This window comes from Serinus canaria, chromosome 4 (genome assembly GCF_022539315.1).
Source record: "Serinus canaria isolate serCan28SL12 chromosome 4, serCan2020, whole genome shotgun sequence".
NCBI lineage: Eukaryota > Metazoa > Chordata > Aves > Passeriformes > Fringillidae > Serinus > Serinus canaria.
Window position 1 is genome coordinate 24,414,671 of NC_066317.1, and position 72,089 is coordinate 24,486,759.

General features: G+C 39.8%; 1 protein-coding gene across 1 annotated transcript; it reads right to left on the reverse strand.

The window, feature by feature from the left end:
* Positions 1-4,884: 4,884 nt before the first annotated feature.
* Positions 4,885-46,212, reverse strand: DKK2 (dickkopf WNT signaling pathway inhibitor 2). The gene is made up of 4 exons (XM_018926794.3): positions 45,360-46,212; positions 10,696-10,846; positions 9,894-10,043; positions 4,885-9,362 (listed from the first exon to the last, which is right to left on the reverse strand). The coding sequence occupies exons 1-4, from the start codon at positions 45,615-45,617 to the stop codon at positions 9,112-9,114; spliced, it is 810 nt and encodes a 269-aa protein (XP_018782339.1). The 5' UTR covers positions 45,618-46,212; the 3' UTR covers positions 4,885-9,111.
* Between the last annotated feature and the right edge of the window lie 25,877 nt (positions 46,213-72,089).

Below are 72,089 nucleotides of genomic sequence, written 5' to 3' on the forward strand. Positions count from 1 at the left end.
TTTTGCTATCATGTAAGGACATTTTCTAAATGTCAGTGTTGTTGTGGCTTTTTTGTTTGTTTGTTGCAAAAAAAGATGCAACACCAATATTGAACACTTGGTTAAGGATAAAATGTTTGGCTTGGAAGGGACTTTAAAGATGATCTAGTTCCAACTCCTCTGCCACAGGCAAGGACATTTCCATGAATTCTGGTTGCTCTGGTATTGAACACCTCCAGGGATGGGGCATCCACAACTTCCCTGGGCAGCCCATCCCAGTGCTTCACCACCCTTATAAGAAGGGCTTTCCTCCTAATATCTAAACTACACCTGCCCTCTGCCAGTTTAAAGCCATTCTCCTTTATCCTGTCACTACTATCCTGCCCTCATAAAAAGTCCCTCTCCAGCTTTCCTGTAGGCCCTCTTTAGGCACTGGAAGGTGCTGTAAGGTCTCCTCAGAACCTTCTCTTTTCCAGGCTAAACAATTCCAGCTCTCTCAGCCTGTCTGCAGAGGAGAGGTGCTCCAGCCCTCTGAGCATCTTCCTGGCCTCCTCTGGACTCACTCCAACAGGTCCATGTGTGTCTTATGTTGAGGCCCCGGAGCTGGAAGGAGAACTCAAAAGGAATTTTTATCTAGAGCGATCAAAAAAAAAATAGAAATCACTGATAACAACTCTGCTGTCTAGCCTCAAATGGAAGCAGTAAAAGAGTAAAAAAAAATTTCCATAGATTTTGCCACAAGTTCTAGTTCTGATGAGCTTTAAACTACAGATTTGTGTGTCTCCATAGTTATTAAGTGTCAATGAAGCTGATTTGAGCTTCATTGATTTGATCACTTTAGCTGTTTCTGTGCATGTTCTAACAGACCAATTTCCCTAGATGAATTGAAATGTGAGTGGCTAGATGTGTCTTCTTCATCCAGACAGAAAAAAAAAAAAAAAATCCTATTTAAACCAAATGGGGATAAACCAGATGTATTTAAACATGAAACAAGCTACCTTCTATCTTAGTGATTTCAAAGTGAAATGACTTTGAAGGAAATATTATTTGGTATCATGTGTGAGCTGTGCTTTAGAACAGTATTCTTGACTGTTTAAATGGGCTAAGTAGGTAAAATAAAGTATCTCATTAAGCACATGGGTATTATGATGACCTACTGCTTCTTTCTAACATGAAGAATTTTTAATTATTGTATCAGTTACCTTCTTTCAGCCTCTCATTACTTTATAGCATTTCATCATCATCTTCACAGTAACTTTCTAAAAAGTCAAAGAACCCTCAACCCTTGAACCAAACCTCCTTATTCCCCTCCATGAATCTTCCCCTGCTACTGTTTTCTGTTCCTGTACTGTTGTTACTCCTGATCACTGAAGTGAGGGGATCATTGCTAAATCAGTCTCTATATACTCTGTGTTTGTATATCAGAGATGCACTTAAGGAAACACTCAGAATGCACTGAAATAAACAGGAATTCTAGCATTTATTTCAAGCTGTTGCAGGCTTCATCTCACATTTCCCTGACAGTAGATTTTTTAGTGCTCAGTAGAAATTAGAAATGATCATTCAGTTCTGTTTACTTCTACATTCCATGCAATTACTTTAATTTAAATTCTGAAACTGGGCTAGAGGTGGAATAACCTGAAACAGTCTGAAAATTAGAACAGTTTATATTTGGAAAATGCAGATATGTGAACATATAATCAAAAATAAAACTAGATTTGAGCTCATAGATGAAAACTAATTTCCTTTAGGAAAATCAGGACATGTAAAATTGCTCTGCTTACACATCTGAGAAGCTCATTAAATATGTTTGGTCATATAAAAATGAATCTCTTTGTCCAGATGGGAAAGGCAACACCAGGGAAGTTGACTCTTATTATAGGTAAGTGATTTCAGCTTTTGTTAAAATGAATGCATGCAAAGCAACATTCCTTCATATGAGTGTCTTCCTGATTGCCTAATTAGAGAGATTGTCACTAATTATAGTAATGACTGTCAACATTACTCAGTCAACACAAATTTTATGGACAGGTTTATGGCACCATAATGGGAATTGCCTGTTTACAACCAAATAATTTCAACAAATAATTTTCACATGGGTGAAATCCTGTTGCTGTAAATGCTGACAGGTATGCAGAAGTGCAATGATTAGTTAGTGAGGAGGGCATGAAATTAGTTATTACAGATATATTTTTATATTTCTATAGTTATATATTTATATTTATTTATATATTTATATGTTATATTGCATATAATATTACAGTCTTGCTATCACTCTAGCATTCAGGTGAGTTGTGCTAACACACTTCTCTATTTTTGGTTTGAATCATTAATATAGTCCCTGTACAATACAAGATGAGTGCTTAATAATTGCACTCTGTCATGGGTGACTTTTAGTTTTCAGCATCACGTGTGGAAAGAAAATTTCTAAATTTATTCTTTTCTGCTCTTTGAGTATGTACTTTGTGCATTGCACAATATGGTGTCCAATTGCAATTATATAAGGATACATTTCTACAAGAGCTTTTAACAAGGGCATCTCCACACATTTCAGAGTTGGTAATTGAATAAACATAAGGAATTCTGTATTCTATTCAAAGCTTCTGAACATTTTGGATCTATGTTTTGAGCTGCAAATCTCATGGAAACAAGTTCTGCAATGGCACTTCTTGTTGTGAGATTCTAAATGCTGTCATGCTGGAGAGAGTATGAGAATTGTATGTTGGCATTTTCACATCTGACTCTGCCAAAATGCAAAATCCAGAGATGCAGAGAAATCAAAATTAATCTGATGAATTCGTAGGTTTTGATGCATTTTGAATTCTCACTGGACGCTCTGGTAGCAGAGGGAAGGCCTCTAGCTCCAGAGTTATTTACAGCCATCCTGATGAATTCCTAATGAAATTTCTATTCCTATTCATCTAATGAAATTCATCTATCACCTGCAGAATGTTCCCTCCATAACCATGGATCTCCACACAAGCTGGCAGCAAGCTCCAGGACAAAGAGCACAGGCTTTCAAGTAATGAAAATGTCTTTATGACTTACTCCAATAGGTGTCCAAGTGTACAGTATTACCAGTTATCTCTGTGCTGCATTGGCCAGGACAGTTATTACCCTCCTCTGAACTTCACAGAAGAATTAAATGTTTCTTCAAACAGAAGAGTTAACTGCCTTTGAGAGCACATACATTAAGATTTTCCTTTAAGCACTGTTGCAATATCCCAGATACTGAGGAAAAAGACATTGCCCAAATAACTTTGAGGTGGATTTTTCTAAAGCTTTGGGTGGTCATTGGATTCATTAGAGAGCTGCATTCCAAAATTCTTGGCAAATTTCTTCCAGAACTCATTGTGCCATTCAGTATTTTCAATGTATCCATATACTTTGATGGCTCCATTAAGAATTACCTTCACTAAGAAAAGAAACAATACTTGTGAGCCTTACAATTCAAATTGGACTGAATAACTGAACGTTTAATACTTGTTTTTTTTTAACAAAAAATTGCAAGTTTGAGCAAATATTGCTGAATAAGATACTCTCAGAAATAAATAGTTCATGAGGAATAGAAAATTGGAAGAACCATCCCATAGCAACAACACTGGCAGACATTTCTGATTTGTTAACTGCTCTTCAGCCACCTTTGATAACTTCAATGGAGAATTACATACGAGTTTTACCAAAGACCCTAAAACTATTGTTTGTGTAAAGAAACCTTTGTGTGTTAATGGTGTTTTCTTTTTTTATAAATATTTTTTTCCCAACAAGGAAAGAAAAAAACTTTAACAAAATCCACCTCTGTGCTTGTTCAAATCTTAGTTTCCTCTAAAAGATTATTTCCTCTTCTTCAGGAAGTTGGCAGGCAGCAAACCACTTCTAAATCAAGCTGCAAGCTGGTACTGCAAAAAGCAGAGTTTATTGGTACCAGACATTTGCAAATAAGTAATTGACACTCATGCTATAACAATAAGCAATTCCAAAAAAAACCCAGGGAGCTGCCAGAACAAACAAATTTGCAATGCTGTATATCCATCTGGGTCAGTCCCATCAGTGGTGGTCAAAATAACAGCTCCAGGACCAGCTGGAGCTCTGTAAAGAGCAGTTGTCTCCTGCTTTTGCCTTTTCCTTCCTTCTGCAAAGACTTTCAGTGGGATCCTTCTGCAAGGGCAGGCTCTGAGCTATAGCAATGTTATCCAAACAATGTGCCTGAGTCCAAAGCCTCTGGAATTACCAGGATTTGGATACACAGAGGACCAAGGTGGGAGGCATACTACTTCCAGAGGAAATTGGCTCAACACTTCAGCTTTTGAGGGACCTGAGTCATTAAAACATGCCTCCCCTCTTTGGGTCAGTACAGTGGGGTCGTGGCTCAGGATCAAAGAGAGGGCATTTGCCTTTCCCGGCTCTTAATTCTTGTGTGGGAAACCATTATTGTTCACAGTGTTTGCAATAGCCTCTAACCACTTTTTGAGGTAGCTTGCCTCCTGTACCTACTGTTTCAAGCTTTGGGTTGGCTCCCACCCTTGCCACCTCCAAATTTTTGGTGCTTTCCCCTTACCTCCCACATTTCTGCCACAAGCAGGACTGTGAAAAGCTGGCAGAGCAGTGAGAGGGGGCTGCAGCAGACATCTGGGGCTTCTCAGAAACTCAGAGAAGCCAGGTAAAGTTGAACAAATGGTAAGAATGGTTACAGGGTCTGTGTTGTACTGTTAGCATTCTTTGGTAGTGGTGAGCATGTGAAAAACTGTATTAGCTGATAAGGCACTTGAGCTGAAAGTCTTCGTTTATCTCAGTGAAACACGAGGATCTAAATGAGGGAGCAGAGACCTTGAAGCTAACTCTGTTTCTTCACTCCTGTCTCATGCAACAAAAGAGAGATATCATACCTCAAACTGGTAAGCAAGGTAAGAAACCATAACTTTATTATGAAACAAATTAATGATTCCTTTGTGTACACTGTGCCCAGAGCAAAAGAAATCCAAAACAACTGCTTTCCTTTTGTCAGGGACTACAGGTAAGCTTGCCTGGGTGAGGAGGAAGTGTTTGGTTTTACCCCAGCAATGTGGGCAGTTATTTTCAGAACATGTGACTGACAACCCAAAGAACAAAGTTTCTTTATTTTTTATAAATGTTGTTTTGATATTACATAATTCTTCTAGCAATTAAGTTTTTGAAAGTTAGAGGATAGATCTCTAAACTCCTAAAAGCCTGAGCTCAGAGCCTCTGTTATATGAGTTTCCCCAGATTTGACCTTCAGGATCTCTTTCTTAAATGGCTTTCCTAGAAGGAAAGCAAACTCAGAGGGGTGAAAAATACAAATTTTCATTGATAGCACTTACTTTTGCTAGTGGGAGTGATGATGCAGAGCTCCAAAGTAAAAGCAGAGAGGGAAGGAATAGTTTAGGAATGTCTCTTCTCAGCCTCTGCCCAAGATATTTTAGGGTGTTGGGTGAGGGCTTTTTTCCTGTTGCCGAGACAATGAGCTGGAAAGTCAGAATATGCAGAAGATGGCTTAAATTTCAGTGAATTCTAGTTTAGGTGGCAGATGCTGAATGTATGCTGTTATTATAGAATCAGATAAATCATTTTAATTGTTTTCATTAAAAAATGTTTAAAATCATAAATACTATAGTTTGCAAACAAAATGAGACAAAGCAAACAGTACAGTAACAGATACACACCCACATTTATACTGTAAATCAAATATATGTAGTTATAAAGTAGAAATCCTTTATTTTTAGGAAAGTTAGTAAGCATTTCCAAAGAGATGCTGCATTGCTGAGGCTATTCTAGGCTAATAGGAAAATTATTTGAATTGTTCAGCAGTAACATCTTGTGTACTTGTGTCATGACAGCAGATTTCTGAACCGTTACTGAACCAAACTCATTCTTAATTCCCGTGATGAGTGACACAGTGAGTGAGAGCAATTATCCCAAAATTTAGCTGTTCTTTTATTCTCAAACTGATGTATATTTCCACAAAACATTGACTGACTGTCTTCTAAACAACCAAAGTTCCGTCTTTCGAAACTGCTTGCATGCTACTCCGTTCAGCTATGTGGCTCAGAATTTGTGGTGCACAAGGAACTGCCTCTGCCTATTGTTTTTGTTCCCATATTAAATCTCTGAAGGCTTTGGCAGTCTTTGCTGAAGTCATTGAGCTCTGAAAATGCTCACAATTTTATTATGTTGATGTTAACAGCGTTGGAATTTTCAAAGGCCTACCAACCAAATTTTGCAAATGACAGTAGCTAAACCTTTTCATTTTATATGATCACTTGTGTAATTTGGAGACCATCCCCCAAATGTATATCTGTTGGAGCAAACAACTAACAGGGATATCAAGACCATTGCTCAATAACCACAGGCATTATTTTGCAATATTTATTGTGCTCTGCAGGAATTTTCCTGGGATCAAAACTTGGCTGGTTTTCTTGACGGTATTCGCAGTTGTGTCACATGAATTGTTTCATGTTACTAGAGCTGAATGCTGGGAGTTGCTGTTTCAGAATTGCAAGTTATAGATTTTGCAGGAGTGCATTTGCATGCTGTAGCCTCTAACAAAACCCTGTGTAATTTGAATACCACCTTTATCCAGCGTGAGTCCCTCTGGTATGTATCACTATCCAGGAAATGTGTCTGGATACCTTTCCCACTTAACTTGGTTGATTTTACATGACACAACCAGGTGCATTATTTTCAAAATCTATTCTTGAGTGTTTAGGGTTAAACCAACCCAAGAGAGGCATACAGGTAGTTGTCCCTAAAACCAGTTTTGTAGAAATGATGTATGGGGATTTCAAGATGACCTTCATGTTCTTTCCCAGAACTCAGCCTACACACAGACACAAGTACAATCAGATGGTTTTACTTGCATAGCTAAGAAACATGATTGTTTTGTCAATTGATTTGCATGTCTTTCTGTAAAGAAATATTCTTAAGCAGCAGGTAAAGAAAAGAATATGGGTAAGATACTTGGGGAGGAATGTGAAAAGAAATTTAATATATTTAATCTTATTATACATTTTTCTACATTAAATTCAACAGGCTGCAAATATATTTTGCTACAAAGCTTTGTGTAAGAAATATCTCTATAAGAAAATTCATCTCATTAAACATTTCCTGTAAATAAATTATCCCAAATAACTGTGTTTTGCAAGAGCAAAATGGCGGGTAGGCCAATAAGAAGAGCTAAAAAATGCTGGGGCCCCATTTCTGCAACCCCCCTGTTCATTTTCTTTTGTATGTAGTGAGCACTTGAGCTATGAGAGCGCTTGAGTTCCTCTTCTGAGTATATGCTGTGTCAGTGTAAATAAAACTTGCAAAATTGCTTCCTGGACTTTTTTAGTATTTTGCAATTTCTAAGCCTTATTCCTGTTTCAGTGACATCGGAAAATGCTGGAGTAAGAAGAGTTGTTTCCAGTAGGGAAGGAGGTGTGTGAAATATTCTTGTGCTTTAGACTCTTATGAAAGATAAGGGCAATGAAGCTGAGGTCTGTGTCCTAATTAGGAAGGCTGAGTCAAGTAGTGTAGCTAAGCTAAAGCTTCAAGGAATCCCACTGGTGGAAAAATGTGTCAGGTAATGGTAATGTTGCCTTCAAAGTTAAACTGCATGCTGGCCTACCCATGTTGTGCAGAACTGAATAAACAGGAAAGTATCTTTTTATCTTTGTATCATAGAACATGAAAATGGGTAATTATAAGTGGGTAATTACAACTTAGCAGTAGGTCAATTATAGAATCAGACTTCTTCAAAGTAATATCAGTCTCTTTACCAAAAGTTTATACAAAGTAATATTTGAAAATGAGTAAAATTTTAAAAGTTTGAGACAAGTCATGGGAGAGAGGCTGTCCTTTTTTAACCAGTACACAAACAATGTAGGGTTGGCAGCTGTTTCCACAGTCTATATTTCTGTCATTCCTGGCAAAACACTCCAGAGTGAGAGGACATCAGTTTCAGGCTGAACACATGCTGGAGGCTGGTATGCTGTGACATCACATGATGTTTAACAAGTCATTTGTGGTCATGCCATCTTCTTACAACCTCTTCTGCAGGAGAGGAGATGCTCACAAGACCCAACTCCTTTTTCTCTGCTGTCTCGAGAACAAATCCATTATACTGCTGCAAAGTGCCATAAGATGTAAAAATTTGAGTTTGTAGCACTATGCTCAAAACACCTCAACAAATGCTGAGGTGTTGAATATATTATATTATAACAGCAACAGAGAACCAACTTCAAAGCTCTTCGTGTTAAGTACTTCAACACTCTGCTATTTCTTTTGGAAATGTCTATAATGCAAGAATGCTTAGGCAAGGGAAGCATATTTAGGACTAATAAGGAACTGCCTGCATATAATTCTGGATTCAGCATGCACACATATTTGCTTCATCTGTTCAACCCAATGCATATTAGCAGTAAACTGAGAAAAATACAAGTAATTAAGTGCCTTACTATGACATTGAACTATATAAAGCATTTCAATTTACCCATGTATAGGAAACAAAACCCTGTTTAAATGCCTCCTCTTAGGTAAACTGCTGCTCTCTTGAAATTTTGAGATGGCCAGTTTTCACCTTCTTCATAAGGCCTGGAAAACATAGCACTCTTGGCCTGCAGGAGTGCTTCCTTGCTGAATGTCAGCCCTGAATAACGAGGGCACGTGGACATTCACAGTAATTTTATTTCCATTTCTCACACTTGCAGTGTGGCCAATAATGTGTTGACAGATGAGTCTTCCTGGCATGCACTGCTTCCTATAGGAGTACAATGTATACAATTTTGTAGGAAATCCTTAACCCTGCTGCAGACCCACTGTATTCCTAACACTGAACCCCTGAAACATCATGGGACAACACAGCGAGGTAAGTGACATTCATTTCCACTCTACTTGTTTGCATACTAGCATTTCCCACAAACTGGAGAATTATTTACAGGAGAACCGTGCGGTGGGTGAACTCCAGCTACACTTGTGTTTGCCACCAGCTCAAAAAGAAATGCATTTGGTGTGACTTCTACTCTAACTGTTACTTTAGCCACTCCACTTTCATTTGCAGTCCCCTTTTTCCACCATGCCATAATGCATTAAACACATAAAGCCACAGTCACTTAATACTATCTTCCCAATCCTCATTCAGATCTTCTGGCACACATGAAGTCTTGATTTAGAAGAGGAGGTCGCATCTTTCCATACTTTACAAGACAAACCCTTGGCACAGTCACATCGTTGGAAAATCTCCAGTCCATGGGACCCTTTCTTGCGCTGTTTGGTGCACACCTCCCCCTGATGCAACACAGGCTTGCAAATTTTGGTCCAGAAGTGGCGAGCACAGCAGTGTCCCTCAATGCAGTCTGATGACCGTAGGCAGGGATCGCCTTCGTGTCCTAAAAAGAGCAACCAAATTACTTTATCTCATGGAAAAATGTGAAACTACAGATTCATTGCAGACTTATGCAAATGGAACTGAGGAAAAGGAGAGGTGATATTATCCACCTGTAGCTATTTGAAGGATGTAAACGCAAGAGAAAATATTAATTAGGGAGGTTCAAGGGGGTAATTCATGAGACCTGCCATATGACTTAGTAAGGAGAAATTCAGCTGCAGGATTGTAAGCGGAATTACAAGTGTTCAATTACATGGCTGCTACAAGAGGAGGATGTCTGCAGTCTTGCACAACTGATAACATGATTGTCAGTCCACATCTGATACAGAGAAGAAAGCAGATGCTGTTTCAATCACAGGAACTGTCGGTTGACATTACATCACTTTCTCAGTCATGCTGTGATCTCTCACAACAGACATTCACTCCTTGTGAAATTACTGCCTATTTCTGGTTTCCACTGCTGTATCTTAACAGCAATGACATGATTCATGACATGAAGGAACACAGCAGTCCGGTCCAAATGTGATCTTACCCTTTATGTGTGACAGCTTGGATCGGGGCCTCCCCAGGTTGTGCCATCCCAAATCCTTGCTCGCATAATGACCATTCTTCTTGTTGCGTGGCCCTTCTAGAGCAGGGATGTGAGGAGTAAGGATGCTTTCAGTTACCGGTATGCAAATACCTACAAGGAAAAGACAGCCACTCAAAGATTTGAATAAGAGAAAAAGCAGCTGAGAGACATGCACTGACCAGGTCAGAATGACGAAAGCACTGGGGTTTGGTCTCATTGGAGCTCAGCTCTAATCACACGTTCACCTCTGGTTCCTGGCACTTAGCCTCACCACAGATCTGCTTTACTCACTGTCAGACAGTCTCTCTGTCACTCTGGCTTTATGGTCCGAGTCCCTGGAGAGCTCCTTACAGACATCTCTCTCCAGTCTCCATGGAAATGCAAACAGTATGGTTATAACCTTCCCCAGGGAGAGTAGATTCAGGATTCATTAAGTCTCCTTTGCTTCCTTACAATATGACTTCTGTACAGCCTTCCAGTGAATCAAAGCACACTGAATGTAGAGCTGTGATTTTAGGAAGCATTTTTTAATTCCTCCACCACAAAATATAAGAAAAAACTGGTAATTCCTGAGCCCTAAACATAGTAATACTATTAAAGAAAATTAGGCAGAGTGGAACAAAGTAGACTATTAAGTTTTCTTGGCTTAGAAAAAGGAGAGCTATCACCCAGGAAAAAACACTGTTGCTGGGAACGCTCATAGCAACATCTGATGTCAAGAAGGCTGACTTTCAGCAGCAAAGCCCGGAGCTGGCAGCCGTACCATTGTTGCAGCGGTTCCCGGGGCAGCACATCCCATCCCGGTGGCAGCGTTTCTTCTTCCTCCGGCACATCATGCACGCGGATGTGGCTTGGTGAGGGCTGTGGCAGTACCGCCCAACCTCGCACTCCTTGTCATTAGTGCAGGGATAGGCCTGGTGGGGAAGAGAAAGGTCTGCAGTGAGGCCTTTGCACAAGGAATGGATGCAGCACGGTTAAAAAACCAAAAAACAAAACAAACAAACAAACAAAAACCAAGAAAACAAACTACCACTGAAACCTCCAAAATAAAACAATAGTGAGGTAACAATTCATGGGGCTAGGAGATGCAACTAGGGGTGCTCCACTGCAGCCACACAGCAATCTTTAAGCTCACACAACTGCTGGTCATTGCTTAAAGAATAAGAGATAGAACCTGCCTGCTCATGGTTCATCTTTCCTTACTTCATCTTTCTTTATCTTCTTACTTACTTTCCTTACTTCATCTTCTTTCATCTTACTTCATCTTTCCTTACTTCAAACATATATGGGCACAAGACAATTCATATTTTTGTGGATTCAGGGATCTGATTCATAGGCAGGAGCTTAAAACTCCACAATGAACAATCAACACAGCCATGAAAGCCAGTAACAATACTGAAACACACCCTCCAATAGGTAACATTTCATTTTAAACTCTGAGGAGGTATTCTTCCTTTGGCAGTTGTCAAACACACTGGTGTATTGTGAATAAGCTCAGTGTTGTCACCATGAGTATCTGCATCACACTCATTCAAATGTCTAACTTCACCACTCATCCCTGGCCCCCACCCATGGGACTCCCTGGAAGTGAACAAATGTCACTGATCAGCATTTCACTTTGATAACCTTTCATTCACTTCTGGAGTATACTCCTTACACTTGCCACCTGCTAAAACTACACCCTAAGGTATGCACCATGAAATGTATTACAGAGCACAAAATATCTTGCACATATAATTCCGTACAAGCAGATACATGGGTATAAAATTCTTCTCTATTCATCAAAACCAGCATTACCTCACAGGAAAACAGACTTTAAAATGAAGAAAAAAAAAAAAAAAAAAAAAAGCAAAAGCACTGCATTCTCCCATAAAGATAAAGAAAACTTTGTTCCCAAAAAAGAAAAAGAGAAGATTCTTGAAAGAGACACAATAACACACACTGCCACATTCCAGGATGCTTTCTGCTGACTCCCACACAGCTACAACTATGCTATCTGTTTGAATCTAATTTTACTGCCTGTAAAATTAATTACAGATTTTTTTTCCATTCCTCAAAATTATTCTTGAAGAAATTGTTTAAATAAAAAAAAGATGACAATAAATTTTGTGCACTTCCTGGAAAATTATGTTTACATTTCCTCAACTAATTTTCTTCAGTATTTCAAGTAAATCAAACTATTGATTTTCTTTTCAAAATGATTTTTCAATTAATTATTCACCCCACCTGCCCCCCAAAAAAAGCTCAACTGACTAATTCCCAGGGTAGAATGATTACTTTTCTGTAACCATTTTTGAAATCAAGACATAAATTTCTCTCAGAAAAGAAAAACTTCAAGGTCTTTAAGAATTCACTTTGAAAGTTGTTTCTTTAGGTGGAGAGACTCTTGTCTACCTATCTTCATGCGATTCTGTTGTGAATCACATAAGAAACAAGAGGTCTTCAAAGAAAACCTAATTTCTCTCATGTCAGTAGTGGGAGGGGAAGCTATGCCATTTCTCATGTGACTTCATGAGTTGGTTGTCAAAATTTACATTACAGTACCAAAAGTGCTGGCTGGGTGTTTCCCAAGTGCTGTTGCCTCAGTACTTCTGCCTTCTAAATATGTGCCTTTGAGAATTTTTCCAGGGTGCAGCTGTTTGGAGTAATCTGAACTATGTGGAAGTCTCTTAGCCTTAAGAATGGACATTTCCTCAAGAGGATGAAATCAAAGAAGGCCAGATATTTTAAGCTAGAAGTATCAATAAGAGACAAATAGAAACACATTTTGGTACTCTTATGGCATAACCAGATTCTACTTATTCTAGCAGAGTGGAGCTAAAGTAATCTTCCCTCAATGCTATCACTCCTTTCCCTCATTTTTCCAAAACTAATAAATAAAACTGATTTTAAATTTATTATATAGTTACCATAAAAGTAAGACTTCTATTTAAATTATACCTTACTAACCTATGGATCTTACAATGCAAAAAAAAGGAGATTTTATATAGACTTGTGCACGGTTATACTGAGTTTGGAAAATACTAACTCTGCTAGCTGGAGGAAATGCAAATAAAAAACAGATGGACTGGCTAAAACCTGGAGATGAAGGCATTTTAGACCCTTGTCTGTCATCAAGACCTTCATAACCGCATCTTTTTTCCAATATGGGCATGTGGCATACACCTGCAACTTGTCAGCAAGAAGCCTACTTGCAGTTTTATTTTGGTTCCTCAAATAGCTTCTTAAAAAAAAGAGTTCCCTGATCCTGCATGGTGCTAATGAATGCTCTCACATACTGTATCCAGTGATTGTTTTACTTTTGGCTTTTAAGCTGAGTGACACGGAAAAGATATTTTAAGATATGTATCTAATTGCCAGCTCTACACTCTGTTCTTGAGAATGGCGAAAATAACAAAAGACAACTTCAAAAATTGCTAGGAAAATCAAGAGAACCCAGCCTTTCCTCCCAATCTAGAGCCCATTCCTAAATAAAAATGATACTTCTGAATTACAATATGCCAAAACTGACCTACCTAAGGCAAATGACTGCAGCACATCAAAAAATAAGTCTGTTTCATGCAGCTTAGATAACAACTAATAGGTCCACTCAAAAGACCAGCTACCAGCCAGCCATACAAGAAACCCTCTTGCAAATGCCTGCTGCCACCAACTATTTTGATCTGCCAAAATCCCTATCCAATTATAGCCTGGCTATCAATCACGGGACCTTGAAACAAAAATGCCTATATAGCCTTGTGTCTGTTTCCTAGTCACTAGACATTCATTAGAATAGACATAATTCCTGCTGTCAGAAGAATAATTCCTATTGCTGCGTAGCATTCATTATAGAAACAGAAAAATAAAATAACATATTGTCTACTTAGCCTTGGTTAGCAGGAGGGAAATGCATCCATAACTATTCCTTTGTTGTCAGTTGAGTCAATCTAGGTATACTTCTTTTAAATACAGGGTAAAGAAAACATACTTGTAAAAACGTGCATGTTAACTATTATCTACGTATAAGTTGAGGTTTCCTAAATCTCCTGCACCACAGTGCCTGAAACAGAGTCTTTACGTTCAGAGAATTGTGGAGAACATTTCCTATATACAACACAAAGACACAGATCAGTCCCAGATGGAAAGGGAAGAAGAAAGCTGTAAACCAGCTCTACTTCCCCAGCAAAGATAACTAATTCTATAAGGCACATCATCCCTTCACATTCTTCAGCTACACATATCATTTTCTGGTTGTAAATCCCCATTCACTAAACACAGCTTTGACAGCATGGGAAACCAGATGAAACTGAGATAAAATACTGAAGCTGCATTTAAACAATATTTTTTTATTCCGCTTGCAGGCAATCAAGTCACCCGTAGCATGACATGAACTAGATGTGCCTGTGATAATGAGTCACATTTTCAGAATGCGGTGTCTGATTAAGAGCATTGTTTACTGACATGGTTTTTCCTCAGCCATTCCAATTAGTTCTGTATCCTTGTATAAAAGATACTGTTGATTACTTGTCCAAAACTGTACAGCAAAGGGATTTTTGCAATGTTGGATGATTCAGGCTTGAAATGGATGTTGCTTCTGCTGCTCCAAAATGTCACCTGCATCAGTCCACCAAAACTAGCCCTTACCAGTCAGGTCACAACAACACAGAGATGTTAAACTTCTCTCTTGGGGAGAGAGAATATTCCTTCCCTTCTGAATTTATATTCAAAATTTCATGAATGTATTATAGAAATACTCAAGGAAAATTATGCAGAGGATAGAGGACAAAAGTTGGGGATTTTTTTTAGTTGAACAAGTTGTTCCAGGCACTAATATCTTCCTTTTTATATTAACTTCCCAGGAAGGCTCCATAAGGAACTGACTGTTTACATTTTGTGGCTAAGTGGGTAATGCCATTCCCATGATTTGAGAATCATGCAGCAGTGAGGTTTATGCTTATCTCTGTTTCCTCCTTTTGACAGAGGAGCTCTTAGCTCCTTTCCTCAGTGCAATGACACTTTCTTGATATTTTTGCTGGAGTCATTTGCTATCACACATATTTTATAGACACCACAGAGTTTCACTGCAAGCTGTAGCAATATTAAGTGGTGAGACTGTAGTGCTAAGAAATCAAACAGTTTGAGTCTCTCGGTCTGACACTATAAAACGTAATGGAGAAGCACTCCAGGGGGAGAGTAAGACAGACACTATAATGTGCTGAAGGGTGAGAAGACTGATGGCAAACATACTTTATTGAGCTTTGGGAGATAAGGTCTTGAATTTCAGCATGGCCTCCAGCAAATATTTGAAGACAATATTCCCAGCCAGTGTCTTAAGTCACCAGGCTCTCATCTGCTCGTATTAGGATGTCTCATTTGTTTTTATGCTGAAGTACTCCACACCGTACTAGGTAAGCCCAAGTCAGTGAAAGGCAGGAAGAGCCACTGGCATTTTTGCCTGGACTGTGTCATCACTTATCCAGCACAAGCAGTTGAGACACTGCTGGCTTTAGACCCACCTTCAACACTGACAGGAGCTGGGCCCAAATAGGTGTTTTGATGGAACAGATATCAGTAGTGATTCCCCCAGAAGCAATTAACTTTTTTTTAAAACACATCATAAAATCCAAGTGCAGAGTCAGTCCTGGCAGAAAATCATGGCTACTACCCCTCCCAGCAGAAGAAACAGTATGGAGGTTGTCCATTAGCCTTTCACTGCAGATGCCAAGCAGCACTTAGTAAGACAGATGAATTTCATGTACCACAGAAATGACAGTTCCACTGCACTTACTGTTCTGCATATTCTGCCAGATTTGGTCCATACAATCATCCCCTGATGATAGTGAGGACTAAGCAGAAGAAGAAGAGAAAAGCTGCAACCAGTTGTACAGCCAGGAAGCAAGAGCTCTCCAGAGCTACCAAGTCAGTCCTTCATCATCCTCTCTCACTTGGCAAAGAGGCAGTAGCTTTGTTGCAAAGGTGAGACAAGGGACTCAAGGAAATGGACACATACATTAAGCCAGGAAGGGCCTCGCTTCCTAGGTAACCATATGTCAGAAAATTAATTTAGGCTTTTACTCAGTCTTGTACAGACTACCCTTATTTACTAATATCCTGTAAATACCTGTGCCACTAGGCTGTGCTACCACATACTACAGACATCTTCTTCTGCTGTCAAAATCTCTTCTATATCACATCTACACAATCTTTTATGTTCATACAATGTCTGTGAGACAGGTCACCACAAATGAATTGGTACTGCAACTCAGTTTATCACTCACTTGTTAGTTAAGGAAAAAAAGTTATTTTCTCTATTTCAATTAACCATGCTTCTGTAAATTTTAAAATAATGACTGTGAAGGAGGTGGAAGCTGATCTCTTTGTAGCCAATATGCTGGCTAGATGATCAAAACTGTCCTGAACTAGAGGCAAGAGGACAGAGTTTCCAACCTACACTTGAGAGATGAACAAAAGAGTTTGTTTTCCTTTAGTCTTGGGCATATTGCTTAATATTCCAAAGCCATCAGGCACAATGAAGCAACCAACTGGCTCAATCATGGTGAGAGTCTCTCCTTCCCATCCTGCTTTGGACAGGACAGAACTATCTTTCAGAGCAAGGACTTGATCCCCACGGAGCAAACATATGAAATAGCCACAGGGGTGCCATGTTTTCTTTTTCTTTTCTCTTACTCTGAAGAATTAGTAATCCAAATTAAAAGCATGCCAATAAATTAGGAAATGCAAACATATGCTTTAACCAAGTAGCCCGCTGTCAAGACTAACTACAAAGAATGCAAGTCATTGTTTGGCTCCCCAGTTGGGCCTGATTCTGAGTTGGGTCTCAAATTTGTTTTGGCTTTTAACAGATCAACATTGGTGGGACAGTTGTATGCAACATGTGGCCTGTAGAGCTAAATGAATACATCACATGTGGGATTCGTCCCACTCGCCTCTTTGGAGACAGAGTGAAGATTCTCTCAGAAGTCTGAGAGAAATCCTAACATGATCTCACAGGATACAAACCTTAGTAACAATGGAAATAACAGCTCTTTATTCAGCACCACATGAATGTGATAAAGCAGAACGGAGGGGGTAAGAGGGGAATTCAAAGCCTTTTAATAATGAACAAACAAAGCAAACTCCCAGCTCTTTGTGGGTTGTCTTTTTCCCTGCAAGGCAACTAAACCACTCACTGATAGCTTCTCAGGTGTATCCAGAAAAATCCACCTTTGACAGACTTCGGCCTAACTTTCTCCTAGGTGCTAAGCAGACATTTAGGTTAAAATGTGGATGAGAAATTACCATTATTTAGTATTATATTATTAATCCCAAACAAGAGAAGTGTTTATCAGCAGCCATCTGGAGTGATGTATTTTTCCCACAGCACTGCTGATGTTGCTTTTTTCTATTCTTAGCTCAGCATAGGCATAGATGATAGTGAGGGATCTCACTGTGTGCAAGCACAAAGCCATGGTTAATTTATCCCACAGAGGAAATCATGCTGTGCTCTCAGACAGCTCCAGACATAGATCCTGTCTCAGACTGAGAAACCAGAAACTCTCAACTCTCAGTGACTGCTGTGGCACAGATCCTTCCTAAAAGAAAAACTTAACAGTAGTTGCAATGAAACAGTTTTACTTCTTTCAGTTGCCATAGCAAGCTCAATGATTCAATTTTTCTCACCAAACCGTGTTTTTTTTTAAAATAATATAACTGACCCATTTCTCTCTCAGACCTAAAGAGAAAAGTGCCATATTCAGCCTCTAGATTCAGTACAAGCACTTTTTTCTAGAGATAATGTATTTTTAACTCTTCAATTTAACACAACACTGCTGTTACATGAGGTCTGATTCACAGAGTACTACATCATGGATACATATACTGCAGCTTCCAAAGATCACTCCTTCAAACTATGTGGATAATGGTCCCAGAAGCCTGCATTATTAAACAATAAATATTCATTTTTCAAAGGAATTCTCAATCCACTGCTAGACCACCAGGGAAAGAACATTTCTATGACCTGCAGTAGTCCAGCTCTCATGATTTGCTAGAGCCAAAGAAAACTCAGATCTTAACAACCAGAAAACAAACCTCACTGAGGTCCCTCTGAACCAACTGAGGCAAGACTCACAGGGGTCCTCCCATGAATTTTCTTTGTCCAAACAGTAATGGCATGGAAAACAACATCCTGTTCTGCAAGCACTAGGCAGTTATGGAGGGAGCTGTGGGGGGAGTGTGTAGCTGCACTGGTGGAAAGAGAGTCAAACACCTCCAAATAAACAGGGGAGCTGTGCTGCCCTATCTCACACAGCACTAGTCAGTGTTAGTGGTGACTCTCCCAGTGCAGACAGGAAAAAGCCTCCAAAGATTTTCCTGAATGGTATCTCACTCAATGTGACCCTATGGGTGTCTCAGCCCGCATAATGAATTTCAACAAGCATTTTAGGTCTAGACTATCTAGATCACTCCAACCTATTCTACATCTTATAAATCTACACCTTCTCTTACAGAACTGCCTACATTTTGTGTCCTACTGGGAGAAGGTAGTGTCTGTTTAAAGCTGGCCTTGGCTTCAGAAAGACATATGGATGAAGGTAATCTGAAAGAATGCAAGGGGATCAGTAAAATTTCCGGGAGGATACTATTATCTCAGCTAAACCTGCCTTAACTTAGTGCATTTTACATGTGGCATGAAAGTATAAACACAAATGTTAACCACATTTAGGACAATCCACGTTAAAATTTTATTGAATTTATTTCACCGTCAATTCCTCATCATACTTCTATAAATTTTAAAATAATGACTGTGAAGGAGGTGGAAGCTGACCTCGGTAAAACCAGGTAAAGCCAGAAATTAGTTACATTTCCAAGTAACTTAAAGGGCAGAATTGTATGCCCAAAATATGCACAGATGTACATTGCTTATCACAGAATAGCATCAAACTTGCTCCAGAATACAGCAAATACATTGTTGTCCCAGAGGGAGCACAGCTACAAGTTTTCCAATTCTATCCCATCTTTGAGACAAATTATCACCCTTAGGTCCATACTGGCATCACTCTGCTTCTCAAAGGAAGCAATTATGTTTCCTGCCCCATGCACAGTGTACATACAGAGGTGTTCAGGTTTTCCCTGCCTACCTGATATTGTGACCATGATATTTCATAGCAGTGAAATAGCATGTTTCCTCCTCAATATTTGGAGAGATCACGAGCCACCTACTCTGCTTGATTTTGAAGTTGGCTTTCTGCGCTGTAGAACTGGAACCTTACAGAAGAGATAATTAAAGAAGGTACAAAAATTTGGGGAACATTCAGTTTGACCCCAAATCTTACAGGCTCTGACTCAATGTGTCTGATTCATGTTGTTTGGTGAACTACCAGCAGCAGCATCACAACAGAGCATCAAAACAATGTTAGGTAATCGTTAAAGTCAACAGTGTAGTTCTAAATCAATATGACAGGAAGCCTCCAAGTCTTGATTTTATGCCATGTTCAAATGCATCACCAAAGGCTGCTTAAAGAATGAAGGTTTGTTAACACATGCTTTGTTCTATGTCCAGCCTTTTCAGAAGACTGTTCTTGCCCTTTTATCTCTGCCTTTTCCCCTCTCCTTTTCTGAAGGTTCTCCTTTTTAGTTTTGTCTCTAATTGGCTATTTATCACCTGTTCCAGCACGAGTCTTCTGGCATTTGGATCAACATGTTTACTGCAATGGATGAGCAGTTGGAGTACTAAGAATACTATCCAAATGAAAACAGCTAGCAGAACTTATGGCTCCTAAAGTACCAGGCATTAAAACAGAGGGAAATACTCAGATGATGTGGTTTAGTGTAAAATAACACTCCTGGAAACTGGCGAGTCATGGCACACTGTCATGGGGGAGCTTTTATTGGGAGCCATGTCTGCAAGCATGTATACAGAGCAAGAAAAATGAGATGACAGCTTTCCCTTCTGTAGTATTCCTACTAAGCAAGTAAACTGCCTTTGCTTTCAAACACTCACAAATTCTAGAAAAACAAGGGGGGAAACCTATCTTATTGAAGTCAGTGCAAAAACTCTCCTTTGTCTGCGACGCTGCCTGGAGAGAGAGTGCTTTCAGGTTATAAACATTTGTGCAGCATCTGCAATTCTCACCCTGGAAATTACTTTGGTAGTCCTAAAGAATACACTTTGCATTGCAGAATACAAAGCATTTAAGACACCATTTTTCAAAATGTGCTTTCTCTGCTTCTCATATTTAAAAGGACAGCCCTGAAAACATGAGTTTGTGGCAGCTGGAGAGACAGCCAGATGCCATATGTCTGAGAAGGATGAACTGCAGTCTCCACCTCAGCAGACTGCTGACCACAGTCTAACATCATTACTGAATGTCAGCATTATTGTCTCCTTCCCTGATGGTCATCTGTGTGGGAACACCTGACTCATATACCTCTTCCAACACCCAGTTCTTTCTGCATGCATCAGAAACCACCACTGACATCTGATATTCCAAACACCTTCCCCACTTTTTCTGTTCTATGTAAGCCCCTCTGCAACATGATGGCTGTGGCTGCTCCATTGCAGGGGGAGCTGAGAATGCCAAAGCACCTACAGAGAATGAAATCAGACATCAAAATTCCATCAGTCCAGCTTTAAAGTCAGAACAACCAACCAACTCTGGGGTACCTGCACCAGCTCCCACTTTCCAATCTCTTGTACCACAGATGATTAAGAGGCATTGCCACTGAAGTCCATGTGTTTTAAGGAAAAAGAAAGAAACAAAAAAGTTAGTATTTCTTCAGTTTTTACAATTGGTCTGCATGAGTGAGACTGAGAAACAGAACAAGTCAATAATGCAGCTTGGGGCTTTCCTTTTCATAACAACAGGAAGAATTACAGTATGAGAGCGTAGCTCCTCATCCTGACTCATTCTAGGAGCAATTGTGCTTGGATGAGGAGCCAGCAGTGCTTATGCAGTGAGACTACCTGCAGAAAACCAGCTGTCCTGGGAAAACACTTGGTCACAGCCCCCTGAGGGCACAGGCAACTTCTGTAAAGTGCTTAGACTCATACTGCTGCTCAGCTGACTCCTCAGTAAGTGTAAAATGAAAAATTGTAATTCTAGGCTATTAAGGCAAATTATCACAGTTTACTCAAAGAAGGCCAAAGATGACAAAGGGAAAGGATTCCTAAAAGCTCCATTAAAAATGCCATTGTACTCTTATTATATGATTAAATTGGAACTGCCTACCAAACTTCAGCCTGTGGTAAATAACGTAGCAATCAAGGTTTCAACACTATTCACCCTTTTACCCCCTTTTCTTTTAAAATGCTCCTGGTTAATTTTGCACAAACAAGAAAACAGGAACAGCACAGCAAGGCAAGAATAGCTTGTGAGTAAAACCAGATGAAGACTAACATATTTACATAGTGTAATGACTTCACTATTAATTCAAACAAACCCAGACCCCAATTCTCAGAAGAGAGAGAGAGCACATGCAGTCCAGGAGGCAAGAACAGGGTGGCTTCAGACTACATTTATGTCTGCAGCCCCTGAGTTAATAGAGACTGCTCTTAGTTTCAGTCTGCAATAGTCACTGGGGGACCATCTTTCACTCCAGACTCTGTACTCCGACTACACCCTCTTCTCAATCTTATGGGCCCCTTTTCATTTTCAAGCAAGGCTTCCTTCAGGGCTAGGGACCATAACACAAAAGAGACAGAACAGTAGGATTTCGGAAAATATCTAATTTGGAGGGGAAAAAAACCCCACCTAATCTGAGAGAAATGAAAGAAAAAAGAGAGGGGAAAGAAAGAAAGAAGAACAATCCTACACAGTTTCTGAACCCAGCCAAAACAGACAGTGTCCTATTCTAGTCATTGTTAGAAAGCAATTACCTAGAATTCTGGCATTTAACATGGAATTAGCTCTAAATCTGTTCTCCACCCTCAAGATAAACTGTTCTGCTGCTGAGACATGCATTTATCCTCTTCCCTGCTACCTTGTATCCTATCTTCTGAACTTATGTTTTCAAGCACTCTCTTCTTGTCTGAAAATAATATTCTTTATGTGGAGTTACAGAATCTCTTTTGTTCCTCAATGTCTTGGATGTTGGTCAACAAAAAGTCATTAAAAAGTTTAATCCCCTGTGTTTGGCAGTACATCAGACTGAGAGCAATTTCTTTGTAACAGCCTTTGGAATAAATAAGCATTAAAGAGGGGGTGCTTTTTCCTTATACTGGTCACCCACACTTTATAGTGGGTGGCCCTTTCATTTATCCCATTACTATATTTCCACTTCTAAAGCTAAGCCAGATGCAGCAACCTGATACTACTTTTTAGTTCTTGCAACTTTATTGTAGTGAAAACTTCCGTGTATATCTGATTCTTGTTAGGAAAGGCAAAGAAGCAGGAACCATGGTAATATTGCACCACCTTCTTGACAATTTCTATTCTGCATGAGCTGCATTCCCCAGGGTACTGCACGCTTCGTTAGCAGGCATTTTTCACATTTATATGCCCTGGATTGCAAACAGTCATCCTGTACCTGGCCTCCTATTGCTGGCATTGTAACCTCACCCAGAGGCAGCCTCTAGGTGCTGTGCTGTCTAGATGCTGTGCTTTCTTAAAATTGTACATGGTCAGTTCTTTACCTGCTAGATAGCCTACAGAGCAAAACCAACCAGGGAAGAAAAGATTTCAAGCATTTTACTTCATTGGTCTTGTCAGCCTTTTCTTTTTTCTTTCTTATTTCCTTTAAGCAGATGGACCCAAAGTAGTGGGGTATAAATGGCTTGCTGTGCCAAGGCCACATAAGAAGTACACAGAACAGAAAGAATTCATTTAACTGTATGATTATTTTTTTTTTCTGATTTTGTACCCTTCTTTTCAGATGTGCTAAATATAAGCAATAGCGACTGTAACAATTATCTCCTTTTACAGAGAGACACAAACACAAATCAAGAGGATCACATTTACTAGCCAAGTGGGAAAAATGTATCCTACTTTTGACTGATAACCATGGAAGCATATTTTAGAGAAATAACTTGATTTTTAAAAGCAGATTTTACAGACAAACTCAGCCTATTTAACAACTGGCAAAAATGTTTTAGAGTATGGAAGTGTGCAGAGTTCTCCCTGAATTTCATGCTGAAATTAAACATGGGCCATGGCTATGTCATTATGACAAGAGAAGATTTCCTTTCTTACTTTTTGCTACAGTGTTTGCTGGAAGATATGGCAGATATGGAGATATAACTTACTGTTTCCCTATACTTCACATGACACTCCAGGAAAAAAAAATTATTTTAGTTAGACAGATAAAACTATTTATAATTAAGTCTTGGGTAGTTCAACTAGCACTAGTGATGGAATTCAGATCCTTGATGTTATTTACATATTGATATGTCTGACAATATATGTACCTTTGTAATAGTTTACTGTACACAAAGTGTGATTCACCTATTGGGCAACAGATTATTTTCCTCATGACAAGGAGGGAGAAAAACAGACCAGGCTGACATGAATTAAAAGTAATGAACACTAGGTGGTTTTCCTTAGTCATGAGAAGGGTATTTCCCAAGTCAAGCAATTCCCTTTCAGTTTCCTGCTCTTCTAAATCTCCAGGAGACAGGATTGCTCAGAATACATTGGAACTAAAACAATGAGACAGCACATTTCCCTTTGGGCCCTGTCTTCAGCTCTGATGAGCAATTGGCCCTGAGAATCTCCCTCCACCTGCACTACACCAACTCTTACATCAGTGGTGGTTACACACCTGCTCTAGCTGGAAGAGCTGCAAAACCCACTAGGCAGTTCTTGGCATAGCCAAGTGACTAAATCCACCTGAGTGTTTGCATATTTTGTAAAAAATCACAGGGGGGAAAAAACCCCAAACCAAAACAGAAAATGACCTGTTTTCCACAGACCACTCATTCTCAAAACAGGCACAGTTCCTATTGTCCTAATAAGTTTCTCCCAAGCAGGAAAATCAGCCCATAAAGTAAATCAGCCCATAAGTACCACTGTTCAAAAATTAGAGTTTTTCCTAAATCTGGTGGATTTTCCTTGAAACCAACTCAAAGGTTCACATGAGATAGGAGCATTCAGCACTTTGCCTACTCAGAGGATCTCTCTCCACTGGTGTACAGCCTTGTGCTACTTTCTGCCTGAAAACCCATAATTGGTCATTTTGGTGCACTATTCTCATTTTAATCAAAAGCACCTCACTTAAGCATGTCACTTCAGGTTTTGGCCCAAAGGCAAGTCAGTGCTTATCTTAAAGGGTCAACAGCCAAGAGATAATATATTTTAGAGGGGAAACTTGGTCAGTATAAATAAATGATCAGTCAAAATTCTTGGTTTGAGGGTGTCAGGCTATGTTCACTTGCAACAATAGGATATATCATTTACTCAATACTTAGCTCAAGCCTTAGATAGTACATAGTGTACTTTCAACTATTTAATCTAATGTAAGTGTATTTATCTGGGTTTATTCAATAAAAGAGATTTTTTCCTCAGTTAACCCAATGCAGTCACGCTGAAGCCTACAGGTAGACTGTGTGAAATAGCATGAGCATGGATATTAAGTAAAACATGTCATAAGTGTAATGTCTATTAGTTAGACCTGTGCATACTTCAGAATATTTCTTGAACATAAAATACAACTACAGTGCTATTTTGATGTTTTTCTAACACATTCTGAGAGAACATAATTATTCTGCTCCAAAACATCCCTTTCCAAATATTTTCTTCTTTTTCCTTATCTTGTATTAATGAGACTTACCATGCTTGATCATGAGACCTGGGGAAAAAACCAAAAAAACAGGAAGAAGCACATCCTGGTGCAGTTAGTCCATTTTTCTTTAAACAGAGGACAAAATTGATCTACACACACCCCCTTGCAATCACTGACCAATTCCTCTGCTGTAGTTTTAAGTCTTCATTATAAAACTCAGTGAAGCAAGATGGAAGGCACTGACAAATATCAGCATTAGCATCAGTGAAACAATTTGTCAGACCACTAAGACCCAGCTATTTGTAGAGTGATGGCCAGTAGAGAGTGCATGCTAAGAGCAAAATACAAATGCCTGGGTCCTCCCCAGCACCTCTTTCAGCTATGTGTGCAAATGTTTGCTGACTTTCTTTCCTCATTTCTTTTCAGGGTCAGCTGCTTTTTACCAATACCTAAGCCATAGTTGTTTACAAGGCACCAAAAATCAAAGTTCATGATCTTAGAGTCTTCAAGACAAAGTACATCTGCTCTGGAAACAAGACTGTGTCTTAGGCCCAACTTCCATGTAATTACACACACATCCAAGTGGAAAAACACCCTGTGTTACAGATTTGCTGAGGAACGTGCAGCAGTACCCTTATCATTCCCATCGAGTGTAACTCAAGAAAGGCTTTTGAGAAGTTCAAAAGAAAAGCAGCAAGCCACAAGTTTAAATGAGACCCCATTAGGCAGAACTCTGCTCATGACTCTCCCAGATCACTGTTTTTATTAGCAAGCTACACAAATAACAGTAAAGCTACAGTGCTTACCAGGCTGGGTGTAGGCACCCATCCTGCCAGAGAGCTTTTAGATGTTGAATCCAGCACTGCTGCTATCTGCTCTGTGAGAAAAAAAACTGATGTAAACAAATGGAAATTTTGTGTTTGGCCAACAAAGGGACTTCCCCAGCCAAAATCAGGAATGAAGTTTTAAATTTATTCAGTAAATCAAAAGGCTAAAAAGTAATTTTCTTGTAATTTCTCCCTAATGTGAGAGTCCTCACAGTGATCCCATGGTTTCACTGAGCTTCATTCATTACAGACTTAGCTCATGACAAAAGATTTGAAAAAAAAAAATTAAGAAATGTAAATTTTCTGCTGTTTGGAAGCATTCATTTTCAGTTATTTTAAAGCAACTTGGACACACTTTTGAAAAGAGGCATAGAAATGCTTTGTTTTGATCACAGAGAAGCCAAGACCATGTCTGTCAATTTTTCAGAAACACCACATCCACTCATCTATGTACTGACTAATGTCATGGTCTGACAATGTCCACCAAAATCCATTTGGTACATCTGAAATGAAACTCTTAAAAACTTAAATAATCTAATTTGCAGACAAACCTGGTCCCTGAATATATGTCATTAGAGCAGTACTTCATTCAGAAAAAGCAGCTATAGAGCACTCCATAAATCTATTTCTGCTTCCTCTGTGCAAAACCCCAGTTTCAGAGTTAAGAATCCAGTCCAATACTGCAGAACAAACACATCTGAGAGAATAAACCAGATCAAAGGCTTGATCTGGAGTCTTTTCCATTGGTAATTATGGCTGAGACAGTACTTCCATTTAGGCTACCTCAAACAGACACCAAACATAAGCCAGAAAATTACTTTTAGTAGCTACAGTGTCCCACACATACAACCCCATTCATTTTGATGGGATTACTCACTGAAGGGTTTGTCTCCCAAGCATGAACACTGCAAAGAAACACTACTAGTAACACCTCATCTCCCCAAAGGTGCAAGAAATGGGTAAAGTCACCCTTAATTTGCTGCCATTCAATGAACTGCTGAACCTTGCTTGCAAAAATCAGGAAATAACACGCCTCAAAAAGTATGCTATCTCAAAAAACCCATCACTTTTTACTGAAGAGTTTGCAAGAAGCAAGACTAAGGTTAGAAAGGAGACTAACAACAAGACTAAGAAGAAAGGCTACCAACAGTCTGACCTGGATTCTCAGAGAAGAATCACCAAACAACACAAGCAGGAAAAAAGTCTTAAAAAAAAAAAAAAAAAACAACTTTGTTTCTTTCAGAATTGGGAACAAGATATTAGCAGAAGGAAAAACAGCAACAAGAAGTGCCAGGGAGCAGATATATAGATACAATTTAGAGGCTGGTCTGCACCCAGAAGCAGGACTGGTGAGAACCCCAAGCAGTCCAGGCTCTCACAGGCTCTACATGAATGCTGATGTGTTCAGGATTCCAAGGGAGGGAGACATACACATGCTTCCATGCTTGAAAAATGTACTGCCTACATGTGCATACTAACAGCTATGAGAAAAGCAGTGATGAGTTCATTTTAAACACTCCTTCATTTACCTAGATATATGTCACATGACTATATAGCTGAGATATAACATGGGACCATGCTGGTGTATGGCAAGTGATAACAGAATATAACAGACATCTACTTAACTTGCAAGTATCATTATAACCATGCTATATCTGCTTATAATTTTTTCTACTGAGGGGCAGTAGAGAAAGCTTGGTCAGAGATGAGACCTGCATTGTTTTAAGCAAAGCCGAAATAGGAATTCAGTGCAAATGCCAAAAAGGTTCAAATCTAGCTCTAAAGGGAATTCACAAAGAGATGAATGAAGTCCAAAGCCTTTTAGGATATGACAACAAATCAAATTGAAAACACAGCTATTCCAACAAGCAATCTGTATGTACTTACATGTTGCATATTGGTATACCTGCCGTGGAAGAATTTGGTTTAGCTATCCTAGTTAGGAAACTCTGAATTGAAGTTTTATTTGCTTCTCCCTTTTGAAAACAGAATATTATTTTCCTCTTTTTCTTTTATGGGCCACCAAATAACATGTGACCAAATGTACCTATTTAGTGAAAATGAGTTCCATTAGTATGTAATCTTATACTTGCATTGTTTTCTTCTGAAGGAAAATAATGGGGAACAGGTGGTGATGCTTAGCATCAGGCTCCTGTTTCTAGAATTACAATCTACTGGGAGCCACCAGCAATCTCTGAAAGCTGTCATAAGTGCTCGGAACTAGTAAGATCCAAAGCACACTCAATACATTAAAGCTTCTTTTTGAAAATTTAAGTAGGTGTGACAGGAGAAAACTGGCTGAATGGTGCAGGGATTCTAACGTGTCCCTGCAAAGGGTCGTGATTTCCTTCTGCATCCCACAATAAATAACTCAAGCTGGCCTCCATTTCCACAGCAGAAATTAGACATTTAAAAAATTCAAATAGGTACCATATGCACTATAAACCTTTCTGGTTTAGCATTCAAATGCAGACTCTTTCACATTGTTGGAAAATATGGGATTTAAATTCTCCTAGAAGAACTTCAAACAGCTGTTCCTTTACACTTATTTATTCTTTTCTCAGTGCCACAAAAACGGCGGTGCCAATAAATATCTCCTTGATGTTGTTTGAAAACCTACTGGAGTCACACAGCATAAATAGTTTTACCCAGTGAGTCACAAAACCACACATCAAATGAACACTTTGTTTTATCAATCCCATCCTTACCTTACCAAGTAGGAAGTGGTTTAGAAATAATTGGATATAACCGAGTTTTCCAACAAGTTTTCATGATAAACACAACACAGAAACACCAGCTAACAGATCTATCTATACAAGCAAAAAAGCATTATAGCCATGTTTTAAAATGTGGCTCTGGAGCTGAGGGGTAGGACAAAGACAACACATATTTGTAGGGCAGTTTCAACTGACATACAACTTTATAAAAACAGACATGGAAGGCTGGGTAGCATTCCTAACTACTGCTAGAAGTCAGATATGCCAAGATGCACACTTATAAGAGAAAAGAATCAATGCAGGCTTTTTTTGTGCCATGGTGGTTTAAAACAATAGGAATTAAAAGAATATAGAGTTTTTAGCAGAGCCAGATTTGCTGTTGGTAGAAATTTGTAGTTCCCACTAATTTCCACAGGAATATGACAAGTAGTACCAAGGAATCAGATTGTAGTTAACAATTCACATTTCTTGCACATCTATATGAGACCAATCTTACATTTGTTACTACTGCGATTATTTTTGGGGAGGGTACCCCAGTCAAAGCAGTCCCTTCATGAAGAAATTAGTTTATGATTCAACAATGCTTCTTTAACTAAAGAAACACTAGCTTTGTGCTACAAATGTCCTAATTATTCTTTCCATGTGAAATCAGGTTGCTGAAGTAAGGGATAATGTTAAATTGTGCCACCTGATCCATCTAAAATCAGTTGTTTTCTGAATTTCCTTAACACACTAAATATTTCCCCTCATTTATCACACCTATTAACCTGAATCCAGACAGAAATCTCCTCTAGCATGTGCATAAACAGCAAAGTTCTTGACCAAAAAGCAATCCGAAATTATTATTGGTAATGAGTAAAGCAGAAAAAGTGCACAGCCTGATCTCAGGAAAGGTTTAATCTCCAAGAGATAGAATAATTCTCATCCCCTTTGTGAAATGACTAAATTTAAACTTTAGAAAACAATACATATGAAAGCACATAATGCCATTTTTAAAGCAACCTGTTTTATAATAATTTTACTTTATTTCCAGACTCCAACCTTACCTTCAAAACTTTTTAGAAAAGGAAATTTGCTATGCTTTGAGCATTTAGTAAGACTGAATAATTAATTTTTAAATCATGAATAGCTTAGTTTTCAAAAGACCAAATTTCTTTAAGGGTTTTTTTCCCCTGAAAAAAAACACAAAACTGAAGGTTTTGTGGTTTTATCAATACTTCATGAACTTCTTTTCTGGTGTTTTTCCTTTTCCTGTTACTAGAGATTGCAAAAGCAGTTCTAATAACAACATAGTTTCAGCAAAACCCCCAGAAAGTAAATTTTAAACTTCCTGCTAAATCCACATATGTTAAATGGTCTTAGTATATAGGCACATATGTACAGATATATAAGTAATATATAATATAAAAAAATTAAATTAGCATATGCTATTACAGAGGGAAAATGATAGATTATGTCTTTACTATACCAACCCAAAAATTATGTCCTTGGCTAAAATTTTGTAAGTATTTTAAAGGTAGAAATCCTTTAGTTACCCTCTTAAAATCTTTTTCTGACTGATAACTTGCTAAATCAATTTAAGCACAAATTCACCTTAGCCTGAAGCACAAAGATATTAGATTTATCTCTTATAAGCATCCCAAACTTATAATTATTGTATTGTTTTTGAAATTTCCTTTCAATTCAGATGACTTGCACAGGTGGAAAAAAATCAGTGCAACTGAGGAAAAATGCTATTTTCTAAGTTATAATACTTAGAGTGATCTTTCTTTTCAGAAAAGAACCCTTAGATTTCAAATTCACATGGCTGCTTGAAAAGGCAGCTGAGTTATAACATTGCATTTTGACAGGATAACTGGCCTTTTTCCTCCCTCCATCCTCAATAATATACTACTACTACTATTACTCCTACTACTGAAGTTAGCTCCATGGAAGAAGTGAATTCCTTGCAAAAAAAAACCCCAAGGCAACAATGATTAATTTACCAAGACACTACAATATTAGACCAAAAGATAAACATGGAACTCTGTGTCTGACCTTCCTAAAAGACTAATTTTTGTTTGCCTTTCAGATTTTACCATCTTTCTTCAAAGAACAAAAATCGACACTTCTCAAAACAAAGTGTTGAAAGATGAATCTGTTCTGAATTGCATCATTCTGAACTAGCTGGTGCATGGTCCATACGCATTAACCATTTATAATTCATGAGGGATAATATTCATGGTACCATGATTTCAACAGTTTGCTGACTAACAAACTGTTTAACTTTTGCCCAGTTTGCTTTTCCCCATAGGCAGAACATCAGTACCTTGTGGCAGCACACTTTGCAGACAAACTGCATTGCACCACATATGACAGAGCTGCTCACCCTTCTCGGTTTGTAGAGTCTGGATCCAATTTTCAAATGAAAGATCGCTTTGCTGAACATTTATTTTTCCTGTGGAATTGCTGTTTGGTGAATAGGCTGCTTTCAGCCTAGGGGGTTATTTATTTAGATTTTCATTCTCTTCAAAATGTTGGTGGAAAATGTTTGTCTGCTGGAGGGGTACCATATGCTTCTGATCTGAAGACTGACTGACTCCTACTGTGTAAAAAGTGAGTGAGCAAGTAGAAACACAGACAGAAGATTGAATGATCATTAAGGATCCAAATGAACTGGGAATTACAGACCCAGTTTCCAAAGTCTGTCAGATGATTTGAGTTCCAGTCTAACTCAGAGTCCTGGGAACCCAAATTTCTATGCACTCAAGAGTTTAATATAATATCAGAAAGAGATGGATGAGAGAGCATGAAAGCTGAGAAGGATATGAAATGAATGCACCATAACCTGCTGATTCAAGAGCAAATGCAGGTTCTCAAAACAAATATTTTTCCTTTCTGCAATAAATTATGATATTGTTCTGCTTAGAATCTGTACCAATTGTGAAAACTGCACCTTTTTTTTTTTACATTGAACAACTAAATAGAAGAAACCACATTCTTTTTATTACAAGAATTTTTATGTTAGTTATGCATATTTAAAAATAAAAAATATTCCAAAGTATGTTTAGAAAAACTACTGTTTAAAAGCATATTGACTTAAGAAGGGCCATATTCAACCTGTGCACTTCCTATTAAACTTTATGACATTTAACTTCTGTGATTCTCATCTCTAAAAATACTCCCCATTGTGTAAATGTTTGGATTGGTTATCTATGTTATCATCTTCCAAGTGCTCTTAGTTCCTTAACATATCATATATTAGCTTCAAAGAGGAGCATTTTACTGATGGGGAAATTCAGATGGCATACACTGACAAGTTTTTTTGAATCAATGCCATAGAAATTTAGCATAACTGATGACTGAGCCAACCAAGTATTATGCTTGAAGTCCAACAAACAAAGCATTTGTGGCTCCATATAATACTATAAAATACTATAGTATTTGTGGCCCCATAAAATACCATTTCACAGAGCCATTGAAAACACTCTGCTCAGATAGCTAACACACCGTATGCACAAAACCAGCAGAATGAACAAATACACATCATTAGCTGGGATTTTTTTTCACCAGCAAAAAAAGGTGTCAGAGATTTTAGCAAGCAGACAAGTTCAGGATAGCACATTCCTTTCCATGTGTGCTTTAGAGAAGGGAGCAGACTGGACTTGGTCTCATCTACCAAAATTCATGTATTGCATTAGCCACAAATGCACCAGGTATCTTCACATCAATCAACTGGTCACAAGATGTCACACCTTGCTGTCAAGCACAATGGAGAGGCAGCAGTCCTGCCAAGTTTTTTACTGAACCTGCGTGGTTGGAATCCAAGTTTGAATGCCAAAGTATTTAAACATGTGTGTTAACCACAGCTTTTAACTCTTTTGGAGTTTGCAGGTGGAAGAGAAGATCAAAGGAGGGTTTAAAAATCAATTTTTTAATACTATCAATACTCATTAAGTCAGAGATGGTGACCAGAGACTGATGCAAGGGGAAAACAACAGAGGGAACACAATACTTTGTGAACTCCAGCTTTTGCCTGATGGATCTGGTAGGGAAGCAGGGAAAGACATGCACACAGATATACACATACCAGCACTTACAACACTGTGAATTCAATTTAGGCTCCTAAAATCTCTGGTCAAATTGACTTTAAAGAGAAAACAGGAGATTATTGGAGTTTGACTGTAATCCTGAGCTGCTCTTTGTCCTCAGCTTTTTTTATCTATTTGTAGACAGAGCCAACCAACCCTGTACTTCCCTGGCATCAGAGTAGTTTCCATCAAAACTGTAACAACTTTGGAAACATCAGACTTTTTAAAAATTTGAAGATACTTAGCCCTGTGTATAATGACAATTTGCAACTGAAGGATTCACTCATTAGCAAAATTCTTGAGGAAATTAGAAAGAAAAAAAAAAGACACCCCCTCCCCCCCACAAACCCCCAAAATCTTTATTCTAAATAATGAATGAGTTGAAAATCTTACTCTTTTTAGAAAGTATTTACTTCTGTAGCTGATTAAATTTTAGCAAAAATCTTTGAAAAGTCTCCCCTGACTTGTGTATCCTACATACTTTGTAAATCTGTTCTAAGCCTCTTTGCCTCTTGCTTCTTTTTTCCATTTCCTTTTCATTGCAGTCATGTTTTCCATTTGTTGTAGCAATCTCTTTGGACTATTTAACATTCTGACTAGAAGTGTGGATAACAAAGCCACACTGGCATTCATGGGAGTGCTAACACAGATGTCCATGGGCATTAGAGAGGATAAGAAAATCAGTGCCCACTACCATAGACCCAAAGATTGGGTTCAGCTCAGTTGTTCAGTTTTTGCATAATATTTGTATATGCACATCATAACAGAAGTACACAAAACACAAGTGCTTACATTGAACTAGATATGCTTAAGTTTCCTGATAAATTAAGGCAACAAGCTGGGCTACTTACGATACTGATTTTAAAAAATTATTGTATTGATCTTTAGGTTGATAAAAATTATTACCTGCATAAGTACACAAAAGTTGCTATAACCTATCAGACAAAAGTGTCCAGGCCAGCATCCAGCTAGATGCAAATATTCAGAGGAATAAGGTTATAGGCAAGCACAGGACTTCTCCCAGTTGCATTCTCCCAGCTTCAGCCAACAGCCACTTAGACACATCTGAGGCTGGATGTTCAGTACCTACCAATGCCGTCTCTTGTCGCTATGTCTGTCTCCTCTCCCTGTGAGCAGTTCCCACACATGGCTCTCACAGCACCATGTGGCAATGAGCTCCGCAACATGAAAAAGTAGTTCCTGGCTGTCTGATAATTTCACACTGTCTGCTCTTGGTTCTTCTTCTACAGCAAACACGGAGCAATTGCTCCCCACTCACCTTCTTCTGACTCTTCAGTTCTTTATTTCTCTCTGTCCTGTTCTCCCATGGGCAATCCTTTTCCAAACTGGGTCTTTGCATTCTATTTACTTTCTCCTGTGTTTAAGTAGTTCTGGTGTTATGATCATGCCTTCTCCATTTAATCCTAACTGCTTTTATATCTTTTAACAGTTACTCAGCACCATGAGATTAGAACTAGTTTAAAAATGCCCTCTGTTTTTTATTTCGCTTCCTGATATTCCACTTTAATTTTTTTTAATATGTTCTTAGTATTTAATTTATGTCTCTCTGCTGCTGCTTCACCATGAAAGATAGCTAAATTTACTCTAAATTACAGGTTATCACTTATGTGCCAAATTGCCATCACATTGTGCCATACTGTACTGCTTTACACTATCAGAAATGGAATTTTACCCATGGGATTTATCTCTCAGGTGGCCACTATACTGGCATTTACTGCAACTCTGTGGTATACTTAAGTTTTTACTTTTGTGAATAAATTTTGGAAATAAATAAAAATTTTGGAAATAAATAAATGGAAAATTTCTTTGTCCATTTTCGAGAAAATTTGCCAATAAGTTGAACAGCATCCGTCCTGAAAAGTTTATGTGACGCTTTGTTCATAGCCTCCCTGTGTAGTGAAATGTGGCAGTTTAATCCTGCTTATTTTTGATCAATTACCAGTTATTCTAATCATTTACTAAATGGGTTATACCTCGGTAATTTTGTTTCTTTAAAGTTTTTGTACTTGAGCTATAGCTCCATTGGCATAAGTATTTGAAGAGCAAAGATGGGGTAATTTGATTTTGACCAAATGTACACAAAATGTCCTCTAGCAGCTACTCTTTAAATTGATTTCCTGACAATAGGGTCATTTAGGGCAGAAGGAGATCAAAAGCAAAAGCAGTGGCCATTTTACTAACAAATGGTCAAAGCATACAAGAACCAACACTTCCAGTAGAGTCAAGAGCTTGAGGAGAGCCAAGCTGCCTGTACTCCAGGGACAGAGATGTGCATTGTTCCACTGAAAGGGCATGAACTTTGTCCATGGCTGCTCTTGTCTGCTCAGACTGTTCAGCAGTGTGGATCCCCCTGCCTGAATTTCACCCCTGCACCACCTCAGTACCCTTCAAGCCCTCCACCTGCTGCCTCACAGAAACTGGTCTGCCTTTTGATCAAGGGGTAATATTCAAATTTAAAGGGCTGCATTGCAAAATTAAAACAACAACCCCACAAAAAAACTGAAACAAAAAACAAAAACCCCACCATTTACACATACACACACAACGCACAAACTCTACACTTCAGAACCAAATACTGACCGGTTGACAGAAGAAGCACTGGAGGTAAAACCAAGGAAAGAGAGAAAATCAAATCCAGAAATTGTCAGTTTGTGTTGTGCAATCCGTTTTCACGGAATCAGCTAAATATGTACTCGTGAATTCCACTGCAGCTTTTCTCCTACCGGCCCTATATCCACAGTATCTGGGAAATTACTTAAACACGACTCTGGAGAACAGCATGGGACCAGTGCTTCCAAAAGGCCAAAGTCAAAATGTTCACATATCAGAGATATGTGCCAGGGTAGCCGTCCCAGCTGCACAACACATGATGTGTCAACTGCTTTACACAGGGTGGGTCAGGAAGAGGCTCATTAAAGACAAGCACTACAGCTCTCCTTGCAACATCTCTGCAGCCATGTCCAGTTTTACAGGAAAAAAAAAAATTAAAAAATATGCTGATTTAAGAAAAAAGTTACTCTTAATAAAGATTGTAACCCAGAGAGAAGGGCCAGTGTAACCGTGTCTGCTATATTAGATACGACCTATAACTGATTTTTTAGATAAATATTTCCTAATTGAGGGAACAGCATTAATTGTTCTGATTAAACTTTTCTGTAATAATAATTATAACTAATTATTCTGATGACCAAACTCGGACTACCTTACATAGGTGATGAAGAAGAGAGGTCCTTGTTCCTGAGCATGCCTTGCACCAAGTCTCAGATAGACAACTTCCTCTGAATTTCTCTTGTCCATGGAAAAGACCAGGACACTCCCTAAATGCATGAAGAACCTAATTCCCACTGAAAACATTCAGGGAGTTAGGTACATAAGTACATTTCAGACTCATCCAATCAGTAAACAGAGCCAACCCTTTGAGATGGCTTTCTGTTCAGAAGTGTGTGGCACTTTTCGGATAAGAGGGGCAATAAAGCAGAATATTTTGCAGAGCAAAGAGCTGAAGTGTAGCATTTCTGGCAGCATGAACTTGTGTCTATGGCCAAATTTTTTTGGAGCATCAGCTGGAAAACAGTGCAGGAGGGGAGTGAGTTACATCAGTTTTGTTTGTTTGAATTGTCACCACCATAATGGATGCTACCCTCAGTGTACCTGAAAGCTGTTCCAAACAAATTAAGATATCCTCACATGACTCTTAAAGTAATGTGATTTCTCTCATTTTAGCCATCCTTGACCCTTCTGACCTTTTAACAGTAAAACAGACTTCAACCCCACCAAACTTAAAAGTGATAAGGGCACCCAGATCTGGAACTCACACCCCACCATCACCCCTTTCATACAATGTCTCTATTGACTTCTAATCATCTAAAACCTTTAAAAGACAGTTAAGGCAGTGCTATCCTACTTACCTGTGTATGCATGTTAGAAGAGAATTTTGTGGGTAGATCTCCAAGACAAGAACCTGACAGTGGATACCACCTCCATTGTCAAATGGCATCTTGGCTACCTGGGACTGTCTCTGGCACAAGCCTATTCAGAGATTTTCAGAGTGCTAATCTCTCTTACACAGACAATCTGCAGCCCATTTGCAGTTCTGTTTTGGCTTTATTTTTTAACAGGGCCTTAAAACATATTTTTCCTTAAAATGACAACGTTCTTTTCTGCCCTCTTTGTTCATGGGGCTTTGTGCGCTCATAAACAGTTTAAGAGTTCCCTTCACACCTGGAGTGCACATGTGTGCCTGAAATAAAGATTCTCTTATCTATTCTTCACTGATAACTTGAGAGGATAGTGCTTAAGAAAAGGCATCATCCTTTTTAATGCATTGGACAAAACCAAACCCAAGCCCCAAAGCAACAGCAGTGACAGCGAGGCCAGCATGTCTGGGGAAGGAGAGATCCTCAAAGTTAGAGCAGAGAGCCTGAGAGGAGGGCAGGCACACTTGCACGTCCTTTCCAGGTGGCAAATCCTCCTCAAGGACACAAGCATGCCTCCTTTACCATCTCAAGGTTTTGCTCCATTCTTCATTGACCTTCCTGGGCTCTGTATTGCTCATTTGGAAAATCATGCCAAAAATGCTTCCCAGTTAGCAATGCTTCCCGAGCTATGCTGAAGCTGCGCTGCCACTCAAAACCCTCTTGCTCAGGAAATGCCCCCCATGGACTTGTTTCCTCAGCAGGAGGTGGACCAACATGCAATGGATTGCAGTGCCTTGACCTCTCAGCTACCTCATGCTGTTATAGCTCTGCTTGTGCTGACATCACCGACCAGCCCCAGCAGAGGAAAACCCTAAGCCAGCCTAACCACAGAACAGTTTGGGACTGGCAGGACTTTCTCACCCTCTTGCAGCTTAAGCATCAGTACAAAGTCTGAGGGAAATTTCTCCACAGAGAAAACCTTAATCTTCTGGTTAGACAAGATCACACACTACAATTCGATACTTAATAAACTGTCGTGAAGCTATAATACAAGTATTCACTTGGTCACTTATCCTTTTAGCAATAAAAAACAATTGGGACTGAAGTTCAGTGGCAATTTGTTACAGCTGCTGTGGCCAGGACCCTCTCAGAAAGTAATTTCCAGAGTATTCTTCTTGTTAAAAAGCCATTTTCCTGGCGAGGAGTGGGATGTCTGGAAGATAGCAATGGGGACAAATCCAAGCACAGAAGTTTACAAGCATTCCTAAAGAGCATTTTAAGAACTCTGTATTTATTTAAACAATTACAAAAACATTGTATGCAGCTAAGCAGTTTAGTACTAACCACCAAACTATAAAGTAGCCTTCTAAGCCTAGGCAGTTTTTCTCTTTACCTGTAAGATGACAAGAGGCAATATCAACATTTGGCTCCATATGGAGAAAGTGTGGAGAGAGGATGGCAACCTCCTGTTTTCATGGTCCTTCCTTGGTTCCCAAAATTTCCATTCCTGAATTCTGACCTACATCCTACTCTCTGTCCCTACCACAGGTATTGGTTAATAATAATATAAAAATGGAAATTTAGTTTTGTTGGGAGTAACAGCAACTGAACAGGTCTGAAAGAACAACTTTCAGTCTCACTGGGCAACCCCATAGCATTCAGTTCACACATAGTGGTTGGTTATGTGAGCCAGATGGTGTCATTATTGCTAGCTCAGTGGATGATAAACTGAAATTTAAGAATGGCAGGTCTGGTAAAACATGACCATTTGTTATGTCCTGTCTTCCCTCCCTCCTGAAGAATGACAGGGAGATGATGTTTGAAAAAGAAAGAAAGGACGCATGCACCCAATACTCCTACCAAAGGGAGAGTAAAAGACTCAGCTCAGTCATTGTATGGGCTACCTAAAACCCCAGAAGATAGAAATAAACACTTTTTTTTTTTTTAGGTAGAAAACAGCATCCTGAGTCCACAGCAAACTGGGTGGGAGGGCTCTGTGCTCTCATTTTCAAGCCAAAAGAAAAGAAACAAAGAAATATGGCAAGTTGTATACACTAATCCTGACAGGTCAGGCCACAGCAGAATGTCCAGTTTAGTATCTTTTCAGACTGCCAAGAAGAGGTGTACCATTTTCTGTAGGAACATATAGCAAAAAAACCCCCAAAAACTAACCCAATTTGGGAAGCTACCTTGCTCTATGCCAAAGGAAAAGTAAAGGAGATCTTCCCCCACCAGATGCACTACTTTCCCTGACACTGTTCCAGTTAGGATTGAGATTCCAAGAATAAAAGTTTCCTGCTGCAACACCAATGCATTGTGTTCGCAGTTCCTTTAAGAGATCTCCACTGTAGTCATTTCAGATTGGAGAGAGGAGATCATGCTGACAGCAAGTCATTGCTTTACTCAAGGCAAGCTGCCAAAACACGTAGAACTGAACCCTGTCCTCTCATTCACTGGACCGATAAATATGCTTTTAAAAGCATGCACAGCCTGGTTCACACTTACATGATGCACAGAGAATGAGGCAGAGGGCTTGCAGAGTGAAGCAACACCTCATTCCCAAGCATGTGCAGAGCAGTCTGCCTTTGCTTACTGCTAAAAATGCTAAACCAGTGCCATTTGCACTACACATGTGCAACATGCATGTCTCAAAGATTCATTACTATGCATATGAAAATTCAATCATATCAAAGCTTAGCTTTAAGAAAGTCCCAAGGGGCTGAACCGTGTGCTTATGTGCTTTGAGGGGGGGAAACCCAACAACTTTTAAGTTTTTTTTTTTTCTTTTTTGTAGCATTGCTCTGCTCTTTCCGTTAGTAAGAACAAAATAGCTGCTGAATGAGTGAACTCCATGTTCCCGCTGTGTGCTTGTATTCCATTTATTTTCATAACTCTAGTTCTGTTTGTGTGAACACAAATGTATAAATCATAGATGGATTTAAGGCCTATCCCCAAAAAACTGTAACAAAGATGAACAAAACTCCATATTTTATTTGAAGATTGCTGTGATTTAGTATTATGCTGTCCCTTAGTATGAACATACATATCCTTTTAAGCCATCTCGCTCACTCTCTAACACTACATTCTGTAGCCCACTCTGGAGCAAAGGATTCTGCAATTAGCTTGGAAATACCATAAATCATCTATTTCCACATGTCATTACAATTTGAAAATTGCTTAATGTTTATTACAATTTCCATTAGAATAAATTTGACCTTCAACCAAAAAGGGAAAAAGTTACACTAAGGAAAAGTAGTGGTTTGGGGACACACACTGCCAATGCACATCCTACACTAGGTGAAAAAAAGATGAGATGAAGTTCATGGTCTCTACTGAAAATAAAAACTTTTTCAGGCAAAATTCATTAGCAAAGCAGACCTTCTGATCGTCTTGGCTTTTGCATTGGCCTTTCACATCCATGGATATTAAGTTCATAGAAACTTCCTAGAGGTTTCAACCTAAAAGTACCAGAAACACCACCTAGAACACAGCAGTAAAACACAAGGACTTCAAAAGGATTATCTTCAGTTCACTAAAAAAAAGAATAAATATAAAATTCTTAATACACTTGGAATTTTACCAGTGCAGGAAGAGCAGAATGATGGCTTCTAGCTTTCTCCACCATGTCTATGGTGTCACACAAACTCCAGCTCCTTAAATCCACCTTAAACATTTCATGACTGCAGTGCTAAAACCAACACAAAGCTCCATAGGACATGGTGACAAGCCTACAATGATGGCAATGATGGGCCAAGCAGGGGCTGCTGGCTCCAGGTGTGTCCCACCACATCCTGATTCCTGCCAGCCACAGTCCGTGTGTGCATGCAGGCAGTAGCATGGACTTGGTAGGGACCTTGGCAAGCACATGCAGAGGGGAAGCTCTCTGTTTTCAAGGTATTCTCCAAATTAACATTTTTACATATATCTAAAATTTGTTTGAAAATACTTTAAAAAAATAAGCAGATATACAAAACCTGGAGAGGAAAGCCATGCTGGAAAACCAAACAGAAGCAGAAGCTTCATGGGGCTCCTCCTTTGCAGAACTAAATTCCTCCTGAACAACATTTCCAGGGTGAGGCATTTGTAAGAACAAGTGTAAAAGGACCAAAGGCTCTATTGACAAGCCATGAGATACGAAGTGCTTGCAAGATACATCCGGTGTTGAGATAATTAAGATCAAAATTAAACTTGTGCTATATTTGCATCTGCAAAGCATCAGTTAATCAAACATAATGAGTTAATCAGACTCACTTTTCTGAGGGGAAAATGTAATCATGCTTCATCATCTTCTGTGTTGTCATTAAGCACTGACAGACTTTCCATACAGAAACTGACTCTTCCTAAGTACTTGCACACCCAGCAGCACATCTAAGTTCTAGAAATTTTCTAGGCAATGTTGCAAAGCTAATATGAAATACTGCCAGTAAAGCTACTTTATAGGAGCTTTTGCTCTATACTATGGCATCAGTTAATAATAACAATTTGAAGGGGACACCAAGCATGACCCAGGAAGGAGATAATGCACCCCATTTTTTGCAGTTAAGAGGGAAGCTAGTAGGTTATTTAGCAAGACTGCTGCCAGTAAACCAGTATGTCACCCAGATTTCTAACACCAAACAGCAAGAGCAAAGAATCCTCTGGTGGCCTCTCTGCAGATTTAGCAATTCTGTTTTTTTTTTAATTAAAAAAAAAAAAAGCAGCTATTGCTGGATGTAATTTCTAGCTATTTTAATTAATTTATTTTTAATCCCATGAAGAAATAATTTTTACTGTCTTGGTTGCTAGCTATTTAAGATATTGTGGTTACATTTTTGGTGTCTTTGGTACATTTTATTGTAACATTGTCAGGGCACTGCATTCAATTACTACATCTCATGCTGTTTTACTTGCTACAAAGCATCATCCAAACATTTTCTAGCAAGTCCTTGTGGGTAACTATGTCCTGTCCAAGAAACACATGTATGTCCACGCGTTAATAGGTATGAGATCAGTATCAAATTAGTCATTTGAATAAATGCCTCTTTGGTTTGGCTTCTGTGGTCTCGAACCTCTTAGCTCAAGCTGCAATATAATTTAAAAAAAATAAACACATTTTAACATTAAAACCAGTGCATTTGGGATACTAAGGCTTATCTGATAGCTGTCTGTTGTGCCTCTGCAGCACCAAAATTTGTCCCAGCTTTTCACTTCTCTCTCCCTTTTCCAGACCTCATTATCTCTCAGTCAGCCCCATAGATGTGTCAGTGGGTCTGACTAAGACACATCCCTCTACTGGATGTCCCAGTTCTTCCCTTCATTGTTACTGCTCCCATCATGTTCATGGGGAAGGGAAAGTCTCAAGGGGAAGCACAAACCCAAACAGCTATGCAGCAGCAAAGGGACAAAGGGAATGAGAGACACATCTTGCGTGGGAATGAACTGAAGCGACAGCTTGTGGCCAGGAAAGAAGATAATAGCACCCATAGATTAAAGAAGGAAAATAGCTGGAAATAAAGCTTGGTAGGTCACAGCCTACCAGATCATTAAAGGCGATTGAGTGTGAAGGCCTGCAAACCCCAGCATTGACAGAGGGGACATGTCTCAGAGGAGAGAGGGGACTAAAACCCAGAGGCAAGAAGTCTAAAAGATGGTGAAGTGAATTAAAGAAGCTACAAAGTCATCAACCAGGAATCTGTGGAATGGCTATGCCTTTCAAGCAACATACAGTATGTTCTATTTTTCCTTTCAGGTTGCATCTCTATAATCGAGCTAGATCACTCACGTGGGAGACCTTGCCCAAACACAGTGAAAGCTTTAGCTAACACACAGAAAAATTCATCTATCTTCACTGTCAATTATGACCCTGTTCACTGTATCATATTTTCCTAGAGAGGGGATATATCCAGAACACTTTCACAGAGAGGTCACAGAACTGAGGTGTTGGATATCCCTAGAAGCATTTCTCTAAATCAAGTTTTGAAAGGAAATAAATAGCTGACAGTATATAATCCCAGCTCCCACAAAGTAACCTAGACTAGCATGCATTGTACAATACTGGCTTTGAGCAAAAATTTCCCTTGTGCAAATGTTGTAGACACTTTCTGATTCTCTGTGAAATTGGGTAAACATTACCAGTTTGTAGAAAAGGAAAGGCAGCAATGACAGTAAAGAACAGTGAAGAGAATGAAATCTCACCGATTAGCACATCAGGGCTTCTTATTCTCGGCTGATCCAAGGCAGTAAAGGGAATAAGACCAGAAAATAAATAATATTCCTCAGAAAGACATAAAAATGTTAAGTCTTACTAAAATCCACATTTGCCCCGCCAGTCTCTCTGCAAGCTGGATCAACTTGCTTTGCTCATGTGAGTATTTTCATTAATTTAAACTGGAACTTTGCCTGACAAAAGAGCGCTGGATCTTCCCTTTCTGGGCAGAAGCACTGTAACTACCAGCTGAAAAACATCAACACTCCAGATAAGCCATCAACTATTGTATCAGTTGATTTATTGCTGATTAAACACTCCCAAGTTGCTCCTAGTCCTGAGAATTAACATAATTTAAAAGCAAATACGTTGTAGGCTGATGGTCCTTTCATCAGTTTTGGTGATTTCCACCACGTGTAAGTCCAGACCTGAAAGCACAGCTCAAAGACTTCACAATAGCAAAATTCTATTAATTTATCTTTAACATGCATATCCTTGGTCCTTATTAAACTATTTCCTAGTTGTAAACAAGACACTCAACTCACCATCTAATGTTGCCAACATATAAAAGATACTTTTACTTTTGAGACATTACAAATTCCACTAATTCAACAGATTGTTTTAGAAAGAAATGCGTAGGCCTGTTCTTTTTCAAGTGGCATGGTAAACTTCAGTGCAAAATCCCATAATCTAAGCAAATTAAATACTAACCTAATAAGAGAGTACTTCAAAAAAGATTATGAAAATATCATGTCTTAATTGGTTGATATGCATGACCCTGCTGCTAAAAAAATGCAGCAGCTCACCAGCCCTACAGCTGGAAGTATCACCAAAGAGAAAACCTTTTCAGAAAAGATACTCTTTCTCTCTTCTCTTTTTTATTTTTTCTTTACTTTTTTTTCTTTTTTTCTTTCTTCTCTTTCATTTTCTTTTCCTTGTCTTTTCCCTTTTTTTCCTCTTTCTATTGCAATTCTCTATAAACCGTGTTGCTTCAGGCAGGTGGCCAAAAGTAGCATCTAGAATTATTGGGAGCAAATCTGTGTCATTTTCACATACATCTGTGTGAGGCCATGCCGGATCTGGGGACAGAATCTCAGAGAGAGGGGGTAAATTCAGTGCTGACAGCCTTTGATGGGAGGTCAGGCTTCACTCCCTGGGAGTCACAGCCACCAATTCTCTGGGGGTCTTTGCTTATGCTACAAACATGAAATCTTAACATGCATGACACCTCCTCTACCATTTCAGATACTTACAGTGCTGTAAGTTACATTGCCTCATGAGTTCATGCCAGGATCTAGAAGCACCCAGAAATCCCAGTCCAGGCTGGCAAGTTAGGGGCAAATCTTGCAAATACAACCAGTGGGTAGCACAAATTGTTTTTCAGGAACTGGGTGAATTATAATCAATTATTCTCAACATTGCGCTGAACACACAGTGAAGCACCGAGGATGTTGTACGTGGGGGAAGATGGCAAGACTTCTCCAAAAGGCAAAAGCTGGGCAGCACAGACTCAAAAAACTCATGAGACTGCTAACACTCAGTGGGAAAATAGGACCTGTATTTGGACATTTTGTGAATACATTGAAAACAAAAGGAAATCCAAGGAGAACATATAAGAAGGTTCATTGGGCACCTCTATCTCCTCAAGGTGATTCAACATAGCAATGTAACTGTAATTAGTAAAATTACAGTAGTGAACTAGAGAAGAGCACAGTACTTTAGTAATATGAAACTTCATCACAGCATCGCTTGCTAAACTTTGCTTAGAGGTAAGGAGAGGCAACCAAATCCTGGGTAAATTATAAAGCAGTTGAGTGGCTAGGGAAAAAAAGCTTGGAAATTTCTCACACACAAAACCCAAAACTACCACTACTATGCTTGCACACAAAACTAAATTATAACATTCAATTATTAGGAAGCTGATGTGAAACACTTTAGCAAATTCAGTGGATTATTTGAATTTTCAGTTTCTCTGCTGCTATAAGGAAAATTTAAGCAAGTACAGACCCTTCAGGCATTGAGTATTTTGCCTTTTTAGTGCTGAATGTTGGCACACTCTCTTGCTGCTACAATGTTGCTTATGAAAAGCAGCTGTATTTAGAGATACTATTAATACCCAATAAAATCTACATTTTCTGAAGAAGTCTACCTCTTTCAACATCACAACACAAACATTTGTACCATCCAAGTTAAGATCTGAAAGGGAAGAACAGGATTGATGACTTAAAGTGCTGCTTTGTGGTTTAGCGCAAAGATAGTTGAATGAAGATTATTTTCTATCAGACTTGCAAGTTTCCAGGCAGGGTTGAGAGGAAAGAAGACTGCACAAGTGAGTCAGGGTGTTGGGGTTTTTTCCTCTTAACCTTCTTTTTCTTTTTCTATAACCTTTTCTATCTTCTTCACATTCAAACTCTCATAACCAAACAAAACTTCCACAATCATTGGAGCGTATTCTGGAAAAGGAACACAGAATTTGTTTTCTGTCTTATTAAACAAAGGACTGTACCTTAAAGTATACCACAGGGATAGTATGCTTTTTTATTCTCACCAAGGATAAAGATACCAGAGATCAACTTGCCAGGTGTGATTTCTAAAACCAAGTTTGTTACACTGCTGTGAATTTTTTACATCGCGTTCAAATTTTCCTCACCTATTCAAAATCAAATCATTTACTGTCTTGACAGCTAACAAGAAATTTCTTCCTTTGCTTCTGGCAGCCTTTTGAAGGAGTCAAAAAAAGAAATGCTGAAGATGATAGTTTTTTAGATTGCTCTTTCTTCCATCAGTTATTAACCCTACAGAGAAAAATGAATGGTTTAAACCTCCCACTCACAGTTCTTAACACCTATTACAAGATTATATTGTCCCAGGCAAGCCCAATGAAGTAAATTAATTAATTTAGCATATTAAAGCTATGAAAACAATATGAGGGGAAAGAAAGAAATTATTTACATACAGCACACGGACAGACACTCAAGCAATGAAACCATGTCCTACCTCTCCTTGCCGGTGATAGTGCTTGGGAGGTTTTCCCATCTGCTCTAGCATTTTGCCCTTCTTACTGCTAGCAAGCATCAGTCCCTGGTGGATGCCTGCAGATCTGTTGGTTGCCTGAGTTGGAGCCTCCCCCATCAGGGTGGACTTGATGGAGTTCACCTTGGAGCTGGAGCTGTCTAGCTGGGAGCTCTCCACGATCAGGACCGCGGCTAGTAAGAGGAGACAGCAGGAGCACTTATTCCACATCAGCACGATCATCTCCCCTCCCCCAAAAGGATTATCTTTTTTTATCCTTTTTTTTTCTTTTTTCTTTTTTTTTTTTTTTTTTTGCCTATGAAAACAGAAGAGAGGGGGGGAAAAGTTTTTTAAAATATCTCCCGAAGTTGATAAGGAAGCAATGGATTTCAAAGCCACTCAAGAAACTGCTGTTCTGAGACCCGGGAGAAAAATACGTTTAAAAAAGAATCCCCTAAGGAAAAAAAAAAAAAAAAAAGTGACAAGTCTATAGGCAGTGAGCAACTGTCAGGTCTGTGATGTCTTTTTCCTCCAGGTCCTCGAGAAGTCCAGGCAGTGACAGCAATATGCTGCGAAGGAACTGCACCCGGGCAGCTCCCCGCCAGCACAGGCACCAGCACGTTTGCTAAAGCTTCAGAGGAAGAGTGAGCGACTTCCCCCCACTCCTCCTTCTCTTGCTGCTCAAGCCAGCAGAGAGGAAACTCAAACCAGATCCAATCCAAGCAGCACCGGCAAAAGCTGGGCTTAGTTTTCTTTCACTCACTCTCTCCCCCCTCTTTACTTTTTATTCCCCTCCTCCTTTTTCTGCCTTTTGCCTCAGCAGTCAGCAGGAGTGAAAGCGCCCGGTCTCCTCCTACTCTTCCTCCTCCTCCTCCTCCTCCTCCTCCTCCTCCTCCTCCTCCTCCTCCTGCAGCCCGGCCGGTGCGGGGCGAGGAGTTCTGGGCATCCGGCGGCGGGGCAGCCCCGGCACCGGCCCCACTGGCGGCGGGAGCTCCGGGACCCGGCAGGGGAGGCAGAGTCTCCGTCGGGCTTCCTTCGCCGCTGCCCCTCGCACTCGGTGGTCTCGAAGTCTCTCGCTGGCCCCTCCGCAGCCCGCAATCCCCGTCCCCTGGGAAACACGCCGCGCAGCGCCTTCCGTCCCCCCTTCCCCCCAGCCCGGCGGGTTCCCCCTCTCTGCGGCGGGGTCAGCCCGGGCCGGGCGTGCCCCGCTCCGGGCTGCGGCTCCTGCCGTGCCCAGCCCCGCTCGGGGGCCCGGCCCCGCCAAGCCCCCTCCCCGACACCGGGCTGCCGCACTGGGACGCGTGTCGAGGTGCCCCGGCTCCCCGAAACGCTCGGACGCGCAAAGCCCGTCACACGAGGAGGGCGTGGGACCGGCAAGCAAATGGGGCCGAACCTGCTGCCCGAGCCAGCGATGTCCAAGCTAAGGGCACGTCTAGCCGAGAAGGCTGCTCTGCACTCTTCCACACCTGCCCCTTCTCATACCACAGCGTCAATATCAATCCAAGACACTTTCTTCGTATCCACCTTCCCCATTTCCTTGGCATGAGCACACATCCGACTGTAATAAACCCCCCAGTGCTACGAAGTACATCCACACCATCCAATGCATCACCTCGCTGCAGCACCAAAACGGCACGCTTCAGAAACAGAACGTATACAGGGACACAGAGCATAAAATCAGCAGAACGGTACAGCTCTTAACTTTTCCCTGCAAAAGCTCTAGAACAAAGCAGAAAACATCACCATGAGGCACTCAGTTACTGCCATGGAGCATCTACAAGCCCTTGTCCTTCCCCTGGACATGTGAAAGGGGGTGGAGGGAACAAAAGACGGAGAGGGGCACAGCGTTCTTGCTGTCCCACATGTTCTTGTATGAACATTACCTTGTCTGGGAACAGTAAAGAGAATTTTCATGCTTTTCCCCTCTTCTGGAGGGTCCCTCCTCTAATCAATAATTTCCTCTTACTCTTGCCCTTTACATAGCAGAAGGGGGGGAACAAGAAATGTGCACATTGAAATTTCATTTATTCTAAATTAACTGCTGTGCAAATGGCAGTTGCCAAGGCAAGAAAAACCAGAAAGGAGCCAGGCACCATTTTGGCCTCCAGTGCTGCTGTTCCCTAGCAGTGAGCAGAAGCTCTCCTGGGGACTTGGGAGCTCTCTGTAGGAATGGCCCAGGAACCACCTTGGATAAGGTTTGTCAAATGTTGTCGAGCTAGCATCATGTGACTGCTGGCAATATGTCCCAACATCATGGACTGTATTATATTAAATAGAGCACTTGTGAAGAATGGAGTAATTTGTGTCTGGAGAGAATTTAAATCCATCTCCTGGGGCAGTTTTTGGATATTTTATCTTCTTTACCAAATGATCTCTTCAGGGGATTACTACTTTTTTTTCCTTAAGGAACAACTGAAATGACATGTCAGTGCCAACACTGAGTTTTAAAGTCTCCTACAGAGTATGGCACTTGCTCTGACTCAGGCTTCAGATGAGTTTGTGTTTGAAACTGAAAGAAATTTTATTAGACTTGATTTCAAAAATTTAGGATCAAAATTAAAATGTAATTTATTTTTTTTTGCACTCAGTTTGGCAAAGAGCAAAGAATGAAAAAAAAAACCCTCAAGTTTGCCTTCTTCATAGCATTTATTTTTTTTTCTATCTTTGTGCCACTTCAAATAAAATAAAATTACCTTTCTGACTTAATCCTTGGTAATACTTGGAGACATTTTTAAGGAAATGTTTCTGAAAAATCAGAAAGGAATTTGCTACTTCACAGGGAAGAGATATAAGCCAGTCTTTTTTGATTGTTTTTGACTTGGCTTTTGACACCCAGGCCTCATGGCACTTCAGCTCTCCCAAACCCAGAAGCAAACAGTCATCCATGCCCACAGGAAAAGCTCTAATAGGTAACGACATGGAAAATTCTTATCTCACCTGTGTTTCTCTTACCCTGGAAGGAACACAAATTTTTAAGTCAGTGGTGAAGTATTATCCACCAGAGTTTCTTGGAATAAGGGAAGATTATAAAGAGAACAAAATAATTTGATGATACATGCAAAGAGAATTCACACCATTAAAAACACAATACAATGACCTCATGCAAATATCATACAGCTCTTCTTGAAATAAATGGACATGGGTGGTATTAAAAAAGGTACACAGCACATAAAGGATCAGATAGTAAGCAGACTTTAAATTAATTAAATGTATGTCTATTGATACCTAATTAAAATTTTTACGTACATTAATAAATGGAAAACTCAAGCCACATAACAAGTCTTTAGAAGCAAATAACAAAGTCCTTGTATATCCACAACACTTAGAAATTTGAAGAAAACTGGGAAGGAATGATCAAAGCTTGTCAGCTATCTCAGTACAGGTGCCCCAAACTAATTTTGTCAACCAGTCTGGATTCAGTGAAGTATGAAGTTCATCAGTCTGTTGTATTCAACTAAGTTTTCAGACATTAATTTAAATTTAGTGGGAACAGAAATGGGTAACTTTACAACAGGGCAAGATCTATCTTGTGACTCACTGCTCTGAAGGGAAGATATTTTGCAGCATCTCTGAGGAACTGGGAACAGGTATTGCTTTATTAGCCTGACAGGCATTTCCCTCCAGAGGAAGCAACAACCCACTTCACTGCAGGGCAGCTGCTGCCAGGCCAACAGGATGATCAAGACCACAGAAAGCAGAAGTAGATGGGCAGGACACTAAATCTTTGTTAGGGAGGAGCTTTTGTTTTTCTCCCCTTTACAAAAGCTTGTACTTGTAGAGAAATACTTGTAGAGAAACTAGCTATTGGGTACTTTGATGAGGAGTTTCTTGTTTTGTTTTTTCCCCCCAATTTTAACTGGCATTTAACCCATGCCTTTTCTACTTTAAACCGGTCAAATACAGACTTCCAAACTGACATGTAAATTACCTGTGCTCCTCACTTCAGCAGCCCTGATGCACCTCAAAGTCTGTACACAGACTGATTTCACAATATCCACTTAAATGAGACAGTATGGAGGCAAAAATATCAAGAAGCATCTCTGCTTTTCAGATTTATGACTATGCCACTGCAACTTATGTTTTGAGAAACATCAAAAACTTCTAAAACATTAAAATGCCACAGGGTACATTTTGCCATGGGGCTCCTCTACCAGAGAACCAAGTGCATGGAGTGCTCTAAGCAGAGGTTGTCATACTACAGATCATGCAGAAACACAGTCTACCTCTAAGTTCTCCTCTAAGTTTGATGCTATTCTGGAGAAGCTAAGGCCCACATACTTAGTGTGTGGTTAGTCACACCACCCAAAGCAATTCAGTATTGCTCAAAAGGACACTTTGCAAGTAAGCATACAGAATAATGGAAGCAGCACTACCCCCCCAAAAAACCAGAGTGAATGGCAAATCCCACATCACACGTGGGAAGGTCACAAGAAATCTCTCACCAAGTGCCATCCTGCAGGGACTGACTCTGCTCCTCACCATTGCATATAAACCACAAATCTTCCTGTGATCCTCCAGAGGCTGGACTTATCCCTTGACTCTGAGTTTGTTCCACATTAACTGCTGTTTCTTCCTGAAGAATTCCAGCAGGCAGAAGGAGCGAGAGGCTGAGCTGGTTACAAGCCAGGCACAGGAGCCTGACAGCCAAGAGGGCCATGCTCATTAAATGCCAGTGAGACCTCCAGTGCAAACACTGAGAACTACATCAGCAGGCCACAAGTGTTCAGCTCTCCTTTCATGATAAAAACCATATTTATTGCAATACAGAAGTCTGCATTTGTATCTCTTTGGAGATAAACTAGCATGCTTTCTGTAAGAAACATAGTTTTTCATTTGTCTCACTTGCACCCATGGAGAGGAGACACACCACAGAGATTCTCTTTATTTCTAAACCCAGTATTCATTCCCTGAACAAATGTTGGAGGTTTAAATGGTTCAAACACATACTTCTATTTCACAAATGCTTTGGTGCTTCTTTTAATTAAACTTGTTTATAAATTTAATGAGAGAATTGAGTGGTCTTAAGCAAACAGAAGGTTTGTAGAATTTTTCCAGTTACACAACTTATTCTTGACAAAAAACCCCATGAAATTTATTTAAATTTGGGGTATTTTAATTCACAGATATAAATATTTTAATTCCTTTTCTACTGTCTCATTGCTTTTCTTTGCCAGGGAGTTCCACTCAGTTAATTGTAGGCCTTTTTTAATTTTTCTTGGGAGGAGAATAGGATTTGGTGGGGGGAATTTGATGTCAGGAGAGACATGGAAAAGAAAAGCAACCTTTTGCCCTCTTCCCCTTCCTTTGACTCTGAAAGTTTTAAAAGACGAAATATTTGTAAAGGGCAGAATCTAGCCAGAAGTCAAGACAACAGCAAGAAAGGAAGGAATGGAAGAAATTGATAAAACAAATTTAAAGACAAGAGAGAAATAGGATGTCATGAAGAGATCCTTTACCTGACCTCCTCCAAAGGGGCAAAATTACACACTGTAAATGTAAAATATTATGGGCCTGATTACAATCCTGTGTATTTTACAGCATCTATATTTTAAGCCATGTGACTTTAGCTGAACCCTTTTTGATTTACACCAGCTTTAGTTAACTCTAATGTCCTATGTTTTTCTTTCCCTTAAACAAACAAAATTACCTGTTCTTCAAATTAAATCTGTTTTTCATTCTATATAAAGCATTTAGGAATACTTGTCATACAAAAGACATTCTATTGCACAGAGGTGTATTGTTTTTTGTTATTATTTTTTAGGTTTACCAGCTGCACTGAATTTCCATTGCCCTTCACATAAACTCTAACAATTTGGATATGGCCAAATCTCTCCTAGCGCTGCTCCTAGGGCCTATTCTGTCTTTTATTCAATTTCTGACTAAAAAATTCAATCAGGACCATCAAACAATAATTAGCTTTTGCTAAGGCTATACCTCAACAATATTTTTTTTTTAAGTATATTTAAGGATCTCCTCCTTCCTTTTTTCACCATTTCTATATTTAGCTCACAAACAAACTCTCTCAACAGAAAAGGCTTTGCACGGCAGTAGACAGGCAAGAGCGTGCAGGCACTGCTGGTGGAATGGGGACCAAGGGCAACAGGATGCCCCCACTCCAGCACTTCCAGCAAATATCTCATGGCCTGGGACTGTGGCCCCAGCAAAGCCCTCGGAGGACAAGCTGGGGCCTGAAGCCATGACATGGGTGTCCAGAAATCCACAGTAATGCAACCCATGGCCACCACAAACCCCTTCTCCACAGGCAACATTTCTATATTACCACCCGGGAAACTCCTCATTAGAGCTTATGCCACGTTGCACTGAAGTCCATAGGTGGGACTCCTGCCCCAGGAACTGTCCCCGCTCCTCCTCCTCTTTCCCTCTTGACAGATGGTGTGTGAAACCCTGAGAGCCAAGAGTGCCACGGAAACCCTGCTGCGGATGCTGGGACAGACGGCCAGAGGCGTAAAACTCCTCCTCCTCTGCCTTCATCCCTTACGACTCACTGCGGTGGGACACGCTGTCGGTGTCCCGCAGGGTGGCGCAGGCAGCGGTGGCATTGCCAGCGCTCGCTGGCTGCCACCACAACGCCCCTGGCGGGAGCTCGATGCCGGCTGCGGAGCATGCCCCCGCTGACGTCGTGCCTGGCCACATCAAGCAGCCCCAGCTCACCTCTTCCTCTCCAAAGGTTCCCCTCGCCCCAAAACTGTCAGCAAGCACAGCCACTGGTGTAATTGTCGCCTGACCCGGCTGAGTCGCGACGGGAGGCTCCAGCTGCAGCCCGAGCAGGAGGCACGACCGCAGCCCGGAGAGAGGCAGGCTCACAGCGTGCAACCCCGGGCACGGAAACAGGAGAAATATCACGTCCTTTGATTTCTATATTTTTGGGTCTAATTCCTAACACCATGCTCCTCGTGAGCAGGAAGGCAAATGAGGCAATAAAACTGTTTTGAAATTCTTATTTATATTTTTTCTCCCGCTGATATTTTTTGAAAAAGATGAGTACTGAATGTTACAGTTATTCCTCATAAATAACTTCTTTTCCTGATTAAAACAGTCCAGGATGGTGTCAGAGTTAATTCACAACACAGTGTGACTAGCTTGGTTGCTCACAGTCCAGGATTTCAATCAGCCTCTCTGACAACAATTAACCCTTTGGAGCAGGAATAACCAACTTCTTGGAAGGATGACAAAGCACTCTCAGCCCATCAAAATTAATAACCACTGATAAGCATTGTTTCAAAAGCCAATGCAATAATAGGTAATCTTAAATTATTTCAAGCCATTTCATTTTTTTTCGCTGAAACACCTTCACCATGTCAGTGAACTAAATGCCACCTTACCACACTCCCAAAGCCACATGTATTTTAGCACTGATCAGACAAAGAAGTTCTTTCCAAAAGGAAAGTTTCAGCCAAACACAATGAAGGGGCAGGTCCCACCCCTGGGAGACCACAAGCAAAACCCCCCAATCTCCCCCATAATCTCCCTGGGGGCCAGCCACACGTGCAGAGCAATGGCCAGGCAGTATTCCCCCTGTTCCTGCCCTGTGTGTGTGTGTGTGTGTGTGTGTGTGAGCAGGAATGCTGCTGGCCCCACCAGAGCTGTCCCCAGCACTCAGAGCCAAGGGGAGGACGTCTGTGAGTGACACTGGGAACGCTCAGCACGTGGTTTTCCAGAGGACCACAACTCACAAACCAAAACATGAATTCGCGGTAGCTCAGAAAGGCGGCTGGCTTGATATGGAAATAGCTGAAATTTCAGCCTCTCTCCCTCCCCCAGCTGCGTATGTTGAAGAGTTGTTAAAACAAGAAAAATACCTATAATTAGCAAGCCTACATACACCCATTTTCTTTGCAATATTTTAAGCAATATTGAGCCAAATTACTCAAACTTTCCAAAGAAAAATAACCGTAAGGAAAATTCCCTTCTCTGAAATGAAAGCAGTAGAAAATTATGAGGTTAAAAAGGGTTAGAATGGAAACCATTGTGCAACCTTAGCTATAATAAGGACTGAAAAAACTGATTTATTTCATGTTTTCTGATAAACAGATTTCATGTTTTCTACAGCAGTCACAACTGAAGACTGTATAAAAGACCAAAACTAAAAATACCTTCATTCATATGCTTTGGGTTTCAAACCTACCTTATATATGGTTTTGGAGCTAGGATGGTGTATATAGGCTGTAATAAATATCCACTCTCAGAGTAACAACAAACCTTCTGCTTTGTAAATAATTGAGGTTGCTTCCTTCTCTGTATGACTGTTCAACTTTTGCCCTGTCTTTATTTTAAAAAGTACCTAAAAAATAAAGAGATAAATATTTTAAAATAAGCTTCTTTACACCTCCCTCCCACCCTCTCCTCTACGTTTTGTAGCACAAGTATATTTAAAATATACTTTAGAATCAGGAGATCATATGACAGGGCAGAAATTCCTTGTCCACAATATAAAAACTTATGCTTAATGGTTAGTTCATTAAACAGATTGAAAATCTGTCCTACTAATAGGTTAATACAACTGTATTTGATTTTTCGGCTTGCATAGCAGAGAAAAAAGAACCTCAAGGCAGCACTAAAGATACTGTAGCTCTTTGATCTATCTGTCACTGAAAGTGGACAGCAATAAAATAAGGAGTTCAGTCCATATTGTTTTAAAGACATTGTCTACATAGCTGCTAAATGAGTAGGAGCAAAATGCGGGATTATGGTACATTTTACTCCCTAAAATCTTTGAGAAGGTAAAATCAGGATGGCCATTTAGTGAACTGTGCAGGCTTCATTCCTGGCTGCTCATTGAGCAACTGTGAAGCTCAATGGTTACATGTCAGAACAATGTGCTGCAGTTTTCCTCTTGCTAGTGTATATTTATACTCAGCTCCCTGACTGTAGATATTTCTCCATTTTTCTCTCGGTGTAAGAAAATGACAAATAAAGGTGAGAAGGGGAAGAAAAAGGAGGCTCTCCTCTTTGGTCTGTAGCCCAGTTTGCTAGTGAGAAGGGAGCTTGTTTCACTGCTCAAAGCACAAATAATCCTGGGAGCATCTAAATTTACTTCCATTCTGGCATTTGGTAAGCCAGCCTCACTCTGGCCTTTCGTAATTCAAAGACAATGACTATGTAAACCTCAGCCTTAGCTTCCTTCCCAAGGCTTGGCTCCATCTATCACTGTCCTCCAGAGCCTGCTCTGTTCCAGAGTTTTCCAGCTGAAAGGGTTAATTGAACCTTTTTGCCAGCTTTACTCAGCTTAACTTCTCTAGGTCTTAGAAGAAGTTAGCACTTGAACCTCAGCTGGTGACTCAGAGACCCCTGCTAAATGAGTTCCTGGTTTAAGTGCATTGACACTTGATGGAGTTACAAGAGGAAAAAAACTGGTCCTTTGCCTTATTTGCTGTTATCCACAATAGGCAGCTCTATTTTTCTACATAACAAGTACCAGAATACTGAATATATTAGCTGCCAAGTAATGAAGAACAAACAGACTTACATGTTTTTCCCTTTATTTCCATCATCTGACCTTTGCTTTTTATGCCTTAGGAGGAAGTTGCAACTTTATTTACATGTATAATCTAGATGAAATTCTAGTTTCTGTGTCGAAAACTATGTGGACTTCGGCCTTTGAATTTGACTTTCCTTTTCTTCAGAGCATAACATAATGAATTAGTGGAAACATGGAAATGTAAAGTTTTAGAATGATTCTCATTTCAAGTTTCTGATTCTTTTAGCCCAGACTTGATCCTTTATTCTTCCCTAGAGGTTTGAAGCATTATATCATAGTCTAAAATATAAACTTGTGTCCTGACACAAAAGGTACTAAAATCACTCATATCACATACTACTACTACACTACTACCACCACTACTACTACTACTACTAATAATAATAATAATAATAGTAATAATAGTAGATTTGGAATCCCCATGAAAAGATTGACTGTAACAAAAGGTGCTACTAGCCATCTCAATTTTGCATAAAGTATCAGCAGAGAGAAAATTCATTATTAAAACAGTGGAATTCAAATCACTAGGAAGAGAGAAAAATCTAAGAAACAGTAAATATTAAGAGATTTAACATAAAAAGTGAACCAGATAATAATCTAGGTATGACTTATGGGAGGTGAGAAGAGTTTAAATAGAATCATAGAATCACAGACTGGTTTGAGCTGAGCAATCCCAATTCCCTCATCCTTTCCTCATATGAGAGGTGCTCCATCCCTCCAATGAACTTGGTGGCCCCTCCTTTGGACTTGCTCCAACAGGTCTATGTCCTTCCTGCGGTGGGGACCCCAGAGATGGACACAGCACTGCAGGTGGTGTCCCCAAGGTTTCAAACCTGCAGCTGAATACATTGACTCTGGTTTTCTTCACCAGTCTGATCAACTTTGGACATTTAACCTTTATTTTCCAAACCTCCAATTTTTTACTTCTATGTGTCTGCCTAGATTTGGCTATGAATGCTAGTGAGAAAGAATATCTCACTTCTACCCCACACTCTATGTCCAGGCTATGCAGTCGTCTCAATTTTACATACCAAATGAAAAACAACACGGTACTGAGACATGCTAAATCTTAGTCTTCCTTGGTTAGGAATTTTTCACAAAGCAACAGTAAGTAGCCCACAGCATTGAAACAAGGGGAACGATGAATAAAAAAAAATAAAGTGCTAACTTCTACTTATAGTTCTTATTAAAGCAAAGCATCAATTCTGGCATAAATATTTAAATTCTGTATATGTTTACTGAAAAAAATCTTTTATATCCATGCCTCCATACATCAAAAGAACACTATTGTGATAAAACCACTTTATCTAAAACTGAACAAGAGAAGATTCTTCACAGTGATTCTGTGCATAATCAAAGAAAAAATAATTTGGCTCAACTGATGAACCTGTTTTATGCGTTTTTTTTAACATTCACATGGTTTTATTATGTGAGGTTTTTTGTTATCTCTGTCCCCACCAGTTTACAGATGATCATCAACTCAGTATCTCTGGGATAGGAGCCGGGAGCTTCTCCGTGGAAAAAAAATACCCTTCCAAATTGCATGGTACTATTTATTAATTAGTGGCTAAGAGACTGGTTTTTCTTATTTGCTACCACACACAACCCACACACACATGGTCAGCAACAAACCATCAAAGCAGTCCAGATGGTTATTCCCAGAGTTAGGTATTTTTCAGACAGGAATGTAAAAAATCTAACAAACCAAAGGAGTGAGAACTGAGGCACTTTTGAAGGGACACCATTTACAACTCAAGAGCAACAGTGACATTAACTGTAAGGCACAAGCTCAGCACGAAGTATCTGGGGGGTGGAACTCTGCTGCTTCAATGAAAGCCACAGTTACCATGCATTCATTATCAAAGAGAGAAAAATCCCTGTCAAAAAATAGTAATAAAAAATCAATCAAGATGATTAAAACTTACTCACATGCAACGTCTCTCTGACTTTAACATTATTACCTTTCAGCTCCTAAACACTGAATTTACAGGTGACCAGCCAATCAGAGCAGCTTTTGATAGCTTTTTCATTCTCTAGCAACAATGCCACCCCAGTTTTGACTCAAAGGTTGTATTATTTTTTGATTGCATTTATTAAAATGAGAAGAAACTTAATCTAGTTCTGATTCTTCATTTGATCATAGGACTACATTTTAATACCATATAGAAAACATACATTCCCATAGGCCCAGTGCTTTTCTCAAGGTGGGAAAGATGAGTACTGCTTCCAGAAGACAAGTACAGTAGCTGGGGATGTGGTGCAGCAAACTTGGTTAAAGTCAGTTAAATTCTGAAGTTCAGAAAATTTGTTTCAAAATGATCCTGGGAGGACGAATGCAGTCTCAAAAAGCAGCTCCCCATCAAAACTGGCATGTTAAAGTCTCTAGGAACTGTTGAGCAGACCTCCCATCAGCCTGTCAGATACTGAACTTCCCAAGACAAATGAAACTATCTCAGTTTCACAAGACTTCTAAAGCAAGAATGTATGTAACCTACTTTTTCAAAACACACGTGCTGCAGTTACTGACTTTACAGCTCCATTACAGCTTTAAATAACGACCTGTGTGATGCCTATATGCTGAGTTGTTAGCTCAGGTTTGCATTTTCTAAACACTGAGTTTGCTTTCAAAGAACTACACTCCGGTTTCTGTACAATACATGAGAGCACACTGGCTCTTCAGCTGGGAAAAAAAGTTAAGAATGTGTGGGCTTTGGCTTCAAAATTAACCATGCTTTAGTAATCTAGAAAACTAAACTGTTTCCTATTAATGTATCATGCAAATACTCTCCAGTCCTCCCACAAGTCTGACACTTTCCCAACATATCAATAGCAAATGTTCTGTGAAATGCAACTTTTCTGATGTAGGCCACCCTGACTTTCAGTGTGATCTCAACCCACCATCCAAATCTTCATGGCAGATGCAGAATGGGTTCTTTAGTAAACGAAACAATATAGGAGGGGAAAAAAAGTTTTGTTGCTACTTTGATACATCAAATTAATTTTCTTCAGCAGCAAGACTGCTTTTGTTTACTCTTTTTTCCTTTATTATGGGTGAACAACATCAGGTTTGTTGCGTTCTCAGAGTCAGACTGTAAGGTAATGTTGGGAGATGGTTGGTACCAGCCATTCATTAGTGTAACTAGCTGATTTTATATACAATTTTGAAGTGCCTCAGCTTAACCCCAGCTGTTTTCTGTCTAAATGCAGAGGAGATGGAGAATATACCCTGGGACTTCTGTTACACGACAAATATGCTCTGCAGAGGCTCTGCCACCACTGTCCCATCTCCCAGAGCAGATTTTTATCTGACATTGCTGTTGCCAAGCCACCCGCCAGCTTCACATCACTTCTCCAGGTGGCAGATGTGACAAGGAGAGCATGGGCAATGTCTCATTAACCAACAAGAGCTATTTGTATGCAGGCTGGCTGCAGCAGAAAGCAGGGGGACCTGCCCCAACAGCAGCCCCACCTTGGTTGCTAGCAGCACCAGTGTGACTCTTACCCTTGCTGTTTCAAACCCACCAGCCTGCAGTCCAAAGGTCACTACAGGTTGTGGCTCAAACAGGAGGCCATTCAAAATGAAGGGTACAAGAACAGTATATAGCCACTGATATTTGGATTTCATATGTTTGTGCTTTACACCTTTTATGCTACAACTAAAGCCAACTCCCCTCTGACTCAGCCATGGCATCTTTCAGGAGTTTTCTGTAGGCACTGCTGAAATAGAGAACCTTGAGAAATGATTCGGAAGGGTAAGGCATTCTAATTTTTAGTTTTTTCTCTCCCTTCTGCTTTTAACATTGTTTTTTCAGATGCACCATGGTTTTCCCCCATGAAATTCAGAGCTATCACTTCACAAAGGCTACACTAACAGTGCAGGAGACAAAAGCCATGTGAGCTGTGCAAAGGTAGATCTAGGGTGACGCAGTGGCTGAGCAGAGGAGTGAGCTCAGAAAAATAACAGTGCATACATCAGGGGTGGAAGGCAAATTAAAGAGCTTTGGAAGCTTAGGTGGGGCTGGATGCTAACCAGACACTGTTACCCAGAGCACAGAAAAAACCTGAGAGAAGTGCCATGATAGTGACATGGGTCAATAAGAAAAAATTAGCAGCTGTGTTTCAGCTGAACTGCATTTCAGAGGGGAGCTGACAGGTTCCAGTGGCCACTCCTGGACCACAGAAACATTTCACCACTTGCCTCTTTATACATGGATGGGAGATGCAACAAAAACCTCAGCAAACAATAGAGTCTCTCTTCACTGACTAGTCCTATGGAATGTCTGGACTACTTTTTTTTCTTTGTTTGTTCCTTTCTGGATCCAGGTCTTAAGAGTTGGGAGACGATGAGGAGCAATGTTTAGGCAAAACACAGGCCACTGCTCAATGAAGTTCTGTCTGTAATAGTAAGAGTTGGAGATAAAACAAAAGCTAAGTGAAGAAGTCCAGAATTTGGCCCAGGGGTCCCATGGCAATGTCCTCTGCCATATTTCATTCTGCATCCCTACTTAACTGATTGGTGCTATACCTGTGTCCTCTTACTTCAGCAAATGCAAACTCGCCACCCTTGCAAAGGACAAAGAGCCTTGCACTCTTTAAGACACAACAGAAAAATGAGGGGGAAATTGGTTTTGCTAGACTTATTTGGATTATGCCTTTTTTACCCCCAAAACTGAAAACAACTGGAAACACTTAAGAAATTCAGGAGATTTAGGGGTTGTTTATACAGCAAATGAAAACAACTGACCCAAATGCCTCTATATTTTAAAGCTCAAGGTAGGGACATATTAAAAATAACCAGGTCCTCTGGTTTCTATTGCCTAAAGAAACCTTAAATCTAAAATAATTGTTTTTAAAAATTTATTTCCTTTAACATGTGTACAAGATTAAGTGGTTACAAATAGAAATGCTAGATATTCGGAAATATTTATGGCAAATATCTGAGTTGCTTATTCTGGCAGCTTCCATAAGAAGGGATCATTATGGTATCTACATTTTTTTCTCCCAGAGAAACAGCAGGAAAAAACAGCAAGGAAAAAGAATAGGATAAAATGAATTCAGAGTAAATTACAGCACATACCTCTGCTTCCGTTCCCTGGTAAAGAAAAGCCATTATATGCATACTGCAAGACTAATCTAAACTTCTTTTCCAAACAATGGACTCGAATGAGCAATTGAAATTAGTGCAATTCTTAACATTTTCTGCTTTCAATGAAGCAATATCTGGTTCATACAATTTTTCTCCCCCCCTCCCACCCCATTTAATAAGAATTTCTTTATCTTCAGGATTATAAAGCACGGCCACATGCCCCCTAGTGAGCTACACAACAACTGCATCTCGGTAGGTGGAGAGTGGTCACCTCGTTTAAGAGATGCTTCTTTACACTACCATGAGCTCTTTTCTTCTCAAAGGTGAGGAAATGTGTTTTATGCTTACGTTTTATGCTGTCTTGTGTTTTATACTTAAGTCTTCTGCACCTTCTGAGAGTTCCTTTTTTGAGTCCAGGAAAGGAAATATTCTGAATTAGGGAATAGAAATACTTAGTCCAGTGAGCAGCATTTAAAGCAAAGCTAGACTTGGAAACCACTAAAGCCCTGTTGCTTCAGCTAAGTATCAAAGGCTCAGCGTATCAAGATTATTTTCCTGAGTGTTTTCAGATTTCTTTGGGGAAAAAAAAATATTTCTAACCTAATAAATAAATGCCCAGAAGCTGCAAGAAATGTACTAATATACACAGTACCATCATGGCTTGGCTGTGCTCTTCCCTGTTTTGGAAAGAATCTCTCTTCCTTACACACCACTGAGTGAAGTGGATGGAGGCACATCTCTGAATATTTTACAACATGAGTACATGGGAAAGGATCTTCTGTATCATGTCCTTCTAGGAGGGCTCATCTGTTCCCTTTCAGGCAGTAGCCATTTGAAAATGGAGCCCTGCTGGTGTTGAGGAAATGGTGCTTGCAGCAAGCATGTTTTTCCCATGCTAACACTTGGCCAGAGGATACTCAGTCACCTTCTTCAGGAGGCTCCCAGATATGTGGAGATATTTCACAGGTCACATGTGCCTCCTATGCCACAGACTGGCAGCTCCCCCTTAAAGCCATGCTCTTGCTCTAGATAGATAATTCAGCTTTTAGCTATCATCTGCACCACTCACATGAGCAAAGTTTAAGATGTGCTGGAAATTTTACAGGATTGCATTAAAACACAGGGTTACCCAAAGTTTACTGCAGTTTCTTTTTTGCTTATTTGTACTCCTGCAATTACCCACATGCTTAAAGAGTCTTACTCTGTCATAATTCATAATATTTGGCCTGATGCTAATAAAGTCTGATTCATATAAAGAGAATAAGACTTGCTGTTGCTACTGCCAATGGTAATAATGGAGTATCCTATTCCCATGATACAAATTAGAGATGCATGGAACATGGGATTCCTGTTTTATCATCATCATTCTCCATAATTAAGAAAAAATGCAGTACAGTTATAACAAAAGCAGCAACAAATAAAAAGATAGAGGGAAATTTCAAATTAATCCTATTTCTCTAGATATGCTCAAAAATGACATAATATATCATAAAAATGAACTTCTGACTTATAGATTATATATGACATTTGGAATCCCAGTCTCATCTGAAAAGTATAAAATGCCTTTTTGAAATGTTAATTTAATTTTTCATGTGAAAAATGAGGAACTGTTGTATCCAGTTATGCAACACAAGTAACTGTCACTCCCTCCTTTGCCATTTTACCAGCCTCATACTAAAAAGCAGCATAGCAAATGCCTTTTCCAGTTGTTAGACTTTGGCATATTTTCCAGCTATTAACTTGTGACCCATACATTTACCCCAAGCCCTCCTTCAGCTGTGTTAGGTTCAGCTGTGCACTTAGCAGGTGGCTTGAATGTATTTCAGCCTGACATTATGGGCTCACCAACCCAGAGAGATACATCAGTCCTAAAATCCCCTTTCCACAGGGAATTTCTGCAGATTATAAATATGATTTTAATATGAGTCTATATCCTCTATATCCTTTATGTAAGAGTTTACTTATAAGTTACTACTGCTGTCTGAAAATCTTGTCATCCCAACTGGAGTAGGAGCTGGAATTTCTCCATGTTGGGCAACAACAAATGTTCTTCATATGAAGATGTTTATCTGGATGCAGCAAGGCAGTTATTCCAGGGGAAATTATGGCTGACAGCATAAAAAAGTCTGGTTAGTAATGCAAGTGACATCTTGGGATATGTAAAAGATTAAGTAACAATGTCTGGAATGGACTAGATCAAGACAAATCCAAGTTCAATGGGAACTTAAGCAACTAAAAGAGCACTAAATAATCTCAGGAATCCATCTAAAGATTCAAGATGAAAACAACCCCATTCCTTTGCTTATATTCCCTTGGTCTGGTTCACAGTTTTGTTGGTGATGGATGCCTATCTCTTTAGTCAATGTCTAGCCTGTCTCTTTAGCCAATACTTTATAGCAATAAGACACATTATTTATATGAATAAAATTTGCTAGCAACAAAGTCTGATCCTTACCAAATATGGTCTACTTTCTTTTTGTAGCCCATCATGGTTCATAACCAAAGGGATAAAAACCCACAAAGTTTTACTGTTCATATTAGAAGCCTTCAGAAGAGATGAGTGTTTATTTCCAAAGCTTTTACCCAGAAGCAGAGATTAGAATATGCCCAGGGGAAAGTACAACTATGCTTACACCTGATAGGAGAGAAAAAGCTTCTCTCCTGTATTAAAAATGGTCTATTAAATTTTCCTATCTACCATATATCCCTACTAAACTAGAAAGTTCATGATCTTGAGATAACCCAGGGACTTGGAAATCTTCTCAAGACAGCCCTGACTTGGTGTTTTCACACATAATTTTCACAAATACCTTTTTATTTTTATTATCAGTTTTATTGTCTCATCTTGCTACCTAAGCAAGAAACAGGATTTTGGAATTTGACACTGTCTGCCTATTAAATTAGTGTGAAAATGTTATTTTCACACTTAAAATTTCACCTAAACCTGCAGACAGGCAACACAATATGGCAAATATTTCATTTATAAACTGCTAAATAATACAGCCCAACAACTACCATTCATCCCTCCCCATCTGAAACCTTGTATTCCAGCCCTTCTCATTATTTCAATATTTAGTTATCTTCTAGAACCATCTACCCACAGTTGTAAAACACTTATGGGGATGATAATTAAAACAACCTGAGCCTATTAAGCATAATCAACTTGGTAACTGAGATAACTCAGTCTCAACTTCTAAAATAAACCAGCCAGGCAGTTGTATTTGGAATCCCAGTCAAAGACACGAATTACAGCTCATCCTCTCCTCCTAAGAGGACTAAATTATGTTACTCCCTGTTTCAAGTGTGTGTAGTTTAACTGCTTGAAGGTAAAAAGGAGCTTGGGGGTCTTATGGACATCACCTGGTCCATAAAAGAGACATTTTCTGAAAAATTTTGAGCACTGTTAGAACATTTCTTGCCTCCACCAACTGTTTCAGGAACTGTTGAGCTGATTAGAGATGATGCTGGCACAGGCTTACATGGTGCCCTCGAGATAGGAGAGATCATAAGAGCAGATCCTGTGCATTTCCTTGTTACATCCCAATAGCATTCCTGCCTAAGTCTTATAGTGTAGGGCAGGAAAATCTCTGAAAACACCCACCCAGGCAATAAAGGATAATGAAACGTGCTTCAAAAGAAGTTAAGCAGAGCTCTGAAGACAAGAAAGCAGTCTGCATACACAGAACTTGCACTGTGTCATAAATCTAATGCATGTCTCTCATTCCTCTCATGAACTGCCACGCTCTTGCTCTAATGAAGCACAAGGCCAACGTATTGTACCCACCTTCACTAAATCCAGCAATAAGGCTCTGTGTGTGTCTCTGTGTAGCATCAAAACAGATTTCACATTATTGTTTTAAATGGCAAGAGGACTGCACGGAAAGATGTCTGTATTTTCTTAATAGCTGTAACCACAGTACATAGCACATGTCAAAATTTTGAAAAGAGAACAGATTCCCAACGCTTTGTACAATGTATATGGTTTCCTTGCTTTGATGTCTTTGCTTCTTTATTGTATTAAATTATCTGGATTTAAAAAAAGAAAAGAAAAAAAAGAAGGTTGTCTTTTGTCTTGTTTCTGAACTGTCAAACATTATTTGAGCTAAGAGAACAGCCAGGGCCTTCGTAACAGTTTTGGGGAGGGGAGGAAGGAAGAAGGAAGATTATTAAGTATCCTGCCTATTTGCATAGTTAGGTATTTCAGCCATGAGGACTGCAGTGGGACAGCATTGTTCTAAGTTACTGTAGGTGACTTTTAAAACCCACATGAAAAGGGACCTACCCTATCACTCCCTAGGGAAGTCCTGCATCCCTTCCCACCACCATTTTCTGCAGTTCTCCTATCTTTCCTACCTTTCTCAGAGGGACGGGATGGAGGATGATGGCAAGTGTCTCTGGTCACTGCTCTGGGGTTGCAGGTGATATTTCTTGAATGCTTTTTCTTCCAACAAACAAGCATGAGAGAAAAGATCAATTTCTCTTATTTTAATATCTAGGGGAAGATGCCTGCCAACAGGAATTATATTGCTCTGCTGATGTTTTTTCTTTACCTGAAGCATCCTTGAAATCAGTACCAGCTGTTGCAGAGAAGGATTTTGGTGCCCTAAAGAGATATTTATAACTTCAAGAGAAGGAATAAGTTAGAGGAGCACAGAAACCTCATAGAGAAAGGATTTTGCTGCCATGGTGGAGAGCTGTACATCAAATAGACCTGTCTGTGTAGAGAAGCTGTAAAAGAGTTCCTTCAAATCACTCAGCAACTGTAGAACTGGATAAAAAGTGTGGCCCTTTGAAGTCAAAGGCAAAACTCCAGGTGACTTTAGGCTGGCCACAGTTTCAGCTTTGAACTCAAATTTGAATGCAAATTTAACAAATCACCAGGCATAATATGATTCAGGTTCTTAAAAAACAATCAAGGCACTGGAGCAGAAGTCTCCCCGGTCCTTTACTCCGGCTTATTCAATGGGAGTTTCCACATGCTCTGCTTGTTACACAGCTCAGTACAGGCACACATTTCAGCCTGTAACCCTGAAAATAAGAGTCAGCTTTCATTGAAATAAGTGTTTCTTTTTGTAAAAACAGTCCCCAAAGTTTACATTAACAGATCTGCAATCTGCTGGTCTGGCTTGAGATCCTCTAGGCCCTGGACACCCACAAATCTCTGTCTATAACATCAGAAATGTCCAAATGCTAGCAGATTGTGATAAATTCCCATTCTGAGGTCACAAGAGGGAGAATTAAGAGTTTAAATGGAAAAATGTTAGTGGAAGTGACGTGAACTTACTTGTCTGCAATTGATCATGTTCAATAAACGTTGATCACATATTTCTTGATCTAGACCCAATGGCTAATACAAACAGGAAAAAATGCATGCTTCTCCACCCTCCATGTGCTGCTTCTGAGCCATAAATAAAGTGTGACAAAGAGAGGAAATTAGGAAGGTCAATATTCAGTCCTGTACTACAAGCAAAGAACAGGCTGCAGGCAAAAGAGTGCAAATTTGCATTGCAGGGTAAATGAGTTCCCAGAGGGCTCCATGCAGCAATAGCTGAGGTCCAGTCTGCTGCTCTCCTCAGTGCACACAAAGCATGCTTTTTTTTGTAGCTTCTTACATAAAATCACTGATATGTAAAATAAACAAAGCTAGAAGGATGATCACTAGACACATAACATCCAGAGAGCTCTAGTACTTCTCCCCTTCAATACCAATACTTAGAAAATTCTCATTTAAGACAAAGAATTCACACATAAAGACTCATAGGAAAGCAGACCAATTTCATGTTTTTATATGTTCTGTATTAAAGTCCACAAGCACAGTAGCAAGGTAATTACTAACTCCAGGAAAATAGGGTGGCACGTGAGATAGGGTGAGTCTCTGAATGCTGGTGGGGCACAGAAGGAACAAGAAAACTGGATTTGCCAGCTAAGTCACCATGTTATACACCTATACACTGAAACTCCAGTCACAGCTTTTCAATTTTTAGCATCAGGGCCAGTTTAGGCAACTCCATCCTCATATTCCCTTCTTCCCATGCCATCTTCCAGCTGAGCTGGTTCAGCTTTCCACAGGACCATATGAAAAACCAGGGAAAGAAAATAATTTTACACAAATACAAATGTTTACAAAATTCATCTTACACAAATGAAAGTAGAAAAAGGGCTATTTTAGGCCAGGCCCAGCCAGTGATGTCATCTGCCCTGCCACATGACAGCAGCATCAGAAGTACTGGGGGCCAGCATGGGAGTAGAAGAAACTGCTGGAGTCAGAAGGCCAAGCAATGGGTGGTCCAGGGAAGGCTGGCTGTGATCACAAGCTCTCAGGCAGAATAATGCTTGTTACCATTGATAAATCAAGTCCCATGAATACCACTGGAAGCTGAGCTGGGAGTGCTGTGAAGATGTTTAGCACTGCTAAGGAAAACCTCAGGATGAAAATTCATAGTTCTAGCTTTGGGAGATGATGGTTCCTCACCCTGGCAGCAATTTTGACTACACCTGATTACACGCTTTGCTATGTCAGCTGCCATCTATAGCTGGATATACAGAGGAAACAAAAAAAGAAAGAAAAAAAAAAAGTGGCAGGAAAAAAGTTTAAATGTATTTCTTAAGGTGTGTTAGACTAGAACTGCCAGAACTGACCATACCTGAGTGCTACAATTTGCCAACAGAAAGCACACTAATTTTTTTTTCACTTGGCTGCTAAATTAATGTTGCTTAACTGGACTTCTAATGAGGCCAAGAATTATATAACTTCTTTTAGTAAGAAGCATATTTAAACAGAGGCTAGAAAAAATGCTTCAGGTTTATTTTAATATTGTTTACAATCTTTTCCCTTTTGAATTGCAAGAATTTAATTCTGACACCTCTGCAACCTCTTATAAAAGAGTCTGTTTTTTATGTTTATGGCTAACACTTGAGAGGTCTTGACTTTATTTGTTATTGGAATAAAGTTACCAACACATTCATTCACATGAGGAAGTCATGTAAATACTGCCTTGTAACTTCACATGTAACTTCATCCTAACAGAGGCACTTAAGGTCTAACAAGCATTTTATTTGCCATGAAAAAACTGAAAAATAGTGTATGGCAGTTCACACAGAGTGTTTTAGTCTCCTGAAGATACATGAGACACAAAAATCCTCTCGCAAAAGCCAACAAAGTGAGCAGTTATCACAGAATCACAGAATTTCCTGAGCTGACGGGGACCCACAAGGATCACAGAGTCCAACAGTGCACAGCACAGCCCCAAAAATCACGACATGCTTCTAAAAGCCTTGTCCAAATGCTTTGTGACCTCTGACGGGCCTGGTGCTCAACCAAATCATGGTACATCATTGCAATGACATGAAGCTGAGTTCACAGCAACTCTTAACAAAAGCAATTGCTGAATTGAATGTTTTTCTGCTGCTATACTTAGAAAATGGACACAACAGCCACGGGGAAATTCCAAGCTGCAAAATCACCCTTGGTGGTTTTGGCCTCAGCCACATCCTGCTCCAAGGTATAGGATGGAAGCTGAGTGCTCTTGTAGTGAGGGAAGCAGGAGACAGCTGGAGAACAAACCACCTTTTCTCACAGCGAGGAACAATACCAGCAGGGACACCACGTGGCATGTTACAGCCTGCATGTAGGTAAACTAGAGGGGTTTTAACAAACAAACAGAAAAACAGGGCAGCAGCTGCCTCTGTAATTTCAAATATCAGAAAAGCAACCAAAACTGAGTATTTTGTCCCATGATTTGAGAAATTGCAACACTTGCAATACCAGCAATTTTGCCCAGAGCTTATGCAGAGATGTACATAGCTGTGGGAGCTCATCCCTTGAGGAACAGGAGGTAAAATGCCTGAGCCATAATTTTAACCAAACAAAGCAGCACATGACGTTCCCTTCCTACAATCACTCCCCAAAACTCAGTAACTTTACCATCATGGAGAGGGAAACAAGAAAGACTGGTTTTTACTCTCTGAAACATCCTAGGTTTCAAGTGATACCTCATGTTTAATACCTGAGACAAGGAAAACCATTACTGAAGCAGCATCATTTAAAGAAACCTCTCACAGTGTCCTTGTGGCCGGAAGGGCTGATGGTATCCTGGGGTGCATCAGGAAGAGTGTGGCTAGCAGGCCAAGGGAGGTGATCCTTCTCCTTTACTCAGCCTTGGATTGCTGTGTCCAGCTCTGGGCTCCTGAGTACAAGAGAGGCAAGGAGATCCTGGAGCACATTCAGTGAACGGTGACAAAGGGATTTGGGCTCTGGAGCATCTCTCTGATGAGGAGAGACTGTGGGAGCTGGGCCTTTTTTGGGACTCAGATTTGGGGTCTGGAGAAGAGAAGACTGAGAGGGGTTCTCATCAATGCTTATAAAATGCAGGAGCCAAGAGGATGGTGCCAGACTCTTTTCAGTGGTTCACGTTGAAAGGACTAAGAGAAATGGCCATAAACTAAAATGCAATGAATTTCACCAGAACGTGAGGACAAACTCCTTTACATTCAGGATGGCAGAGCACTGGAACAGGCTGCCCAGGGAGGTTGTGGAATCCCTCTCTGGAGACATTCAAAACTCACCTGGTCATGGTCCTGTGTCACCTGCTCTAGGTGGCCCTGCCTTGGCAGGGGTTAGACTAAATGATATCCAGAAGTCCCTTCATTACAATTCTGTGATTGTGTGAAATCTCTCTTTTTTCTTTTACAGAAAGCACACAGCCTATCTGGAAGCAAGACCTCTCTGTATGGTAAATGTTTATCCTGTTACTGCTCAATCATTTCCACTCCCATTGTTCACACTCTTCTACCCTCTTAAATAAATAGTTCCATCACATATGGATAAAATGTATACATTCTTTTTTAAAGGGAAGTCAGAACAGAGATCACAGTATGAAGAGTGCACACGGAAGTTTTTTCTACTTATTAAGACATTCCCAGCTTTGCTTTGTCTTTTCTTACCTATTTGATTCTTCCGGCAGTTGTACTCTTTGAAACAATGTTAGTGTCCTGACTTGTCTGTGCTCCTTCTATTCCATCACATTTCTACTGCAAAACACACCTCTCTGGGATCAGCTAACTCTTATTTAGGGCTAGGGCTACCTTACTTCCAACATTTTCCTCTGTCTTGCTCTGAGCTTCGTCTCCGTCTCTCAATGTGACTGTGTTTACATGCAGCATGATGGAGAAATTGACATGAAACATGAATGCCAGTGTGACAAACTTTCCTTCAGAAAAAAAAAATCTTTAAACCATATAAATTAAAATCTAATGCTTGGGGCTGTGTACACGTTTATCAATAACACACACAGGAGCTGTACAGGAGCTCTGTCACAGGAAGAGGGAATCAAACCCTAGATTGCATGGGTTTCTCAGATTTGCATGGCAGATTTCACTTGATTAAAAATTCAAATGTACACCTCAGGTTCACCTCAGGTTGAGTTCAGCATAACATTTCAGATCTGCTTGTGAATATCATATTCTGAAATCAAGGTATTTCTATAAAGTTAGGACTCAACAGCTGAGTGTTTGTAGAGATGTTTTCAATTATAACATTGAGTCCAGCAGTTTAAAGCCAAGACCCCTAATTTACAACAGTACTTGTTAATTTACAACACTGAGCTTGTATAACGTTTAAGTAAACACTGCACTTCTGGATGACAGAAAGCTAAACAATGAAATAAAACTTCAGAAACATATCTACTCCTGCAGTTTTCAAAGAGCTTCCAGTTCTCCAAAAACAAACAGCTCCCAGCTGTCTGACATTTATACTCATGGATCCTGTACTGCTACATATGTAGAGGAAGGGAGCAGCAACCTAAATGCTTTTCATTCAGAAAAATCCATCAAATCAAATCTTAAGGTAAATTCTGCTTTCATCCAATGTATTTAATTTCATTTTGTGAAGGGAGGGGAATGTCAAGAAGAAAATAAACACTAAATACACAAATGAAACGTACTTTAACTTTACTGCTGAAGAGGTAACTCAGTCCTCAATTCTTTGTTCTAATTAAGCTGAATCCTTGTCTTTCTAACAAGCATTTCAGTTGAAGACAGCCCCCTCACATTTCGACCTTCTGTGGCTGACACAAGCCAAACTGCAAGCTTTTCCTTCTAACCAACCATTGCCTCAACTTTTTTCCCACTAAAATGATAAAAAAAGTTTCAGCTATCCAACCTTTTTCTTCTCTAAAATGCCACTCTCCTCTTCTGACTCTTGCCAACACCTCAATACTAGGGCTAATCAAGTAAGTAGAAGCTGTTCAGAATGTCAGTTTTCCAGAAAAAAATAACTTCAATGTATTTTTTTAAAAGCCCAAAATAAGATGACAATGGAAACAGACTATTTGTCACTGAGTTATTGCAATTGTTTCAAGAGGCCTACTCTTCATTTAAAACAAATACTGAACTGAAAACCTTATTTTTTACAAAACCATTCCATAAGCCTGCTGTTCAAAAACTCTACAGATGATCCCCTTTAAGGTCCTACTCGGTTTTCCCCTCAAGTCTATAAAATCAGAGCTTTCAGAACTTTGGAGCTTTATCCTCAAATACAGTGGTTTGGAGAACATTTCAATATGGAAGCCCTCGAAGGGGTAAGAATGCAGAAAATGTGTTTCACAACAATCTTCCATGGTACAGAGTATGAAGAAAGGACTCAGAGACTGGAAAAGCTGAGGCATGTTCAAAGAAGCTGAGAGCCTGAGGGCAGGTTTTGAAAACCCCAAATAATGACTTGAATAGCACTGGTGAGCCACGGAATAGGACCAAGAGCATCAAAGGCCTCTTAGGGAGAAATGGGACAGGACAGTGGCTTCCCAACTGTTCTGTGAATATGCACTGCTCAGGATCTATAATACCACAACTAATTAAAAAGGGTTTAATAGACATTATTCTCTGGGGTGGTGGGAGGGTGTGTCATATTACCAACAACACTTTGTCCTTTGGGAATACTTTGCATATTTGCAAGCAGATATTTGAGTAACAGCCTAGGAAAATGCCCTCCAGACTCACTGCCAGGTCTCTGGAGCAATCTAGCTAGAAACATATACAGCCTCGTCCAGAGAAAGGGCAAGATCAACAATTCCCTCTCAAATTAATGGGATTTTTGAGTGTTCAGCATCCCACGGATGGCTAAGCCCTTTATGGTGCAGTAATTGCACACAGTTCTCTGACTTGGGTGGGGAGAGAAACTTGGGATTGGCAACCGGAATAGTACTCTGTCCAAATGCCCATTCAGCTACTGTCTGAAGACAGAAATCCTGACAGTAATTGTGTGGTCATTTTTGAAGAGAAAATTCCCAAGGACCCCAGTGGGATTATGCCTTTGTTATCACAGGAGTCAGCCTCTGAATTATTACTGATTATTACTGATAAAAACACTCAAAAAATAACAGGGATACTCTCCAATAAGATCAAGTATCACAAGTACAGCTTTAAATTTAACATGACAAATCCAATTCCTACCAAAACAAATTAACAAACAAACAAACACCAAAACCCAGAAACATGAAAGGTAGAATATTACCTCACCACAATACTTGAACAGGAATGAAAAGCTAGCACTGAGACCTAAAAGAACTGCTGTGAGACAAGAAGTTTGAAGCAGAAGGCTTAAGCTCCAAAAAGGAAGGATGCAATCCTACTAAACGCAAATGTTAGTATTTTGCAGATATAGATTTATCAGATATGAATCCATGTCACATTAACCAATCTTCTCTCCTGTAAAAGGATACATGCCTAGTGGAGACGCAGTTGATATCATACCGTTTTTAGCAGAGCAAGTCTTTTAATACTGCCTTCCTTGACATTTTCATAAGCCACCAGGGGAGACAGACTAGAGGAAGCACTGTATTCAAGGAGCTCTTGTTAGTGGCTCACTAACTGGAAATATGCACACATATGATATGTGTGTCTGTGTGTGTATAGATGCAGCCAAGAAACCTGTCCTCAGTTTGGTATTTCCAGCATTTTTACTAATGGCTTGATTTATAACTTTATTAAGTGAATTAAATAAATGCTCTGAGTGGAAAAGGGCTACAAGGACAAGGAAAACAACAACTAGTTTTCATAACATCTATCCAGGGTTGTGACCAAAGAGTGGAAAAGGTGCTTTTTTTAATTAGCAGAAACAGAAAGCACATGAAAG

Bases quoted from the DNA above. Each gene is read 5' to 3' on its own strand.
- DKK2 (XM_018926794.3), bottom strand. From the start codon at position 45,617: ATGATCGTGCTGATGTGGAATAAGTGCTCCTGCTGTCTCCTCTTACTA. The intron at 10,847-45,359 runs GTAGGACATGGT...CTTCCCCACCAG, and splicing joins ACTATCACCGGCAAGGAGAG to GCCTATCCCTGCACTAATGA. The intron at 10,044-10,695 runs GTACGGCTGCCA...TTTTCCTTGTAG, and splicing joins CGGGAACCGCTGCAACAATG to GTATTTGCATACCGGTAACT.